Source organism: Muscardinus avellanarius (genome assembly GCF_963383645.1).
Source record: "Muscardinus avellanarius genome assembly, chromosome: 12".
Lineage (NCBI taxonomy): Eukaryota > Metazoa > Chordata > Mammalia > Rodentia > Gliridae > Muscardinus > Muscardinus avellanarius.
The window spans coordinates 81,267,937-81,338,973 of NC_137798.1; the positions used below are offsets into that span (position 1 = coordinate 81,267,937).

Sequence of the window (71,037 nt, forward strand, 5' to 3'; positions counted from 1 at the left end):
GGGGATGGAACCCAGGGGCATTCTACCTCTGAGCTACACACCCTGCCCTATTTTTTATTCTTTATTTTGAAACCGGGTCTCACTGAGTTGCAAAGGGCCTAAGTAGCTGAGGCTGTTCTTGAACCATGATCCTCCGGTCTCAGCCTCCCAAATGTCATCGCACCAGGCTTATTTTCTTTATTAAAAAAATAAAAGTCTCACTAAATTGCAGAAGATCTCGTTAAGTAGTTGAGGCTAGCCGGGAATGTGTGATCCTCCTGTCTCAGTCTCCCAAATACTGGGATTACAAGATGCGCCACCATGCCTCAATCAACCATGCTAATTTTCTGATTTTGAAAAATATACTGTGGTTATCATATAAGAGCATGTCCCACCTGGGCGTGGTGGCACATGCTTGTAATCCTAGTACTTGGGAGACAGAGAGAAGGATCTGGGTTCGTGGCCAGCCTTAGCTACTTACTGAGGCTCTCCTCAACTTAGTAAAACCCTATTTCAAAAATAAAGAATAAAAAATTGGGCTGGGGGTATAGCTCAGAAGTAGTATTCCCTAGTTTCAATCCCTAGCACCACAAAATATAAAAAATAAAAAGAGCATTTTTCTCTTTCTTTCTTTCTTTTTTCCTTTTGGTACTGGGAATTGAACCCAAGGGTATTCTACCTTCGAGCTATACCCCCAGCCCTATTTATTCTTTGTGTGTGTGTGTGGTACTGGAGATGGAACCCAGAGGTATCCTACCTCTGAGCTACACTCTCAGCCTTACCCTAATTTTTATTCTTTTATTTTAAAACAGGGTCTCATTGAGTTGCAAAGAACCTCACTAAATAGCTGAGGCTGTCGCAAACCATGGTCCTCCTATCTCTGCCTCTCAAATGCTGGTATTACAAGCATGTGCCACCATGCCCGGCTACCCCAGTCCTTTTGATTTTTATTTTGGAATGAGTCTTACTAGGTTTCCGAAAGTCTCACTAAGTTGCTGAGACTGGTCTTGAACCTTCGATCCTCCTGTCTCAGCCTCCCAACTACTGGGATTATAAGTGTGTACCAGCAGGCCTGGCTGTCCTTGTTTTTGAGAAATACACATAGAGGTATTTAAAGATAAAGTGATAGCTGGATATGATAGTGTACATCTGTAATCCCAGTACTTGGAAGATTGAGACAGGAGGATTATAAATTCAAGGTCAGCCTTAGCAACTTAGTGAAACCATTTTTTTTTTTTTTTTTTTGGTGGTACTGGGGTTCCTGGAAGCCCGTCTATCTCCGGGCTACACTCCCAGACCTATTTTATTTTTGGAAACAGGGTCTCCTAAACCAGCGCGGCTGGCTTCGAACCTGCGCGATCCTCCTGTCTCTGCCTCCCAAGCGCGGGGATTACAAGCGTGCGCCACCACGCCCGGCTAGTGAAACCATTTTAAAAAAATAAAAATAAAAAGGACTGAGAATAGCTGGGTGTAGTAGCACATGCTTCTATCCTAGTACTTGGGAGGCTGAGACAGGAGGATGGCAGGTTGGCGGCCAGCCGCAGTTACTTAGTGAAGCTCTCAACTGAGTGAGATCTTGTTTCAAAATAAAAAATAAAGCTGGGTGTGGTGTTCCATGCTTGTAATCTCAGCATTCGGGAGGCTGAGACAGGAGAATCGCGGTTCGCAGACAGCCTCAGCTACTTAGTGAGGCCCTCTGCAACTCAGTGAGACCCTGTTTCAAAATACAGAATGAAAAATAGGGCTGTGGGTGTAGCTCAGAGGTAGAATGCCCCTAGATTCTACCCCCAGTACCACAATAAATAAATAAATTAATTAATTAATAAGGCTGGGAGTGTAGCTCCACAAGTAGAATGCTCCTGGGTTCCATCCTCAGTACCACAAAAAAAAAAAAAGCTAAGATTTGGGGAAGCTAAGTGAAGGTAAGTGAAGGGAATACCAGGACTATTTGTACCTTTTTTTGCAACTGTATGAGCTCTGGGATTATTTCAAAATGGAAAGTTTAATGCTTGCTTTATAAGTCTATAACTTAAAACTGACGAGCCACAGGAACTGCTCTGAGGAGGAGCATTCTGGGGGAGGTTCCAGCCTGTGTGCAGGGCCTGAGGCCAGAAGAGGCACAATTCATTTGAAAAACAACAGAAAATCTAGAAAAGCTGAGTGGCTGGGGCAAGAGCGGGCTGAGAGGCGCAGGGCGGGGCCTGGGCGGCCGTGGGTCCTGCCCGCAGCAGGGGGACGCCAAAGCCCCTTTAGCAGCGACTGAGTGTTGGCTCCCTTGCTTTCCTCACTCTGAACCCTAGCTCACCCTCAACAAACAGGGGCCACTGATACCACCTGGTCACTTCCCCCAGGGGTCACCTTGCTTGGAGGTGACAACATTTGGAGGTGACAGTGGCCACTGGACCCACAGGTGCCAAGTGACTCCAGATAATCCAGGCCTCACCCACCTGCACCGCTTCCCTGCTCAGACCTCTTCACAGCCCCCTTTGCCACCAGCCTCCTGCTGCGGGTCCTGGGCTTTGTCAAACCTCTCACTTTGGAAGCACAGAGCCCTGCGGGGCTGGAGAGGGCTGAGCTCAAGGTGGACTGAATGCACCATTTAACCGGGCTCTCCTGGAGCCACCTCCGGGCTTCTCTCCAGATGAGTCAGGCTCTGTGTGTCTGTAACTGCTGGGCCAGCCCCTGACTTACGGGGAGACCTGCATCACAGGAGTGTAGTAGGTCTGCCACACAACCTGTCACCCGGCTCTTCCTGTATTGACCACATGAACCCAGACCCAAGAGACTGGCAGTGACTGCACGCCAAGTGCCCCCTAGGTGTCACCCCCCATTCCCCATCCCACCTGAGCGGTGGCCCTGTGATCAAGCCCATGTCGATCCACATTGCAGGAGACCAAACTGAGGCTTGAAAGGTTTCCTGATGTATTCAAGTTTTCACAGCCGACCCGAAGAGTCCCCCCAGGCCCTTGATACCTGAAGCCTGGGCTCTTATCCACAGCACCACCCTGCCTCTGTCTGGGGGCCCCTGTGCCACTGTCTCTGGGCCTAGACATCAGCATATGAGCATCCAGGCTGGGTGGACATGAGCACTGAGGGCCCTGCTGTACAGGAAGGGGTTAAGTGAGCTCTGGTTTGGTGGAGGCTGGTTGCCATGGCAATGGCAAGGTTTGAGGATGAGGGAGGCCAGCACAGCAGGATCTTCTGAATCACTGGATGTGCAGCCCATGTGTTTATTCTGCAGCAAAACCCTCCCTGCATCTTCTAGCACCGCACGTGGCCAAAAGGTGTGGCCCTGCTAGGCAGGGGTTGCCCTGAATGGGCAGAGCCCAGGAGACCATGGACTTGCACCCAGAGAGCTCTCCTTAGCTCTGCCCAGGGAGCCTTTCCCACCCGGAGGCCCAGGGCTCTTGTTTTCAGCCCGCAGCAAAAACCAGAAAAGAATAGAGACATAGGGCCAAAAGAAATCGATTGATCATACATTGATTTATTCATTCACTAGATATGTGTTGCCGTGTGTGTGTGTGTGTGTGTGTGTGTGTGTGTGTGTGTGTGTGTGTGTGACTGGAGCATTCTACCTCTGAGCTATATCCCTAGCCATTTAAATTTTTTTCTTTACTTTTTGCAGTACCAGGGATGGAACTCAGGGGCATTCTACCTCCAAGGTACACTCCCAGCCCTATTTTTTTAATTATTTATTTTGAAACAGAGTCTCATTGAGTTGTAAAGGGGCTCACTAAATAGCTGAGAGTGTCCTCGAACTGCAAGCCTCCTGTCTCAACCTCCCAAATGCTGGGATTACAAGCATGAGCCACCACATCGGGCTCTGAGATGACATTTAAAGCATTTATCTGAGTGGCCAGCACATAATAGAACCCAATAAACAGCTATGACATCAACACCCACAGAGTCTCACCTTTCCCTTTCTAGCACAGAAGGTACTGGGGAACAATGAGCCATGAAGCAGGAGCCCCAGGCTCTGACCTCTGGAGGCTACTGGGAGCCAATCTCAATGCTGACCCAGTTAGTAGGATCCAGCCCTCCACGTCTGTGTGTGGCCCTGGCCTCAGTCACCATCTGCAATGTAGGGGGCGGCCCTCCACCACTTACCAGGTAATGTACCTGAGTGTATAGCCAGCCCCAAAGTGGATGCTGGACCATCCTGCACCACCATCCCGCCACTCCCAGGTCAGAAGAGACCCGGGCCCATACAGCAGTGCTGTGCATGGACTTCCTATTTTGTCATGCACCAGTAAAAATTTAAAAAAAATTAAAAATTTTCAAAAAAGAAGAAACCCAGGCCATCAATGATAAGAACCCATTGTTGGCCTCCCACTCCAACCCAACTTGATTTTTGTCTACAACATGGACCCTGGTAGCTATAGACTTGATTCAAGTTTGATTTCCCAAGCTGAACTACCTAGCCAAGGAGAAAGCCCTTTTCCAAGGACCACATAGAACTCGGTCCTTCCCATCCTGTATTCATCTTCACCCTGGTCAGCCTGGAGCTGGGGCGCTTTAGCGTATGAAGCAAGCCTGATGAGAAGGAACATGATTCTGTGACCCATTCTCCTGGAGAGACCCTTTAGGTCCTCAAAGTCAGCCCTGAAACCCCCTTCTACCATCCCAGCGTGGGGCAGGAAGACCAGCTGGGTGGTCAGAACTAGTCACAGAGAAAAGCAACACGCAGACCAAACCCAAATAAAGGGAATCTGCAAGAAGGAATCATCTAAGAATTTCATATTGAAGCCAGGCGTGGTGGCACATGCTTGTAATCCCAGGATCACGGTTCTCAGGCAGCCTCAGTTACTTGTGAGGCCCTCTGCAACTAAGTGACACTCTGTTTCAAATAAAAGAATAAAAAATGGGGCTGAGGGTGTAGCTCAGAGGTAGAATGCCCCTGGGCTCAATCCCCAGTAACACACACACACACACACACACACACACACACACACACACACACAATTTCATATTGAATGTTTTAAAAAAAAGATTTCAAAGTAGCCCTGATGGAGTGATGCAGAAGTACCGCAGAACATCAGCGAGCTCATTCGTGGCTTGATATTGATTATATTTTGTACTATTCCTTGGGGGTGGAGATACCCAATCTTTTCAAAGCGTAATGCCTCTAAAAGTCTTAATCAAGGCCTGGGAAATGGAAGTGGGGCGCACGGTTGGTGGGCTCCCCTCAAGTCTGTTCCGTGTGACAGCTCCATCCCCAGAGGGTGGGGAGGGAAGATGTTTTTCCTCTTGCTTCTGTCTGACTCCAAAGGAGGCCAGATTAAGCCTGGCTGGAGATGGTGTTAATGACTTATCCAGGATTTTCTTCTCTCTCCAATCTTGAATTTTCTTCTCCTCCCCGGCTGGATGTCAGAGCATTTCTACCATTTCTACCAGGACGGGGCCTGCAGAGCGGCTTGTAGCTGTCATTTGTTTATGAAATCCTTTCTAGAAGATCAGTGGGCTGGCAGGAAGTTGGGAGGGGGTTGCTGGCCTCAGAGTTGGCAGAGGAACCACAGAGATCCAGAAGCTGCTAGCCAGGCTGGCCCCTAAACTGGAAAATCTTTGACAAAGGCTCCAACATACCACAAAGAGGAGAAAGGCGGGCAGATGCTCCAGTAAACACTCCCCGGGGGGGGGGGGCACTGAGGCGGCAGGAGGGGATGAAGCCCAGGGAGAATGTCCAAAGCCTTCTTTTCCCTACCTTCTTTCCTTTACTTAGTGTGTGTGTTTGTATGTGTGTGTGCTACTAGAGATTAAACCCAGGGGCATTCTACTTCTGAGCTACATTCCCAGCTCTTTTTATTTTATTTATTTATTAAACAGAATCTCAGGTTGCTGAATGTCTTGCTACATTGCCACGGCTGGTCTCAAACCTGCGATCCTCCTGTCTCAGTCTCCCAAGTACTGGGATTACAAGTGTGCACCACCACGCCCGGCTGTGTGTGTGTGTGTGTGTGTGTGTGTGTGTGTTACTAGGGATTGAACCCAGGGGCACTCTACCTCCTAGCTATACCCCAGCCCTATTTTTTATTCTTTTTTTTTTGGGGGGGGGGTCTGGGGATGGAACCCAGGGGCATTCTATCTCCGAGCTACACCCCCTGCCCTATTTTATATTCTTTATTTTGAAACCGGGTCTCACTGAGTTGCAGAGGACCTCACTAAGTAGCTGAGGCTGTCCGCGAACCGCGATCCTCCAGGTCTCAGCCTCCCAAATGCTGGGATTACAAACGTGCGCCACCACGCCCAGCTTTTATTCTTTATTTTGAAATAGGGTCTTACTAAGTTGCAGAGGGCCTTATTAAGTAGCTGAGACTGGCTGCAAACCTGCAATCCTCCTGTCTCAGCCTCCCAAGTACTGGGATTACAAGGGTGTGCCACCATGCCCGACTTAATTTTTATTTTGAAACACGGTCTCGCTAGGTTAATGAGTCTCACTATTTGCTGAAGCTGTCCTCCTGTCTCAGCCTCCTAAGTACTGAGCGTACAAGCATGCGCAATCACACCCAGCTTATTTGTTATTTTGAAACAGGGTCTCACTAAGTTGCGGAGGGCCTCACTAAGCAGCTGAGGCTGGTCGTGAACCTATGATCCTTCTCTCTCAGCCTCTAAGTACTGGGATTACAAGCGTGAGCTACCACACCTGGCTTTGTTTTTCTTTTTAAGTGAACTTTAAGAGTTTAAGTTCATAGCAAAATTGAGCAACAAGTACAGAAATTTCCCCACACTCTCTCCCCCACACCTGGACATGCATCAGCTCCTCTACTGTCAACATCCCCATCAGAGGGGCACCTTCGTTACTGTCCAATCCACAGGACACGTCACTGTCAGCCAAAGTCCACAGTTGAACTGAGGTTCACGCTTGGTGCTGGATATTCTATGGATTCAGAGTCTTCTCCATATGCTTTCATTGCCCTAAAATTCCTCTGTGGGACTCCTGATCTTAAGTAGACTTCCAATATGTAGCTTTGTATGTGTACGGTACTGGGCATTGAGACAAGGGACATTCTATCTCTGAGCCCTATTATTTTTATTTTTATTTTTTTGGAGCAGGTCTAGCTAAATTGCTTAGACTGGCCTAGAACCTGCTATCCTCTGGTCTTAGACTCCCAAAGTACTGGGATTGCAGGTTTGCCTCACGGCGCTCAGCAGCTGTTTCTACTCTTCGTCATCTTCTTTTTTTTCCGCAGTAATGGGGATGGAATCCAGGGCATTCTACCTCCAAGCTACATACCCAGCCCCATTTTTTATTCTTTGAGACAGGGTCTCACTGAGTTGCAAAGGGCCTCGCTAAGACTAAGTAGCTGAGGCTGGCCACGAACCGCGATCCTCCTGTCTCAGCCTCCCGAATGCTGGGATTACAGGTGTGAGCCATCACATCCAGCTTCCAGCCCCAGTTTTTATTCTTTATCTTGAGACAGGTCTCACTGAGTTGCGGAGGCCTCACCAAGTAGCCGAGGCTGGCCGCGAACCGCGATCCTCCTGTATCAGCCTCCCGAATGCTGGGATGACAAGTGTGTACCATGGTGATGCCCTGCCCTTCTTTTTCTTGATGCAGGTCTCTCTAAGTTACCCAGGCTGGCTTTGAACTTGGTGATCCTCCTGCCTCTGGCTCCCACGTGGCTGGGATTGCAGGCGCATGCCAATGTGCCCAGCTTTCCTGTTCTTTTCACAAGGGCTTCTCCCTCCTGAGCACTATAAACTGACTCCGTGTCTGCTTTAGACGCACGGACCCAGGCTGGGAAGGAGCTTGGTCAGGAATGGCTAGAGAGGGACATGGAAGCCAACTTAAGTCAGGAGACCAGGGAAGGACTCACTGATAACGTTGTCAGGTTGGGCTAATTCTGGATCCAGGATGACACTTTTCCGCAAAGAGGTCCAAGAGCGGGAACGCTGGGTGTGAAGGCTCCCGGCCCCGGAGCTGAGCAGGCGTCGCCCAAGGAGGGAGAGGAGATGAGACCACGAAGTTCCCGAGACTGGAGTGGGGGCATAGCCTGCCCGCCATAGTCAAAAGTTTGATTTGTTCTAAATGCAATAGAAAGCCACGGGAGGGTTTTCAGCTTGGGAGTGACATGCTCTGATTTGCATTTTTAAAAGCTCACATTGGCTGCTGGGTAGAGAACGGATTTAAAAAGAGCAAGAGGGGAGGCAGAAGGAACAGTTTGGAATTTTATTGCTTTGGTGAATATAAATATCCCAGCCCAGCAACTTCCCTCCTGCAAAGACAATCACGATGCTGAAGTTGCAGAGTCACACACACACACACACAGCACCCTCACACACGTGTGCTCACACAAACACACGCAGGCCTCCTGTCCCCCATGCTCATCCCCCTCCCATGCTCTCCTGCACACGAAGAGAAGAGGCAGGTCCCTTGCACACTTGTTCCTGCACACTGCACCAGCAGAAATAGTTTCATGCACACTCGGGCACACAGTTCAGTGTATTTCATGCACACACACACACACACACACACACACAGAGCTAGCTATGCACACAAACACACAGAGCCACGCTTCTCTGCTTGGAAGCTGCGTTTTCCATTTTCCAAAGGGAAGCAGGTCAGCCGGGCGTGGTGGCGCACGCTTGTAATCCCCGCGCTTGGGAGGCTGAGACAGGAGGATTGTACAGGTTCAAAGCCAGCCTCAGCTACTTAGTGAGGCTCTCAGCAACTTAGTGAGACCCTGTTTCCAAATAAAATATAAAATAGGTCTGGGAGTATAGCCCGGAGGTAGAAAGCCTCTGGGTTCTGCCTCCAGTACCACCCCCCCCAAAAAAAAATAATAATCAAAGGGAAGCAGGTCTGAGCAGGGGACTGGCTGGGCAAGAGGCCCGGGGGCTGGTGAGAGGAGGAGGTCATTGCAACCCTGCTTAGTCACAGGTGAAGGACAACTCCAGAATGCCTGTTTTACCCTAAAGTGCGCCTGGCGGCTGGGCCAGCCCCCTATCAGAGGCTGCATTAAAGCCTCTGCAGTTCCTGCTCTCAGCCTCTGCCGCCCACCTGCCACTAGCTGTCATCAGCTTTTTCTAGATGCCTAATGACTCCCAGGGTATGGGGGGCGGGTAGGGCAACTGCCTGGAAGCCAGATCGCTCTTGGGAGGGGGAGGGATGGGGGATGTTTCCTTTCCAGGGCCTGGCCTGCCACCGCAGGCAGGGGACAGGCTGGCAGGTGACAGGGTGGGGTCCGCACTGGGAAAACCTGGACTCGTCAGAGAGGCTTTTGCAATGCCGTCTAGGACCTTGGACTCCCTCCACCCCCAGCTGGATCTCCTCCAGTACCTCCCCCTCCAGCTCTGAGCCCCAGCCACTGTGCAAGGTCAGCAACCAGCTGCGCTTGGAGCACACCCAGATACGCTGCCCCCACCACCAACCTGAACAGCTTCCCTATCCTTCCATGCTTAGGAGCCTCCTCCTCAGGAAAGTCTCCCATGATTGCCCCATAAGGCCACCCTGATCAGAGACCTCGCTGTGCTTGACTCTACCCTGGCACTCCATTGCTTTGTCTAGATCCACTGGGTTATGCCTGGCCACCTCCTCTCAGGACAGAGAGCTGTCTGTTCTGTGCACGGCTATCTCGTACGCAGCAAGTGCTCAACAGATATTTCTGGCATGAATGAATAAATAAAATTTTTGTTTTGGTTTGGGTACTGGGGATTAAACCCGGAGGCATTCTACCTCCGAGCTATACCTCCAGCCCTATTTTTTATTTCTCTTTTTGAAACAAGATCTAAGTTGTTGAGGCCCTCACTAAATAGCTGAGGCTGGCCTCGAAACTGCTATCCTCCTGTCTCAGATTTCCAAGCACTGGGATTACAATCTTGCACCACCATGCCCAGCCAGTCTCAGCAATTTAGCAAGGTCGTCAGCAACTTAGTGAGACTCTGCTTCAAAATAAAAAGCTGAAGCCAGGCCTGGTGGCACACGCTTGTCATCTCCCAATCTTCAAACCACGGCATTGTTTGGATCCCAGCAGGAAACAGGTGCTAGTCTCCCCAGCACAAAACAGAAGACTTTTAAGAAGGGACTAGAAGGAGCCGGGCAAGGTGGCACATGCCTACAATCCCAGTACTTGAGAGGCTGAAGACCTGAGGCTTGAGACCAGCCTCGGCCACATAGCAAGACTCTCAACAACCTAGTGAGATTCTGTTTCAAAATAAGGGCTGGGGTATATCTCAGAGATAGAACACCCCTGGTTTCAATTCCCAGTAACAGCACCCCAAAAATAGAAAAGAAAAAAGACAGACACAAATGCCCAACCTCTCTCTTCTCCCCAGCACTCTCTGCCAGTGGTGCCCCAGTGGACAGACCCACAGAAGCCGGAGGCACAGACGTCCAGCCGGGACCCATGCAGGAAGGAGGGGGGAGAGGATACGAGGCCGGAGGTCTGCAGGGACCACCAGAGGTAGGCAGCATCAGTACCTCCTTCCTCCTTTGGGATGGGAGCAGGGCAGGGTAGTTTCCCTTCCTGAGAGGTGTTGAAGGGAATGGACCTGGTTTTCACCATGGAAATCAAAGCTGGGGACCCCACTTCCTCTCCTCCCCTGTTTGTTGGCAGCCAGGACAGGCGCCATGACCTACACTCAAGAATTCCCACTGTGCCTCAAAATCCCAAGGAATCGCCCAAACACCCAGGGTCAGTTCAGAAGTTATTTCTGGCAGAGTTCTGGGCTGTGACAGAGATGCCGCCTGTGTGTGTGTTAGGGAAGGCGTGGATGGTGGGGCCAGCAAGGCATCCCGACCAGGCTGCCCCATGGCCTCCCTGCAGCTCACGTGGCTCCTGCCCCTTTCCAGGTGAGGTCTCCAGCTTTCCTGTCGACGCTGTGAGTATCTTCTGACCCTGTCTGTAAATCTTTCCTCTGCATAGGAGCCTCAGAGTCCATTTGTGTTGGTTCCAGTAAAACCATCTCGGGACAAATAGATGGTGCTCACGGTGGCGGGGGTCCTGGGATGCAGCAGGGGCCAATGCCTCCAAAGGCAGCTGCAGCCAGCGAGGTCCGCAGAGCCCCCCGGCGCCCCCTCAGAACCACAGGGCTCTGCCACCCAATCAGGTAAGATTGCTCCAGGACCATTTGTCTTTCCCGGGCACCTCAAAGGCGTGAACCCTACTGTGTGCATCTCCTCCAAAGGCTGCAAGAGGACAACCTGCCTGGCCTCAAGAAGAGACTCTGCAGCAACCACAACCAACCCGCCATCATGCTGGAACGCCTGGCCAGTCATCCCACACATGTGGCACCCCGGCACCTGGCAGGAGTCCTCTGGGAAGGGCCCCATCTGCAGCAGATGCTCCCTTCCCCAGGCCTGCGCCAACGTGTGTTCATTTGGGCTGAGCCATCACAAGAAATACCAAGCTGAACTACTCCATCCCACCCAGATGCCTGCCCGCCCGGCCAGCCTGCGCTTGTCTCTCTGGGTGTCCAGTGTCCGCTCAGGAAGTTAGAAGAAAAACCAAATGAAAGTTGCTGAGCTGGCAGGCTGGTGCCTGAGGTAACTGGGCCACCCTGAGCCTCAGGGTTTCCAGACAGGCAGGAGGGGCAGCAGGCTGGGAATCCAGGAGGTCTTCAGCCCAGGGGACCATCTGAGGCTGGCAGGAAGGAACCAGGCTAGGGCAAAGACCCAGGAGGCTCTGCTCTCTTCCTCTCTGCACAGGAGCACTGAGGACTGTGGGTTCTGCAGAAATCCATGTACAGAGGAGTACATGCCTGTAATCCCTGTACTTGGGAGGCTGAGACAAGAGGATAACAGGTTCAAGTCCAGCCTCAGCAACTTAGCAAGTAAACCATTTCTTGTGTGTGTGTGTGGGGGGGGGGGTGCAAAACTGTGTGTATGTTTGTGTTTGTTATTGGGGATTGAACCCAGGGGCATTTCCCACTGAGCTACACCCCTAGTCCTATTTTATTTTATTTTATTTTATTTTATTTTATTTTTGGTGGAACCCAGAGGCTTTCTACTCCCAGGCTCTACTCCCAGACCTATTTTATATTTTATTTGGAAACAGGGTCTCACTAAGTTGCTGAGAGCCTCACTAAGTAGTTGAGGCTGGCTTTGAACCTGTGAGATCCTCCTGTCTCAGCCTCCCAAACACTGGGATTACAAGCGTGCGCCACCACGCCCAGCTCTATTTTTATTTATTTATTTATTTTTTTTTTTTGCAGGTCTGGGGATGGAACCCAGGGGCATTCAACCTCCAAGATACACCCCCTGCCCTATTTTTTATTCTTTATTTTGAAACGGGGTCTCACTAAGTTACAGGGGACCTCACTAAGTAGCTGAGGTTGTCTGTGAACTGCGATCCTCCGGTTTCAACCTCCCAAATGTTGGGATTACAAGCATGTGCCACCACGCCTGGCTTTTAGTTTTATTTTGAAACAGGTCTCACTAGGTAGTTGAGAGTCTCACTGCTTGCTAAGGCTAGCCTTGAACCTGCAAACCTCCTGTCTCAGCCTCCCAAGTACTAGGCTTACAAGTGTGCCACCACACCCAGTTTGAAACCCTGTTTTGAAATAAAAAGGGTTAGGGAAGATGGGGGTATGGTGGTACACACTTGTAATCCCAGGACTTGAGAAGCTGAGACAGGAGAATCACAGGTTCAAGGTCTGCCTCAGCTATTTAGTGAGGCCCTTCACAGCTTAGTGAGATAGAGGTCGATTGCCCCTAAATTCAATCCCCAGTACTGCAAAAAAGTAAAAAATTAAAAAAAAAAAAAAGAGTTAGGGATGTAGCTTGGAGATAGAATGGCCCTGGGTTTAATCTCGAGTATCAAAAAGAAAAAAAAAAAAGTGAATGCTCAGAGACCAGGGCTGGGGCAAAGGCAGCCACCACGGGTACAGGGAGAGCAATGCTGCCCTTCCCCTGCCCTCGGGTGCCTGGGCTTGCGGGGAGGGTTCAGGTGAGAAGCCTCGGGAGGTGCACAAATCAGAGGGCTGCCTCAGACCCGGCCCTCTCCCTCTTTCTTCAGCCCCGAGGACTCTGAGGAGACCCCTAAGCCAGGGCTCCCAAATGTCCCCCGTGGCCCCTGCCTTCCCCACTGCCCTCTCAGCAGTGCTGGAGACAGACCTGGCAGTTGACCCCTCCAGATGCCCCTTCCCACCCCAGGAGAGGGGTGCACACAGTCTCCTCCCAGTCCCACAGAGTCTTGTTCTCAGCCCAGCCTGATGGTCTTGGTGGTCCAGGCCCATAGGGGATTAGAACAGGGAGGTCTTTGTCCTTTGTTCCAGCGACCTCATCGGGCTTGCGCCCCATGTCACCTGTAGCCCCAGGAACAACTGGGCCTGTCCGTTGTCTGAAGCAGCAGAGCAAACGGGGACCCCTGGGCAGCCCGTACCTTCCATCCACCCCGCTCCCTCACCCCGGGCTCGCTGGCCCTGCCAGAGCTTCAGGGGCGCCACACCAGACATCACCAGCCCAGGCTGGCACAGCCGGCCTGACATCTCGAGCTTTTCTCCTCCTGGGTTCTGCAGGTCAGGAGGGAGGCATGGGGCGGGGGGGGGGGGTATCAGCGGCTGGCTGGGCCTGAAGGGGACCACGTGGGGGGAAATGCAGCCTTTCATCTAAGATTTGCAAAGCCAACCTACCCCCCCCAGCCCGAGCTGGCTGGCATTGGCATGCACCATAAATCTCCAGGATGCTGCCGCTGTGACTGGATTATTTATAGCTCCAGTCTTACATTTCTAACACGAAAATATCACACAAAGGAAAAGGTAATGGAATCGCACCTCTCCAGCAGGTCCCTCCCTCCAAACTGCAGGGCTTTCCAGAAGCCCTGGCGTCTGAGGCCCCTCCGCCAGCAGACCCCCTCCCTGCGCCCCCTCCTCTGTCAATCACATGGCTTGCGCTCACCCTCTGGTCCTCCCGGACACATCCGCTCAGATGCATTCTAGCACATCCCCCTCCCTCTCTCTCACTTACAATTCCTCCCAGATGCCGACTGTTCTGCTGGCCTCCCCCCTCTCTGCTCACCCTGCCTGTCCCCCGACATGCTCCACACCCCTGCCCTTTCCCTCCACGTCTCCAGAGTGACTCACTCCCTTCTCCCTTCAGTGCTGTTTGCTTTTTTGCTTTGTCAATGGAGCTGCTGGCACATTAATTACCAGGCCTGTCCTCTGCCGGGGCGCATCAGCTCCTTGTCAGTCACTGGGGAAAGTGTCAGCTCACATTCATCTTGCTCTGCCTTCGAGAATCCCCTGGGCATTGCCTCCCTAGGGGGACCCACTTTGCGGCACGTGGCGGCCAGGACACGTGTCCCTGAGCTTGACATAGCCAGGCGCGCAGATCACACAGGCACGAGATGCAACTCTCCCCGGCAGTCAGGAGCTCTGCCCCCAGCCGCCCCTCTGGCTGGCTCTCAGTCCCCCAGGAAAATAATCAGAAAGCGGCAATGTACTGCAGCCCAGCCTAAATGCATGTGTGTGTGTGTGTGTTGCGCACATGCGTGTACATACTCGTGTGCACACAGATTTCTTATGCTGGGATGATGACAGTTTACCTGGGCTGGAGACATGAGTCTGATAACAGAAACACTGCAACCCAGCCAGGCATGGCAGCACAGGCCTGTAATCCCAAAATATTGTAAATTAAGCCAGGCACAGTGGCGCATGCTTGTAATCCCAGTACTTGGGAGGCTGAGACAGGAGAGTCATTGGTTCACGGCCAGCCTCAGCTACTTAGGCCCTCTGCAACTCAGTGAGACCCTGTTTCAAAATAAAGAATAAAGGCCAGGCGTGGTGGCGCATGCTTGTAATCCCAGCACTTGGTTGGGAGGCTGAGACAAGAGGATCGTGGTTTGTGGACAGCCTCAGCTCCTACTTAGTGAGGCTCTTTGCAACTCAGTGAGACCCTGTTTCAAAATAAAGAATAAAAAAAATAGGGCTAGGGTATAGCTCAGAGATAGAATGTCCTTGAGTTCCAATCCCAGTACTGAAAAAAAAAAGCATTTAAAGGCTGGGGGTATACCTCAGAGGTGGAATCCCCCGAAGTCATCCCCAGCACCACCAAAAAAAAAAAAAAAAAAAGGAAAGAAAGAAAGGTAGAGACACACAAACAGTATTCAGAGCACGTTCAGAAATGAAGGCCTGAGCAGGAGGAAATATCATTCCTTTCAAAGAGTTGCAGCCCAGCTGCAGGGAGCAGGGGGAGGACAGTGAGAAAGGGCAGCACAGGGCAGCGTGGCCAGGCCTGCCGCAATAGGCGTGGTGGAGACAGAAGAAGGTCCCCAGGTCAGGACCCCTCAGCGCCCCAGTGTACCAGGCTCTCCTCCCAAGCCCATCGTCTTCCGTCTGGTCCACTCTTCTCCAGCCATGCAGTCTCCGTGCCGTTCATCTAAGAAACCAGGCAGATGGGGCTCAGCAGCACACACCTGTAATCCCAACAGCTCAGGAGGCTGAGACAGGAGAATAGGAAGTTTGAGATCAGTCTGGGCAACTTAGCAACTCTATCTCAAAGTAAAAAATAAAAGAGTGCCGGGTGTGGTGGCGCACGCTTGTAATCCCAGCATTCAGGAGGCTGAGACAGGAGGATCGCGGTTCGCAAACAGCCTCAGCTACTTAGTGAGGCCACTGCAATTCAGTGAGACTCGGTTTCAAAATAAAGAATAAGCCGGGCGTGGTGGTGCATGCTTGTAATACCCGTGCTTGGGAGGCAGAGACAGGAGGATTGTGCAGGTTCAAAGCCAGCCACGCTGGCTTAAGAGACCCTGTTTCCAAAAATAAAAAATAGGTATGGGAGTGTAGCCCGGAGGTAGAAGGGCTTCCAGGAAACCCAGTAACACCAAAAATAAAAAAATAAAGAAAGAATAAAAAATAGTGCAGGGGGTGTAGCTCGGAGGTCGAATGCCTCAGCTACTTAGCCAGGTCCTTTGCAACTCAGTGCGACCCTGTTTCAAAAAATAAAAAAGAATTTTAAAAAATAGGGATGGAGCCGGGCGTGGTGGCGCACGCTTGTAATCCCCGCGCTTGGGAGGCTGAGACAGGAGGATTGCGCAGGTTCGAAGCCAGCCTCAGCTACTTAGTGAGGCTCTCAGCAACTTAGTGAGACCCTGTTTCAAAAATAAAATATAAAATAGGGCTGGGAGTATAGCCCGGAGGTAGAATGCCTCTGGGTTCCACCCCCAGTACCACCAAAAAAAAAAAAAAATAGGGTTGGGGGTGTAGCTCGGAGGTACAATGTCCCTGGGTTCCATCCCCAGTACCAAAAAAAATTTTTTTTAAGGAAGAACTGGAGGCCTGACCAGTGGGCAGAAGCCAAAATTACTTTATCAGGGAGATTTGCCATCAGCCCCAGAAATGTGCAGCCAATAATGCCCCAGAGCTATGAGGACTGAGCTAAAATGCCAAGACACGTGAGAGAGAGAGGGACGGGCACAGATCTTCAGCCCGCTCTCAGCCAGTATCCTCGCCTCCTCCCTTCCCAGGCGCTGACTTGAGCCACTGTCAGTCATCTTGGAGTCGCTGAGCCCCTCTCCCTACCCTGGTTCCAAGAGGACCCAGGAGTCAACTCCCCTGTCACCAAGAACACTCCCTCTACCCCTGAATTCCATGCAGGGACAGTTTCTAATCTTCAACCAGTGGGCAAGGCCTGCGGTTTTTCTGTCCCTGCTCAGTGCGCTCTTATTCACTCATCAAAACCCAGGCCAAGCTGGGTGTGGTGGTACACACTTGTAACCCCAGCATTTGGGAGGCTGAGACAGGAGGATGGCGGTTCACGGCCAGCCTCAGATACTTAGTGAGGCCCTCTGCAACTCAGTGAGACCCTGTTTCAAAATAAGAATAAAAAGTAGGGCTGGGGGTGTACCTCGGAGGTACACCTGGGTTCCATCCCCACCCAGTACTGCAAAAAAAGAAAAGAAAAGAAAAGATATAGGGCTAGAAGTGTCACATGAAGGTAGAATGCCTCTGGGTTCCATCCTCAGTACAGCAAAAATAAATAAATAAATAAACAAATAAATAAATAATAACCTAGGCCAGAAGGGTGTGGTGGTGCATGCTTGTAATCCCAGTATTTGGGAAGCTGAGACAGGAAGATTGCAGGTTCGTGGCCAGCCTCAAGTACTTAACGAGGCCCTCCACAATGTAGTGAGACCTTGTTTCCAAGTAAAGAATAAAAAAATAGGGCTGGGGGTGTAGCTCAGAGGTAGAATGCCCCTGGGTTCAATCACCACTACTACTACTACTACCAAAAAAAAAAAAAAAAAAAAAAAGGCCAAATTGGCCCAGCTAAAGCAGTTGCCTCTCCATTACCAAGTGGCGTGTTTCTGGAACTCTACCCCACTAGACTGTAAGTATATCAACACGGTCTTGGTGGGTGGCCACGTTCCCAATGCTGAATAAATGGCAACTGACCAGACGACCCAACAAAGCAAGGGCAATCCCTGCTTGCTGACTCTGATTCTATCTCCTCGTTCCTCCCCCATAGCCCAGGTGACTGCCCGGCACAGGGGCAGGACGTTCCTGTTCAGCAAGGATGGTTCCAGGCTTTGATGACCTGCTGAAACCAGATTGGTATCTGTTCCAAGACATCCTCTGTGCATACTCCAGTTGGGGCTGAGGGGATGCGGGTGCAGCCCAGGGGACCTCAGTGGGCAGGCCCCTCCTCTTCCCCAGCCTCCCATCCGCCCAAGGCCTTCCTGCTGGAGCCTAGGTCCCAATAGGCGCAGCGCTTTCCAGACAGGCCACAGCGCCCCTCCTCTGAGGGGAAACTAGGGTAGAATTGTCTGGAAGAAGAATGCTGTCACTCCTGTCTGGCCACAGGTGAAGGTGCATTCCACCCCAGGGCAGTGTGAGCTCCTGCTGCTCCTGGGGAGAACCAGGCAGAGACAGTGTCTTGGGCCCTCTCCCCTGGGCACAAGGGACAGGGCACAGGTAAACAAACCCTTGACCCACCAGGGCTTCCGTCCTAGAGCTAGACGTAGGTAGAAGTCGGGGCTGAGACTACACCCCCTTGCTGGCAGCCTCCACACCCTCAGCCCACCCTCGCTGGCCCTTCAGCTTTGCCTGTAGGAAGACAACAGCTTCAGTTCCTCTTAGCTGACAATTGTGGGTTGCCTTCCAGTCTGGAACACACAATTGTTTCATTGGATCCCTATATAATGCCTTTTTCGGGGGAGGAGCACTGGAGAATGTACCCAGGAGCAGATCCTGCCTCCAAGCTACACCTTCAGCCTTTTTTTATTTATTTTACTTTATTTTATTTTATTTTATTTTATTTTGCAGTACTGGAGATGGAACCCAGGGGTATTCTACTTCCAAGCTAGGGGTATTCTACTTCCAGCCTTATTTATTTATTTATTTATTTATTTATTTATTTATTTTTGTGTGGGGGTCTGGGGATGGAACCTAGTGGCATTACCTCCAAGCTACACCTCCAGCCCTATTTTGTATTCTTTATTTTGATACAGGGTCTCACTAAGTTGATACAGGGTCTTACTAAGTTGCAGAGGGCCTCACTAAGTAACTGAGGTTGTCCTCTAACCATGATCCTCCTGTCTCAGCCTCCCCCCCCACCAAGGCTCAGCCTCTTATTCTTTATTTTGAAACAGAGTCTCACTGAGTTGCAAAGGGCCTCATTAAGTAGTAGCTGAGGCTCAACCTTCTTGTCTCAGCCTCCCAAATACTGGGATTACAAGCGTGAACCACCATGTCCTGCTTCCAGCCTTATTTTTTATTCTTTATTTTGAAACAAGGTCTCACTAAGTTGCAGAGGACCTCACTAAGTACCTGAGGCTGGCTGGGAGCCCATTGTCCTCCTGTTTCAGCCTCCCAAATGCTGGAATTATAAGCATGCACCACCATGCCCAGCTTTTATTTTATATTTTTAAAACAGGGTTTCAAGCCGGGCGTGGTGGCACACGCTTGTAATCCCCGCGTTTGGGAGGTGGAGACAGGAGGATCCCACAGGTTCGAAGCCAGCCGCGCTGGCTTAAGAGACCCTGTTTCCAAATAAAAAGATAAAATAGGTCTGGGAGTGTAGCCCGAGGTAGAAGGGTTTCCAGGAACCCCAGTACCACACACACAAACAAAAACAGGGTTTCACTAAATTGCTGTGGCTACCCTCAGACCTGCGATTCTCTTGTCTAGCCTCCCAAGTACTGGGATTACAGGTGTGCATCAGAGCACTAGCTCCTGTTTGTTTGTGATTCTAGAGACTGAACCCTGGAGCGTTCTACCTCTGAGCTACACCCCCAGACCTATTTTATTTTTATTTTGAAAAGAGTCTCACTAGGCTAATGAGAGTCTTAATATTTGCTGACGCTGTCTTTAAACCTGCAATCCTTCTGTCTCAGTCGCCCCAGTACTGGTACTGGGATTACAAGGGGCACCACCAGGATCAGCTCCAGATATTTTTTATTTATTTTATTTTATTATTATTATTATTATTGGTGGTACTGGGGGTGGAACCCAGAGGCCTTCTACATCTGGGCTATAGTTCCAGACCATATATATATATATATATATATATATATATATATATATATATATATATATTATTATTATTATTATTATAAACAGGGTCTCATTAAGTTGCTGAGAGCCTCACTAAGTAGCTGAGGCTGGCTTCGAACCTCTGCAAACCTCCTGTCTCAACCTCCCAAAAGCAGGGATTACAAGCGTGCGCCACCACGCCCGGCTCCAGATTTTTTTAATGCTTCGATGAAAGTACCATCCTTCCTATCAGACCAAAGAGAAATTCAAGGCTCACCTAACTTGCCCAAGGTCACCAATACAAGCCCAAAGTCTGAACGGACTGCTTCCACACCCCATCTCTGTATTCCACAGCCTTTTCCTGGGAGCACTCTCATAAGAAGAAACACACAACTGTAATGCCCAGAGCTACAGGAACCGAGCTAACACTCCCAAAGGGACAAGAGAGGGAAGGCACGGATCTCCCACCCACTCTCAGCGTGCATCCTCCCCTCCTGCTCCCCGGCCTCGACTAGAGGGATGTCAATCAGCTGGGATCTGCCTGAGCTCCTCTTCTCTACCGGGCTCCAGGAGGACCCACAGCCTCTGCCCCCAGGAGACAGCAGGCCCAGGGGCCTGAACCACTGCACAAGGCTGCAGCAGAGTCACCCAGTGCTGCAGGAAGGACAGGAATTGTGGATGGCAGAGACAGAGATGAAAGGTCAGACTGTGCCAGGGCATGGTGACACACATCTGTAATCCTAGCATTAGGAAGGCTGAGACAGGAGGATCAAAGGTTTGAGGCCAGCACCAGCAACTTCTCAAGACCCTGTAGCAACGAAACCCTGTTTCTAAATTAAAAAAAAAAAAAAAAGGTGGCTATATGGCTTAGAAATAGAACACTTCTGAGTGTTCTACTAGTATTAAAAAAAAAAAAAAAAAAGAAAGAAAGGTCACATTGTGCCTTAAAGCTAGAATTCGGAGCTCCAGATTGTGCCGAGGTTAAGATCATGGGCCTGTAGCAGAAAGCCCTGGGTTCAAATTCCAGCTCCAGGGCCAGTGGGGTAGCTCAGTGGTACAACAAGTGCTTAGCAAGCAGGACGCCCTGAGTTTAATCCCCAGCACAAAAGGAAAGAAAGGAAAAACAGACACAGTCCCTCACCCGGCCTGTGCCTCACTTTCTTCCCAGTAAAAGGGGGGACACTAGTGCCCACCTCAAGGGTGCCGTGAGGACAAACTGGGATCCTGCCCCGGCGGTGCTCACGGCAGGCTGCTAGACACTGCACTACTGCACGCTCAGGCCTGGAGCCCATGCTCAGGGATGGAGAATGGGGCTGGAAGAAGGGAGGCTCAGCCCCAGGCAAGGGCTTCTCTTCCCTGCCCTGGGACATTTACTTCAGGAAACATCCAGCCTCCTAGCCTGGGTTTATTATCAGAGGAATGCCTGCAGGGTATGCCCCATGTGCTAGACCCCTAGGAAGGTCTGTTCTCTAGGAGAGGGAACTGGAGACCTGCAGGGTGGGGTTCTGGGGGAGGAGAAGCAGCTGGGAAGAGTGGGCAGGGGCTGGCGATGGATGCCCTGACGTCATGGGGAGCAGTCCAGGGAGGATGAGGGATCCACAGTGAAGGAGGCAGAGGGGCCATCCTGCCTCGCTCAGGAAGGAGGCGAAACAAGAACGAAGCCACAACTGGGATGGCCGAGGCCAGCCCGAGCAACCCAGCGGGAACCGTGTCTCAAAGTAAAATAAAATAAAATAGCCAGGCATGGTGGTGCACACTTGTAATCCCAGTACTTGGGAGGATGAGACAGGAGGATTGCAGGTTCACAGCCAGCCTCAGCGACTTAATGAGGCCCTCTGCAATTTAGTGAGAGCTTGTTTCAAAATTAAAAGAATAATGCAGCATAGTGGTGCACATTTGTAATCCCAGCATTTGGGAGGCTGAGACAGGAGGACTGTGGTTTGCTTTCAGCCTCAGCTACTTAGTGAGGCCCTTTGCAACTCAGTGAGACCCTGTTTGTTTCTAAAGAAGAAGGAGGAGGAGGAGGAGGAGGAGGAGGGGGAGGAGGAGGAGGAGGAGGAGGAGGAAGGGGAGGAGGAGGAGGGGGAGGAGGAGGAGGAGGGGGAGGAGGAGGAGGGGAGGAGGAGGAGGAGGAGGGGGAGGAGGAGGAGGGGGAGGAGGAGGAGGGGGAGGAGGAGGAGGGGGAGGAGGAGGAAGAGGAGGGGGAGGAGGAGGGGGAGGAGGAGGAGGGGGAGGAGGAGGAGGGGGAGGAGGAGAAGCGGCGGCAGGGGCTGGGGGGTGAAGCTCAGAGGTAGAATGCCCTAGGTTCCATCCCCAGTGCCGAAAAAATAATAAATAAATAAATAAAATAGGACTGAGGGTATAGCTTGGAGGTAGAATGCCCCTGGGTTCAGTACCCAATACCGCAAAAAATAAAATAAAATAAAATAAAATAAAATAAAATAAAATAAAATAAAGGGGGCTGGCAGTGTGACTCAGTGCTAGGGCATCTGCCTAACATGCTTGAAGCCCTGGGTTCCATTTCAGTACTGAAAACGAAAAACAAAAAGCAAAAAGCCAAGGCCTACAGGGCTCCATTGTACCTGCATTTTTTTTTGCTGGGACCTTGTGGACACCACCTGTCCTTTTCTGGGCCTGGTTTCTCTCTGCATAATGAAGGGCTCTGGGCGGCGCCTCCCCCTGGAATTTTCCAGGATGCTCCCCATCCGCCTCTGTCTCTGGGCACTCCACACAGCCTGTTCTTCCTGCTTGTCCTTAGCCTTCTGCCACCACTGTCTATGTCCCCACCCTACCCTCTCCTTCTCAGACACGTGCTTTTATTTTTAACCAAAGTTTACAAGCCGGATCTGGAAAAGCCAGTTTGCAGAAGCTGCTGCTCCAGCGGCCCCTCCCCCACCGCAGGAGGAAGAGTAGCTGGGGCAGTCCTAGGCAGGGGACCTGCCCAACAGGTGTGGGTGAAAGGCAGCTCGGCAGTCCGTGGCCAGCTGGAGGACTGGCAGGGGGCCGGGCTGGCCCTGACTGGCCCTGGCTGTTCTAGCCCGGAGGGGAGGTGCCCCATGGCAGGGGCGGAAGCAGAGGAACCTTCTGGGCTTTTCTGACGTCATTCCCAGCAGGAGCTGATTGGCCCAGGACTTCCCTCTCCCTTGGGAAGGCTCTGGACAGAGTGGCCCAATGCCCTGGTATTGCCGGCCAGGCTTCTGTTCTTCTCTGGCACCACAGAGGGGGCAGGCAAGGCCAGGTTACCCAATAGGCAGATTAGGTGTATATTCTGGGCACTGGCAGAAAAGAGGCATCAGCAAAGTGTTGGGGTTGGGTTTTGCTTTTTAAGGGCTCATCCTTATTACTTCAAAAATAGCAAAAAAGTGGATTTCCTGGGAAAAATCAGAACTTTGCTGGACTTCCTCACACTTATTTTAAGGTTCGGGGTGGTTTCTATTTTGAGTTTGTATGTGGGACAACATAACCTTTGAGCTCTCAGGCTGCCGAAGGTCTTAATCCAGTTCAGGATCAGTTAAGGATGGGGTATGTAGACAAGGGATATTAAAGAGGGAGCCTGTGGCCTCAGGGCATAGCTGTACCCCTGGAGGGGAGCCTTCCAGGGAGGAGGAAGGCTCTGTGCTGTGGTAAGAGGAGAGCCTCCCGGCCTGGCTGTGTGTGCAGAGGGTCTCAGGAGACTGAAGTGTGAGGTGGGCGAGGTCCCTCAGGGCCCGGAGACAGCCTGGCAACCTGAAATTCCCAGCGCTGGACTAGAGCTGGGATTCAATCACTCTGGAAATGATAAGGCTCTTGGCCAAAGATGGTGGTCACTTTGAAAGGGGGGCTTCCAGCTCATTTCCTGGAACTTGGTTCCAACAGTAATGTTGGACTCCCAGAATCCCCTGGAAGGCAGGGCAGAGATTCGATATCTTCTCTCCCACAGTCTTCCAGGATAGAGTGGGTCACTCAGCACAACCAGGTACTTGACAGCATCTGCCAAGCGCCCACTCTGAGCCATGCACTTTTGGACACCACCTCATTTGAACCCTCCCATCAGCCCTATTCTACAAATGAGGAGATGTTAAGTATCTGCTAAGAGCTGGGCATGGTAGTGAGTACCTGTGACCCCAGTACTTGGGAGGCTGAGACAGGAGGATCGCAGATTTGAGGACAGTCTCAGCAAGTAGTGAGATTCTCATCCACCTAGTGAGATCCTGTTTCAAAATGAAGAATAAAACAGAGGGCTGGGGGTGTAGCTTGGAAGTAGACTGCCCATGGATTCAATCATTTATTTTTTACAAAAAATTAAATAAATAAAAATAAAATAGAGCTAGGGGTATAGCTCAGAGGTAGAATGCTTCTGATGGAACGCTACTAATTGAATCTCCTGTATCCCTGTATCATACCCCAACACACACACACACACACACACACACACACACACACACACACACACACCATCTATGAGGAGTGTGTGACCGGCTGGCAGCAGGGCAGGATAAAAACCCAGTGGTCCAACTGCCCAGCTTCCTTTGCTCAATACTTCATGCGTCACCCCCTCCCCTGGCCTCACAGGGACAAGGCACAAGCTCTCCCCTTCCCTTCCTCACTCCCTGGTCAGGCCACGCAACTCCAGGTGTAGGTTCAGAGCCTCCAACATCTATTATGGGCAACAACACAGACCGCACCCTGGGCCCTAGAGCCAGAACCTGCTTCCTAATTTGGGAGCCTCAAGGCAAAATAAAAATGCAGGGTCTCCTTTAAGATTACCGCGAATCCCAAGAGCATAAAACCACCCCTTTTGAATGTGTGGCCCAGTGTGACCATAGAGGTCCACACCCATGAAATCCGTCCTGCCCAGAACCCACAGTGTCCCCAAAACAAACTCCCTTTCCTGGGAAATCACACAGCCTGGACACAAGTCAAGAGGGTTGGCTTCCAGGGGCCCAAGAGTACAGCTTGGGAGCAAATCCTCAAGCAGGAGCCCCCCTTAGATGGTCCCCTGGTGCTCCAGACCCTCTTCACTCCTCATCTTCCAGGTCGTCTGAATGTGGAATGAGGGGCCCAGATCACCCAAGAGTGATGACTTCGCCGGTGCCTCAGGGACACCTGTTGGTGCTGGTCATGGATCCAAGAGAAGAGAGGATTTAGCCTTCAGTTCCTTTCTTTCTTTCTTTCTTTCTTTCTTTCTTTCTTTCTTTCTTTCTTTCTTTCTTCTTTCTTTTGCAGTACTGGGGATAGAACCCGGGGCATTCTACCTCCAAGCTACACCCCCAGCCCTATTTTATTTTTTATTTTGAAACAGGGTCTCATTGGGTTGTTGAAAGTCTCGCTATGTTGTTGAGGCTGTCCTTGAATCTGTGATCCTCTTGGTCTCAGCCTCCCAAGCACTGAGATTACAGGCATGCACCACCATGACTGGCCCTCATGCTCTTTCTAATTCATCTAGAATCTTCTCCTTGCCCGGGCCTGTGACCTTCACTGAGATGACCTCTTTCTGCATCTCACCAACACTGACATAAGACCTAGGCACTCTTCAAGGCTCCAGGACCCATGCCAGCCATTTCACTCGAGAATGGTGCTTGGTCCTGCAGAAGTGCCGTCAGGGTTTTAGAGGTGGCAGAAGCCGCTGCTCTATGACGAGTATCATCTGGTGCTGGGCACTGAGCTGTGCACATCTCTCCTACCCAAGAATTCATCTGATCCTCACCACTGTCCTGCAAGGCGGACACCCCTGTCCCTCTGGGCCAGGAGAAGGCTGAGGCTCTCAGAGAAATGTGCAGAAGTTTCCATGGCTACCACCCAGTAGAGCAGAGGCCAGCATCCAGTCCAGAGCTTCTTCAACTGGACCACAAGCCATTCCTCCACCTGCCTGCAAGGGGGCCTATCTACCCGGGGGAGCGCCTGTAAGTAAACACTATAGGCTAGACCAGAGGAGTCCCCAAAATCTCTCCAGCACCCCATGCTGGCTTCTGCCCTCTGCTCTGAGTCAGAGAGGCACCCAATTCTGCCCCGCGTGTTTTCTGCACATCAAGCCCTACTCCGAACATTTTACAGGCACTTGCACATGTAACCCACCCAGTGGTGCTATGAAATACATACTGTTCTCATGTCCATTTTCCTGGTGGGAAAATCAAGGGACAAGAGGGTGAAGCAAATTAGTAGGAGAGCTGGGATTGAAACCCAGGCAGTCTGGCCCTAGAATCCGTGCTCTACCATGACACATCTCTAGTAGCACCCTCCTGGGTTCAAATTCTGGCACACCAGCAACACCATGTGATGGCTGTGTGACTTTGGGCAAGCTGTTTAATATCTCTGTATATTAATATTTCCTTCTGTAAAATGCAGGCTATACCGGCATCTCTGTCACAGGGCTACTGCACGCACGAGGGGCTACTGTAGGTACAGCACCTGGAATTGTGTGTGGCAGCTGGGCATGGTGGGCACACTTGTAATCCCAGTACTTGGGAGGCTAAGACAGGAGGATCACAGGTTCATGGCCAGCCTCGGCTACTTAGTAAGATTCTGTTTCAAATATAATAAAATATAGGGCTAGGGGTATAGCTTGGAAGCAGAATGCCACTGGGTTCCATCCCCAGTACTGAAAAAAAAAAAAGAAAAAGAAAGGAAAGAAAGAAGGAAGGGAAAGAAAGAAAGAGAAGGAGGGAAGTAGGGAAAGAAGGAGGGAGGGAAGGAGGCAGGCAGGAAGGAAGAATCGTGTCTGGCACACAGGAGCTGATGTATAAATGCAGATTATTGGTATCATATTTTCTAGTACCTACACTGTATCTCTGGAGTGTCCCCTCCCCTCTTTAAGGCTGTCACTTCATGAGTAATCATCACCCAGGCTGAGATAGGAGGATCATAGGTTCACAGCCTCAGCAACTTAGAGCCCTCAGCAACTAAGTGAGACCCTGTTTCAAAATAAAAAACAAGCCGGCCGTTGTGGCGCATGCTTGAAATCCCAGCGTTCCGAAGGCTGAGACCAGAGGATGATAGTTCATGTACAGCCTCAGCTACTTAGTGAGGTCCTCTGTAGTGAGCCAGCTGAGGCTGGCTTCGAACCTGCGCAATCCTCCTGTCTCAGCCTCCCAAATGCTGGGATTACAAGTGTGTGCCACCAAGCCCAGCTATTTTTTAATTTTAATTTTATTTTATTTTTGATACTGGGGATTGAACCCAGAAGCATTTAACCTCTGAGCTAACCCCCCAGCTCTTTATTTTTTATTTCGAAGCAGGGTCTTGCTAAATTGCTGAGGCTGGCCTTGAGCCTGAAATCCTCCTGTGTTGACTTCAGGTACTGGGATTATAGATGTGCGCCACTATGCCCAGCTGTCTCTTTCATCTTGCATCAAAGAAATTCTTCCCAACTGCCCCCGGCTCCCAGGTTCTCTCTCCTATCCTTCAGAGCCAAGACACTAGGGAGAGCTGGGCATCTGCCACCCACACTTCACCCATGGTCTCCTTAAGCCCCACATCCTGGCTCCTGGCCCCTCTATTCTGCAGCTGCTCCTTTCTGGGGACACCTTTCCAGCCCCATCTTCATCCATCAGCCCAGCACCTGGCCCGATGGTGACCCCAGTCTACAGGTCTCCTTAGGTAACGGGACACAACTTCCTGCGACTGTCCTTCTCCTCCCGGGCTCCCCCTCGACATTAAAGGTCAAGAGCACTTGTCCCAGCATCCCGCCCACTTTCCCTGGAGTCCTCATCCACACCTCCAGCCACCACCCACAAAGAGGACCACACCTCTCATCTCCTGCCCCATCAGTCTGCAGGACCAGACTTGCCCGTTCACCTGCTAACCTGTCATCCACCTCCTTCCACCCCGAGGCCTGTGGCACCTCAGGCCAATGTCCAGAGCAGAACTGGGTGTTTTCCCTCAATACCTGTCAAGCCACTGCATTCACTGAGCACCAAGCTAGTGAATACCCAGGCCTCCTCTCTCCCCCATGGACCTGGTGCCAGGGCCTTGGATGTCTCCTGCTGCCAGCTCTCAGGCACCCCGGGGACCACAGCCCGCTCCTGTTCAGCCCATCACCTATACCCTGGATTGCTGCAATGGACTCCTAGCTGGTTTCCCAACCTTGGTTCTCAATCCCTTCCAACCCAAGCTACATTTGTGTTTGTGTGTGTGTGTGTGTGTGTGTGTGTGTGTGTGTGTGTATGTGGTACTTGGGATAGAACCCAGGGGCTTTTCTACCTACAGGCTATACTCCCAGACCTATTTTATACTTTATTTGGAAACAGGGTCTCACTGAGTTGCTGAGAGCCTCACTAAGTAGCTGAGGCTGGCTCTGAACCTGTGTGATCCTCCTGTCTCAGCCTCTCAAACGCTGGGATTACAAGTGTGTACCACCACACCTGACTTCAGAAAGACCTTTTCAAATGACAGTGCAAATGTACCTCTCCCTGAGCACAGGGGCCCTCAATGGCCCTTCACCATGGACTCTAGGCTCAGTTTAGCTCAGAGGTCCTACTTGCTGGACCTTTTCCTCTTCTCCCCACACTCCAGCCAAACCCAATGAACTCCTTGCCCTTCTGGCAAAACCTAGCCTTCATCTCCAACAGAGGCCCTGTCTCCCTGCTGACCCCCTCCTTTATTTTTAACTATTTATTTATTTATTTATTTATTTATTTATATTGCGGTACTAAGGATAAAACCCAGGGGCATTCTACCTCTGAGCTATACCCCTAGATATATATATATATATATATTTTTTTTTTTTTTCCCCCTGGGTCTGGGGATGGAACCCAGGGGCATTCGATCACCAAGCTACACCCCCTGCCCTATTTTTTATTCTTTATTTTGAAACAGGGTCTCACTGAGTTGCAGAGGGCCTCACTAAATAGCCGAGGCTGTGTGTAAACCACGATCCTCCTGTTTTAGCCTCCCAAATGCTGGGATTATAAGAAGGCGCCACCATGCCCAGCTAAGACCCCTCCTTCCCAGGCCACCTCTGGAAAAGGTCTTCCTTGATACCCATCTGTGCTCCTGTGGCCCTGCGGTCATAGCACTTATCACCAGTGCTTTCTGAGGTCATGGCGGCAGGGGAGAGCCCAGCCAAGCAAGAGTAAGGGTGGCGAGAGTAGTAATGTACACTGCAAGCCCAGGAGCCTGGGTCCTGCAGACCATTAGCACACTTGTCCAAAGTTCACAGCAGAGCAGGATTTACACCCATGTATCACCCAATACCAGGCACACGTTGGACGAGTACGAGTTTTCATGGAGGCATCCACCCTGGAAAGACCAAGGAGCAAGAGCTCAGGCAGAAGCAGCCACCTGCGCTGTGTTTGCTGAGCCTGCTCCAGGTGGGGCAGCCTCTGTTTCCAAGGAAACAAGGAAACAGGTTAAGGGCTCTGGGCCCTTAACCTGGGGAAGAGGCACTGGCAGCTGTGAACAGCAGATGAAGGGATTAGGGGGCTGCAGGCTGGGACTCAGATGGCTCTCAGAGAGGTTGTCAGCATCTGAGGTTCTCAGATGGCTTGACCCAGTCCATGCAGAGAAGAAAAAAAAAAAAGATAAAATGGAGGCAGAAGTTGTCAAAGATGGCTTCCCAGTCTCCTGCCCTGAGGTGCTGCAGATGAGGCCAAGGTGGCCTCATCTTGGGGGTGGCCTCATCAAGGGGGCCTAGCCCCTAGCTAGGGGCTCCCGAGTGGGGGGTACCCACTCACCCTGCTTCCCCCAAGTAGGCCTGGTGAGGCAGAGGGCTCTTGGCAGCTCCCACTTTGGGATTTCCAGCCACCCCATCCCTTTTCTGTTCCTCACTTTAAAAAGTTCCCAGCAAGCAGGGCGTGGTGGCGCATGCTTGCAATCCCATCCCATGGGAGGCAGAGACAGGAGGATCGCGCAGGTTCCAAGCCAGCCGCGATGGCTTAAGAGACCCTGTTTCAAAAAAAAAAAAAAAACAAAAATAGGTCTGGGAGTGTAGCCCGGATATAGAAGGGCTTCCAGGAACCCCAGTACCACCCAAAAAAAAAAAAAAAAAAAAAAGCCGGGCATGGTGGCGCACACTTGTAATCCCCACGCTTGGGAGGCTGAGACAGGAGGATCGCACGGGTTCGAAGCCAGCCTCAGATGCTTAGTGAGGCTCTCAGCAACTTAGTGAGACCCTGTTTCCAAATAAAAATATATTTTTAAAAAAAAGGTCTGGGAGTATAGCCCGGAGGTAGAAAGCCTCTGGGTTCCACCCCCAGTACCACCAAAAAAAAAAAAAAAAAAAAAAAAGTTCCCAGCGGTCTGGTTTCCAGCCTTGAAACTATTCTCCCTCCAAAAGGTTCCCACCAGAGCCAGCATGCTGACAACACCCTAAGTCAGGGATCATTTGCCACCAGCCCCAACCAAATCCAAGACCAACAGAGTCCTGCAGGCCCCAGCTTCAGGCAGACAAGGGGGAGGGGAGCTGTGGGAGGTGGTCACAGGACCGTGACCGGCTGGGCTGAGACCCAGGGACACAGAGTTCATTCCTTCAAGTCCAGGAGGCCCCGCATTCCAGCGCTGCCTCTCCCAGGGAGCTGGCTTTCAGTGCTCAGGTGCCCACAGCCTCCCAAACCTGTTTCCAGATGCAACAGACCTAGGGTGACAGCCCCTTCAGAGCCAGGAGCCGTTGCCAGACTTCAAGTATTTACTCTTCCCCCCCACAAAACAGCAGAATGGGTGGTGGTGGAAAGGGCAGGGGTCGGAAGATGCAAACCTCTCCAGACCAGTGCAAGGGATGTGTGGCTCTGAGCCTCGGCTGCCTCATTTGCAACAGGGGCCAGCCGGGCGTGGTGGCGCACGCTTGTAATCCCAGTATTTGGGAGGCTGAGACCAGAGGATCGCGGTTCACGGACAGCCTCAGCTACTTAGTAAGGCCCTCTGCAATTCAATGAGACCCTATTTCAAAATAAAGAATAAAAAATTGGGCAGGAGGTGTAGCTCAGAGGTCAAATGCCTCTGGGGTTCTATCCCCAAACCCGCAAAAAACCCCACAAAAAAACCAGGGGCAATAATCACACCTATTATGGGTATTTTCCTGTCAAAGGAGAGTAACAGCCACAGCCAGCCTCAGAGATCCGCCATCAGAATGGGGAAACAGTGAGATCTGGGGTTGACGGTCGTCATTTCCCTCTCTCCCTTGCCCTTGACTATGTGGGTGCACAGGATGTGCCCAAGGACACGAGCCTCGCTCAAGGGTGTGTGAAGGACACAAACTAACCCTTGGTTCTGTCGGGAGACATTCGGCTGACCTTCAAGTCAGCACACCCCACAGCCAGTCTGGGATCTCACGCAAGTCCAGGTCTTTGCCCTGGACCTTTCTTCTTATCTCTGGCTTGTCCTAAGATTTTCCCCCAGGGGATCTATGCTTCTTTGTGCATCAAACCCAGAACAACTGCTCTGCTCACTGAAGTACAAAAGAGTTGGGGTAGGAAAGAGCCAACTTACTATTTTTTGTGTGTGTATATGTGTGTGTGTGGTGCCGGGAATTGAACCTAGGGGTATTCTACCTTCAAGCTATACCCCAGCCCTTTTTAAATTTTATTTATTTATTTATTTATTTATTTATTTATTTATTTATTTATTTATTTGTGGTACTGGGGTTCCTGGAAGCCCTTCTACCTCCGGGCTACACTCCCAGACCTATTTTTACATTTTTTTTAAATTTGGAAACAGGGTGTCCTATGCCAGCGCATGCGGCTGGTTTTGAACCTGCGCGATCCTCCTGTCTCTGCCTCCCAAGTGCCGCAGGGATTACAAGCGTGCGCCACCACACCCGGCATTAAATTTATTTTTTTACTTTTTGCAGTACTGGGGATTGAATTCTGGGGCATTCTACCTCCAAGCTACACCCCCAGCCCTATTTTTTAAGTTGCTAAGGCTGGCCTTGAACCTGCAATCCTCCTATCTGTGCCTCCCAAGTACTGGGATTAAAAATCACCACACCCAGCTCTGTAATTTTTTTTTCAGTACTAGGGATTGAATTCAGGGGTATTCTACCTCTGAGCTATATACCCCCAGACCTTTGTTTGTTTTTGTTTTTCAAACAGGGTCTCATTAGGTTGCTGAAAATCTCACTACTTGCTGAGGCTATCCTCAAATCTGTGGTCCTCCTATCTCAGCCTCGCAAGTACTAGGATTACAAGTCTGTACCATCACACCCACTTATTCCTTTTTAAAAATTAAAATACTAAAGCCGGGCGTGGTGGCGCACACTTGTAATCCCAGCATCTGGGAAGCTGAGACCGGAGGATCGCGGTTTGCGGACAGCCTCAGCTACTTAGTGAGGCCCTCCACAACTCAGTGAGACCCTGTTTCAAAATAAAGAATAAAAAATAGGGCAGGGGCTGTAGCTCAGAGGTCAAATGCCCCTAGGTTTCATCCCCAGACCCACAAGAAAATTAAAAATTAAAAACTAAAATTAAAATACTCAGCTGGGCCTGGTGGCGCACACTTGTAATCCCAGCATTTGGGAGGCTGAGACCAGAGGATCGCGGTTTGCGGACAGCCTCAGCTACTTAGTGAGGCCTTCTGCAACTCAGTGAGACCCTGTTTCAAAATAAAGAATACAAAAATAGGGCAGGGGGTATAGCTCGGAGGTTGAATGCCCCTGAGTTTGATCCCCAGACCTGCAAAAAAAAAAAAAAATTAAAATACTCCTGGGCTAGAGAGATGGTGAAGGGCTTTGCTCCAGGTGCTAAGATATTTGAACTCTATCTTACAGGGAACTAAGAACTGAAGGAGGTTTCTAAGCAGGGGTATAGCAAGCTCAGATGGAAGAGGACTGACTACTTCAGAGCCTTGACTGAAAATGGGCAGAGACCAAAGCCAGCAGACCAGCATGGGGGCTGGGACATATCTCTCCAGTCTCACCTGTTACGGACTGGGAGAATATGGTTTGAGGAAACTGGTCCCCGGGAACCCCTGCAAGGGTTCCGGACACACTTTCCCCCAACCCATAACAAAATCCAAAAATGACCAAAAACAGAAATAAACCGCGGGTTCTTGTCCTAAGCTAAGATAAATATGCATAGCTTGAACAGTTGCTGAAGATTTAAAGAAGTTTATTAGAAAGATAGAAATACAGAAAATAGAAATACAGCTCCATACCAGACTGGCATGGAGGGGTGACTTGAAATGAATATACCAAAGGGATCACACGTGGACTCAGCCTTTTATACCCATGACCTCCATCTTGTTTACGTGACTCTGACTAGTGAACAAACGTCCCTGTAATGTACCTCCCTCAGCAAGGTGTGGCAGGGCGTCTCCTTTCATGAAGGTCGACCCATCCTACCATTTTAGCTAGCTTATCCAATCATGTAGACCTGTCTTTAGATAAAGGCCTAGTTCTCAACTAAGATCTGTCTTTAGATAGAGACAGGCCTAGTTCTCCTCTCCTATTGACTGGTTAATTGCTTTTAGCTAGGTTAATTTACATTGGAATAGTTGCCTGCTTTTAGGCAGAAACCAAGTCCTTGCACAGATTTGCCCTTCACCCAATTTTTGAAATATATTAATAATCAGAGCTTTCTCAAATCTTCCTAGGCCATTCCCAATACTGGTACATCACCTAATGCGGGAACCCACAATCACTGCTCTGCAATAGAGGTATGCTTTCCTGGACCAGCCCAACACCAGTCCACAGACTGTCCTCCCTAGTGGCTGCACACCTGGGGGCCCCAATGAGACAGGACAACCACGTACCGCACAAGAGTTCACTGACCACTGTTTTTCTTTTCTTTTTTTATTTTTGGTGGTACTGGGGGTGGAACCCAGAGGCTTTCTACCTCTGGGCTATACTCCCAGACCTATTTTATATTTTATTTGGAAACAGGGTCTCACTAAGTTGCTGAGAGCCTCACTAAGTAGCTGAGGCTAGCTTCGAACCTGTGCAATCATCCTGCTCAGCCTCCCAAGCGCAGGGATTACAAGCATGCACCACCACGCCCGGCTGACCACTGTTTTTCTAAAACAAGCAAGACTGGCAGTAAAGCCACTGGCTGGTGGTGCTGATGTTCCCTGTGGGATCAACATACATTAGATCCTCAGGCCATAGTCTCTTTCTGCCCAGCTGTTTCATCAAAGCAGAGACGAGGTGGCTCACACTTTGAGGGGAGAAGACGGGGAGAGAGACGTCAGAGGAACAGCCTCACTCCAGATCTCACTATTATGCAGACAGCACCACTGTGTAACCTGTGACCACAGAAATGGCTCCCCTGGAGTGTGTGTGTGTGTGTGTGTGTGTGTGTGTGTGTGTGTGTAACTGGGGATTGAACCCAGGGACATTCTACCTCTAAGCTATACCCCCAGGCCTATTTTTTATTCTTTATTTTGAAACAGGGTCTCACTGAGTTGCAAAGGACCTCACTAAGTAGTAGCTGAGACTGTCTGCAAACCATGACCATCCTATCTCAGCCTCCCAAATGTTGAGATTACAAGCCTGTGCCACCACGCCCAGCTCTGGGCTTCCTGAAGGGATCCAGCTAACTGCTTCCCTGTCGCTGGTGAGGCTCACACTGACATCCAGGAAGATACAGAGAGGGTCATGACTGGGGCTCATGCTATGAGCTCTGCATTCCTGAGCCCTGGGTCAAAAGTCCCAAGCCTTAGCCAGGCATGGTGGCACACGCCTGTCATCTCAGTACTTGGAAGGCTAAGACAGGATCACAGATTCCAGGCCATCCTCAGCAACTTATGAGACCTTCAGCAATGTAGTAAGATCGTGTTTTGATATAAAAATGGCAAAGTTAGGCGTGGTGGCACAAGCTTGTAATCCCAGCATTTAGGAGGCTGAGACAAGAGGATCATGGATTCACAGACAGCCTCAGCTACTTAGTGAGGCCCTTGGAACTCTATGAGACCCTGTTTCAAAATAAAAAAAATAAGCCAGACGTGGTGGCACACGATTGTAATCCCAGCATTTGGGAGGCTGAGACAGGAGGATCGCGCAGGTTCAAAGCCAGCCTCAGCTACTTAGTGTGGCCCTTTGGAACTCAGTGAGAACCTGTTTCAAAAAAAAGAATAAAAATCCAGGTGTACCCAGGCATGGTGGCGCATGCTTGTAACCCCAGCATTCATGAGGCTGAGACCAGAGGATCGCAGTTCGTGGCCAGCCTCAGCTACTTAGTGAGGCCCTCTGCAATTTAGTAGGACCCTGTTTCAAAATAAAGAATAAAAACAAAATAGGGCCGGGGATGTAGCTCGGAGGTAGAATGCCCCCGGGTTCCACCCCCAGTACTGCAAAAAAAAATAATAATAATAACTAGAAAATAAATAAAATAGGGCTGGGGTATAGCTCAGAGGTAGAATAGCCCTGGGTTCCATCCCCAATACAAAAAAAGAAAAGAAAAGAAAAGGCTGGCAGTATATTTTGGAGGTAGAATGCCCCTGGGTTCAATCCTCAATTAGTACTCCCCCAAAGAAAAAAAAGTTCCTTTGTAGGGAGGAACCTTGGAGTCTGGAAAGAGTATGTGCTCTGGGGTGGCCTGGGCTTGAACCACAGGGGTCTGGATGGTCTTGGGTATTTAGTCTTTCTGGGCCTGGTTGGCCTTTGTATAAAACAGGGCCATCGCCAGGCATGGTGGCCCACGCTTGTAATCCTCGCACTTGGGAGGCTGAGACAGGAGGATCGCATGGGTTCGAAGCCAGCCTCAGCTACTTAGTGAGGCTCTCAGCAACCTAGTGAGACCCTGTTTCCAAATTAAAAAAAAAAAAAAAAAGGTCTGGGAGTATAGCTCAGAGATAGAAAGTCTCTGGGTTCCACCCCCAGTACCACCAAAAAATAAAAAAATAAATAAAACAGGGCCATCATTCCTTCCCTGCAGGCTGACCTGAAGGTCGGGTGGCACAGTGTGCATCTCTACCTTGCTAGCATGCAACACCTGGCGCATCACTAGATCCCTTCGGTTCCGTCCTCCACAGTGGGAGAGAGACAGGCAGGCGGGGATGGTTGATGAGAGGTGGAGAAGCAAGTTCTGGGGATGTGGAAGCATCCTCGGCCGGTCCCCTGCCCGCTTTCTAGGTCCAGTTACTTCTGGTTGGTTTTGTAAGTCAACTGTTTATCTGTCTTTAAACTGTCAAAAACTCCCAATCAGCAAAGGTAGAGGAAGTAAAAAGGTTTACAGACCAAAATCTAAGAAAAGACTCTACCATGCCAGGTGTGCCTGTGCATGTCTGTAATCCCGGTACTTGGGAGGCTGAAACAGCATGATTGCAGGTTCAAGACCAGCCTCAGTAACTTAGTGAGACCCTGTTTCAACATAAACAATAAAAAGGGTTAGGAATATATATAGCTTGTAGGTAGAACATTCTTGGGTTCAGTACCCAGTACCAAAAAATAAAAAGAAATTTTAAAAAGGTAAACAATGTGTATACTCTATGGGTACCTGTTACTTTCTTGGGGAAGACCCATAATTTGTATTATAGTTTTTTTTTTTTTTTTTTTTTGCGGGTCTGGGGATAGAACCCAGGGGCATTCGACCTCCAAGCTATACCCCCTGCTCTATTTTTTATTCTTTATTTTGAAACAGGGCCTCACTAAGTAGCTGAGGCTGTCTGTGAACCACAATCATCTGGTCTCAGCCTCCCGAATGCTGGGATTACAAGCGTGCACCACCTTGCCCGGCTTGTATTATGTTTTTTTTTTTTTTTTCTTTTAAGTACCTCTTACCCCCAGAAAGGTTTAAAAAACATTCTATATTCAGGATCATTCCCATTCTCAACTTCCTTTACTTGGTGAAGTGCACAAGAAAATGTAAGTGAATTTGAATTACATCAGCCAATCGGGGCTGGAGGCATGTGAAAATCTACCAGCCCTCTTCCCATGTAGGCCAGGATGTGGTACTCTGTCCTTGCAGTGAATAGCACACCACTGAGCTGTTTCCAGAGCTCAAGGTCAAGAAATGACCCCCTTCAGCCCATTCTCTCAAAGCTGTTGAACTAAATCTTCATTGCCCTACCCTTAAGCCCACTTAAAAAAAAAACACCTAGCTTGGGTTAAACACTCAAGTGAAACATATAAATAAATGCGCATAGATTTTTAAAATTGGCCAGTTTGAACTGGCCTCCTGGCTTACTTCTTTAATCCCAGTACTTGGGAGACTGAGATAGGAAAATCAAAAGTTCCAGGCCAGCCTCTGCAATTTAATGAGACCCTGTTTCAAAAAATAAAATAAAATAGCGTTGGGGGTGCAGCTCCAAGGTGGAATTCCCCTATGTTCCATTTCTAGTATCATAAATAAGATAAAGTTGGTCACAGCCAGGCATGGTGGCATACATCTGTAACCCCAATATTTGGGAGGGTGAAGAAGGGGGATCACAGGTTTGAGGACAACCTCAGCAATATAGGAAGGCTCTCAGCAATCTAGCAAGACCCTGTTTCAAAATAAAAAGGGAGCCGATCGTGGTGGCGCACGCTTGTAATCCCAGCATTCGGGAGGCTGAGACCGGAGGATCACAGTTCGTAGACAGCCTCAGCTACTTAGTGAAGCCCTCTGCAACTTAGTGAGACCCTGTTTCAAAATAAAAAATAAAAAATAGGCCAGGGGGTGTAGCTCGGAGGTCGAATGCCTCTGGGTTCCATCTCCAGAGCTGCAAAAAATAAATAAATAAATAAATAAATAAATAAATAAAAAAGGTCAGCCAGGCATGGTGGCACACACTTTGTAATCCCAGTACTTGGGAGGCTGAGACTGGAGGATCACAGTTCACAGCCAATCTCAGCTACTTACTGAGGCCTTCTACAAACTAGTTGAGTCCTTGTTTCAAAGTAAGGAATAAAAAATAGAGCTGGGAGTGTAGCTCGGAGGTAGAATGCCCCTGGGTTCCATTCCCAGTACCACAAAAATAAATAAATAAAATAAATAAGCCGGGCGTGGTGGCACACGCTTGTAATCCCCGCGCTTAGGAGGCAGAGACAGGAGGATCACACAGGTTCAAAGCCAGCCACGCTGGTTTAAGAGACCCTGTTTCCAAATAAAAATATAAAATTGGTCTGGGAGTGTAGCTCAAAGGTAGAAGGGTTTCCAGGAACCCCAGTACCACCAAAAATAAATAAATAAATAAATAAATAAATAAATAAATAGGACTCGAGGGTGAGCTTGGAGGTAGAATGCCCCTGGGTTCAATACCCAGTAACAGGCGCGCGCGCGCGCGCGCACACACACACACACACACACACACACACACACACACACACACACTTGGCCAGGTTGGCTCCGAGAGGGAAATGAGGAGGGGTAAGGAGACCCCGGGTGACATGGAGACCTGGGTCTGATACTCTGAAACCCACAAGAATCCTCCTGTGCTAGGAAGAAAAATGCTTCCCAGGCATGCCAGGTGGAAGAACCTACCTGAGGGTCAAATCAGGGCTGGTGAAGGCACAGACTATCAGATGGATGGGCCTCCTTGGGAAGAGAGAGGAACCTGGCTCCAAATAAGTAAGAGAGCCGCCATTCAACAAAGGGCCCCTGGCTATGGAAACTTTAATTACCTGCCCCATTATAATTCACTCTCAGCAAGTGACCCACCCAACCCACTTTCTCCCTACGGCTTGGTTTGGTTCTCTCCTCCTTTCCCCCAAGTGAGGTATGGCTTCCCCAGTGAAACCAAACCGGGGCTTCCTGGCTGCACGCATTATTACAACTAGGCTTTTCCTGCTAATAATACCACCTGGCAATACCAAGGTGAAGAAAACTACATGGTGTCAGTTCTTAATGACAGCCCCCCAACCCCCACCATACCTGCGTGCAGTAGTAATCAAGGGTCTTATAATCCTAAAAGTTCCTGAACACAATGCCATTATGTTGCAGGCTAGAGCCCCAGTGCACAGAGACAGCTCCAAGGTGGAGCCACCAGACGCGCCTCCCGAGCCCCACACCTGGACAGGTAACCCAGACAGACATCCAAGTCCCTAAGGGCTCCTTCCGTCAGTGCCTAGATCCCACTTGCGCCAGGACGGGCTCTGTCCGTATCCTCTGACTGCTCAGCTTTACTCGTTTTAAGTGTGTGCACTGGGAGTGGGGGTTGGGAGAGCCTTAGAGGATCTTCCAGGCGAAACATGCTCGGTTTTTATTAATGAGCTTATGAGAAAAGCCAACCCAGACCTTTAAGTGAAATGTGTGATTGGTAGCCGGCGAGGATGGGTTTTAGAATTAACTCTTCCTACAGTCTGCTATGCATTATCACCCCCAAGTTAATTACCCCTGAGGATGAAAATAGGTTTCATGACTCATAAGCACCAATACAACACTTGACAGCAGATGAAAATACAAGGACACACTTGCAGGAAGCTGACAGGAATATCTATTTATACGTGGGGAGTTCCTTAAAGAGGTGAGACAGGCACCTCCCATGTGCCAGGATTAAGAGACTGCAGCAGATCCATCAATATCGCCAGGTTATCCACACCCCCAAACACACACGTGCTCACACAGTCCTGATTTCCACCATCAATAATGGCGGTGGCAAGAGCAGGAACAGAAACTAAAAGGGTGTTATTAGCAGCAAGTCCCAACACCAGCCCGATCTCCACACGGGTGTTCTGGGCTAACCGGTGATTTCCTTCCCCCAACGTGCCTGCGCCCGTACCCGGGTCCCGGCGCCCCCGCTCCTTCGCAGTGGGGCGGGGGCGCCAAGTTTCTCCCGGTCTTCCTCCAGCCGCGGCGGGACCGTCCGCGCCCAGCACGCCCCGCCCAGGAATGGGGTGTGGCCAGGAATGTGTTTCAGATAGGATTGTCCCGTTTTGTTTTGCTTTCTTGGTCCAGTTTTCTACTCCACTGGCATTTGCCTCCCAGGAAAGTACAAGGTTCAAACCCCGATCGTTTGCCGTCCGCTCTCAGCCCCGAGGCTCAGAGCTCCGAAGGCCTTCGCAGTCTCGGCCGGTCGCCATGGGTTTTATTTGGTGCCAGAACTAACCTTGGCTTCTGGAAGCGGGTTTAGGTCTTTCACCCCTACCCGCGGTCCCCATCTCCCCCAATCCCACTCTGTTCGGCCTTTTGAAATTCTGATTAAGAGGGAGAGCGCTCGTAATGGTGCGGTGAGGCCCGCCTTTGCGCGCATCCACTGGAAGCGGAGTCTGTGCGCTGGCTTCCCGGGGGCCCGCACCCCTCCCGGCCCCGCCAGCCGGCTTCCCGCGCCCTCACATTTCTGCCTTAAACGTACAGTAACTGAGTTGTGATGTATCTAAGCGGCCAAGCACCCCGGCTTTTTTCTGGAACCCCTCTCCCCTGGTCAAGTCACACGGGCCGTGGGTATCAGCATATAGACTCATGGCCCCAGGGCCAGGCACCAGAAAGCATTCCTGACGATGACATTCGCAGCTGGGCCCCATTTCCGGGGGAAAATAAGAGAGTAAACCGAGATCGCTTAGTCAGCAACTGTCTCCTCCCCCAGAGGTGAATGTAAATAGCCTGGTGTGGAGGGGGAGGGCAGCCGGCGCGCACGACCTCCCCCCAGGCCAGCTCCAGGGCTCCGGGAGGGGCTGGGTTCCGGTTCTCCGCGGGAGGTGGGGAGGGTGTGCCCTACCGAGGGGTTGCGCGGCCTTAGCCCTATAAAGACAAACTTGCTGACGAGGGGCAGAATTAATATCAATTGAATTTATTACAAGTTACTAAGCTCCAAGGCACATTACAGTGTTCTGTTAACTACAGAAATGTATAAAGGACAAACAGAGCAGATTCTCCATGTCTAGCATTTCGCTCTACGGTTCAAAAGCATCCGTGCATCAATAAAGCAAAAACAAAACAACACGTGAAGATCCAACACATTCGGGTCAGTAGAAACAAACCAAAACATCTTCCCCTCACGAACTTGCAACAGAAAACACCCCCGCCCTCCCCCCAACACCCCCCTTTCCATTTTAAAAACAAAACAGGGAAACAAAAACAAAACAGAACCGAACAAAATAAAGTGAAGACTTCAACACTCGGGGCTGTTTAGAAAGAAGCTTTCACCATTTTATATAGCATCATTATTATTATTATTTTTTTTTTTTAGGCAGCAACACTGGCCTTGGCAAAAAACAAAAAGTCTTTTTCTTGTGTGTGTGTGTGTGTGTGTGTGTGTGTGTGTGTTTCCTTTCAGAGTGCGTAACATTTACAAAAATACACACCAGCAGCAGTCGTTGCTAAGGGCTATTAATTCTGTACCTAGGCAAACATTCTGCCACCAAATAAATGCTAATATGATGCAAATGACCCAACCAATATTATACTGCGTAACACAAACCGCTTATCCTTCAAATGAAGAAGTTACATACCTTTGTTTCAAAATATAGAAACATACGACGAAAATAATGTCTATACATAAGACTAACTTTTTGCAGTTTGTTATATTCACAATTCTACATCTTGGGGGGAGCCAGGGCAGGGTGGGTGGAGGCGGGCGGGGGGAGGGGCCCTCTGGACTGGAGAGGAGCTGGTCTAGGCAGAGGAAGGGGCTGCCCTGTGGTTCAAGGGTCCCTCTCCTTTTTCACTTTAACATCCCCAGCTAAGATAGTTGCGATTTCGCCCTGCATGAAGGCCCAAGGTACATTCGACCCAACTAGGGGGCATTTCTCTCCGCTGGGGCAATACACCTCGCCAGTGGCCCCCTGGGCCTTGATACTCTCTCTAGAGCAAGGGAAGCAGAATTTGTGGCTGGGGACAGATGGGCACTGAACGAAATGCGTGTCCTCCAAACGTTCGTGGCAAATGGTACAGCAGAGGGGTCCGCTGTTGGCCATGGGCGAATCCGGAATGTTTTGGGGGTGCACTTGGTCCATGCCCGGGTGGGCGCTTGGCGGCGGGGGCGCCACCTGTAAGTTCAGGTCCCCGTTACGTGATGCCAAGCGGCGCTGCCCGGGCACCGAGGCAGGCGACACCGGGCTGCTACTGTTGCGTCTGGCAGACGCGGTGGTAGAGTGCACCGAACTGCCATCCTTGGGCGAGTGCGCCGTGCCCAGAGTGTCTGCTACTGACATGAGGGCGGCCATGGGGGACGGCCCGTTCTGAGGGGCGGACTCCGGCGGGGTGGTCCGGTTGGAATGGGGTCCCAGGGGTGGGGGCGGCGGGGGCGGCGGCCCCCCGGCCGTGTGCCCCGGCGTCGCAAAGCCCCCGGCGGACATGGTGAGCTTCAGCGCCTCGCTCTGATTTGCCATCCACTGCTGCCTCTGCTGCTCCTCACCCAGCTTCAGCGCGCCCTCGGCCGAGTCCGGGGGCTCGGGGGACGCCTTCCTCTTGCGCAGGCTGGAGGCTGTGCCCCGGCCGGAGGGCGCGGCGGCCGGCAAGGCCCCGGTGCCCGGCGGTGCGCTGGGGGCGCGGCTGAGGCTCACTAGAGCCGTGGGCAGCATGGGGCAGCTGGCGTCCAGGTAGGGCTGGGGCAGCATGTCCGCGCCGGGCACGCCCTCCTTGAAGAAGCGCACCGCCTCGGGCAGCAGGTCCCCGAGCAGGCGCCAGTCCCCAGAGCCGTGCTTCTTCTCGTACTCGAGATACTTGAAGCCAGAGGAGAGACCCCGGCCGAAGTCCTTCATGCAGTCCTGGTACATCTGCTTGGCCACACCGGACGCGCTGGAGTAGACGTTGCCCGAGCCCGTGGGGTACTCAATGAACAGCTTCAGCTCGTAGTCCATGCCGGGCTTGGAGACGGCGTCGAAAGCGAAGACGCGGCCCAGCAGCGAGTGGTCCTTCTTGAAGCGCACCTCGTAGGGCGTGCAGCCGGCCAGCGTGAGCAGCGTGTCGCGGACCATCTTGGGCTTGCTGGCCCACTCCTCGGCGCGGTTGCGCAGGCTTTCGCTCAGCTCCGCCAGGGCCTCGGCGTTGCGCTGCTTCTCCTTGAGCTCGCGCTCCTGGTCCGTGCTGGAGACCGAGCCGGGCCTCTTGCCGCCAGCACCCACGCCCACCTCCGCCACAGACGACGAGGTCGAAGACGCCGCGGAGGACGCCGCGGCCGCCACTCCCGGGGCGCCCCCGAGACAGGCGGGGCCCCCGGGAGCCCCGGGCGGCGCGGGCGTGGGGGGCCCGCGGCTACCCAGCCCGTGGGGCGGGGGCGGCGGCAGCACCGCGGCGCTGGCCGGGCCGTTGAGCAGCGTCTGCGGCAGCAGATTGGGGGGCACGGCGAGCTGGGGGCCCCCGCCACCCCCGGGGTTGGGCAGCCCGGTCACCAGCCCACCGTGCGTCCCGCGCCGAGCCGCCACCGACGCCGCCGCGGAAGACGAGTTGGGGCTCTGGCGGTTCAGCTCCGGGGGCCCCTCCTCGGGCGCGGGCTTGGGGAAGCCGTTGGGACCCCCCAGGCCGTTGGGCAGCCGCGTGGTGTGGCTGCCGCCCCCCAGGCTCACCGGTGGCGCCGGGTACTCGAAGCGGCTGCGCTGCTCCACGGCGGCCGCGGCGGCGGCGGCGGCGGCCGCGCTCAGGCCGTAGCGCTCCAGGCCGGACGGGGCCGCCAGCACCGCAGCCTTGCTGGAGCCGTCGACGTGGTTGAGCTGCTGCTGCTGCTGCTGCTGCTGCTGCTGCTGCTGTTGCTGCTGCTGCTGCTGCTGCTGCTGCTGCGCGGCGGCGGCGGCGGCGGCGGCGGCTTCCTTGGCGGACAGGGCCACCGTCTTGACCCCGACGGGCGGCGGCGGCCCCGGGGAGCGGCCGTCCTGGAAGCAGCCGTGCGCCCGCTTGAGCTGACGCGCGGTCTCGATCACGAACTCTATGCGATCGGCGCCCTCGTAGTTGACGCAACCGCGGCACACCGGTTCGGAAAAGTCCCAGATCATGGCCCAGGGCATACGGGGCAGGTCGCACAGGTAGCAAGACTGTCTCCGGGACGAGGACACCTGCGCCGCCGACATGATGCCAGCCCTGGGGAAGGTAGGCCCCCGCCCGGGCGCTCTCCGCGGCGCCTTCTCCTCCGGGAGGACTGACGGGCTGGGGAGGGAGTCCGGCTGCGGGGGAGGGAGGAGGGGGGGCGAGAAAGTTCTGCCCCAGGGGCTGGAGGGAGCGCGAGTCTTCACCGCCGGCACTGCGCCTCTCCGCGGGGGCTCCACCGCCCGGGCGGCGCACGGGTTCCGCTGGCTCCTCGCCCCCACCTCCTACTGCGGCGGCCTCGTCGGGAGAGGAGCTCGGGCGCCTTCTTCCTGGTGCGGCGGATCGGGGCTGGAAGCTCCGGGCCCGGGGGGAGGGGGCGAGGGTGTCCGGCGCTGGCCTCCGCTGCCTCTTGGCCCCCTCCCCGCAGTGGCTGGTGCGTGGAAGCTCGAAGGGGGCCGAGTCTTCCTCTCCCCGGGGGGCCCCCTACGAGCCGCGTCCTCTCCCCGCCAGGCACCCCGGGGCGAGGGCTAGAGGGCTGTGCCACCCGGTGCCCGGGTCCAATCTTGCTGAAGCCGCTGCCTCCCCAGAGGGCCGGGGAGGGGGTGGCAGCCGAGAGAGGAGCTTCTCCCCTCCGCAGGATCGGCAGTTCCGCTGGCGGCGGCCGGGTTTGCACGCCGGAGGGAGCCGCAGCCGCCAGCGCTTCCAGGACGCACGAGAGAGGAGAGGAGAAGAGCGCACGCACGCAGGCTCCCGCCGCCCCCTGGCCTGGCCGGCGCCCGGGCCGCCGCGACTGGCGGCGCTCACGTTGGCTGCAGGGCGCTCGCACGGCGCCTCGGCCCGGGTCGCATCCCTTCCCGCTCGCGCTCGCCCGGAGTGTGGGGTTGTGATTGTTACTCTACGTTCCGGAGGCGCGTCTCGGCGCTCCTGCTCCGGCTGCGGCTCGCGCTGTCCCCGACTTGGCCGCGCGGGATGCCGCCCGGGCGGAGCGCTGACGTCACCGCCATGCTCTGCACCAGTCCCCCGCCCCCCTTTACACTTCCTCTGTCTGTGGAGCCCACTTGTTGCTCGCCGAGGGCGCATGCGCGGCAGGACGCCCAGATTCCTCCCCGCCGGCCCCTCCTCCGCGCCTCCGCCCTCCCCTCCCCCCTCGCCGTGTGTGTACAACAGCTGAGGCCCGGCGAGCTAATGCTGGAAGTCCAGGGCTGGGGGTGGAAATTAAACAGACGCTGACCTTTCCTTTCCTTGCCCGGCTCTCCCAAGTAAAAACGCATTTAAGAACCACATGCGTCGTTTCCGATCCTGGTTCCCTACCCCACCCCAGGCAGCGAATTTAAACGTCCTGTTTCAGGGTCTTCGCTGTTGATTTCATATTAGCTATTATACGTTCCACCTGCGGTCAACTCTCCCACCACCACCCCCACACTCGGGCCTCCCGTGGGTCCATGGGTGTGCCCTTCCTCGCCACCACTGATGTCGAAGCACCTGCCAAAATTAGCTGTTTTTTAATCTTTCAGAACCTGCGTTTGGGATTTGTTTTTGTGCCCTGGTCTAGGAACCCGAGCTTCAGTGATGGCGCTAAATGAATTCCGGGTGAGCTATCTCTTTCCCTAACTCTGAAAATGTTGGCTGGCCGTCTGAAGAATCCACCAGCACCCGGAGGCCTTTAAGGAAAGCAGGCAACTGGCTGCCCACAGCTGCGGCGGGGCGGGAGGGGTTGGTGCTGAGAGGCCGAACAGGTGAGTGGTTTTTCTGGGTTTGATAAAAGAAGGTGGGGGTTGCATCGAACTGTGCTGATAGCCCAGCCGCAATTCTCCAAGTTCTTTCTTACCTGCCGTGATTTCGTCCCACCCCGCCCCGGAACACTGCGAGGCCGTGATTCCTTTCTCATTGCAGAACACATGCTCCTAGCTCTGATCATTGGGGTTCAACTGATTCTTCTATTTATTGGGTCTTTTTTCTTTTTAACTTCATGAAAATTTAGATAATCCCTGGGAAGGCTGGAGATCCCTGGGAAGGCTGGAGGAGGGAGAAGCAGTGTAATGGGATTGGATTCTGCCCAGGGGTTGGAATTTCCTGGCTATCACTTACTGGCTTTGCAACTATGGGCTACTTATTTACATAACCTCTGTTTTTTTGTTGTTTTTTTTTTTCCTGTAAAATGGAATGATAATTTCCCAACTTGTTAGGGTTGTTACATATTTGTTTGTTTCTTGTCATAGTAAGAAATAACTCTTACTGAGCCAGAGGTGGTGGTGCGAGCCTGTAATCCCAGTTTTTGGGAGGCTGAGACAGGAAGATCACAGGTTAGAGACCAGCCTCAGCAGCAATTTAGTGAGACTTTCTGCAACCTAGGGAAACCGTGTTTCAAAACAAAAGATAAAAAGGGTTAGTGTGCCCAGGCAGGGGTGGCTCACGCTTGTAAGTAATCCCAGTACTTGGGAGGCTGAGACAGGAGAATCACAGGTTCAATGCCAGCCTCAACTACTTAGGCCCTTTGCAATTTAGGGAGAGTGTTTCAAAATAAATAAGTAGGGCGGGGGGGGGGTGTAGCTCAGAGGTAGAATGCCCCTGATTCCATACCTAGTACCACAAAAAAGAGGGGGGTTAGGGGTTTGTATCTAGAAGGTAGAATGACCCTTGGGTTCAATCCCCAATACACCCTCCCCAAGGGGGGGAAAAATAGATCTGAGTCTTACCCTTAATATACCTATATTACAAGAGGTATATTATCTATATTATTAAATGCTATTATTATTTACAAGGTTAATTCTGTTATCTCCACAGAGTAGGAAAGGAAAGAGGTTAAATAACTTGCCAGTAGCCATTGGAGTTGGAGCTGGGACCTGAATCCAGTAAATCTATATTAAGAGGTGACTTTCACAAGCCTAGATTCCCAGAAGTGGTTTGAGGTACTCAGAATTTCCATCAGTGCCCATTTTTTTTTTTTTGAAGATTTAAAGAAGTTTATTAGAAAGATAGAAATACAGAAAATAGAGATATAGCTCCATACCAGAGTGGCATGGAGGGGTGACTCGAAATGAATACACCCGTGCCCCATTCTTTGTTACGTACAATCTTGCGTGTAAAGTGCCATGCCAATACATCCTCATAACCAAGCCCTAGTCTCCCCTTCCAGATGGTGCCACTGATTTCTTCCATACCCAGATCTGTGGACCTGTCACTGCCATAGACTAACATCATATAGTAGGCGAGGTACAGTGCGGATCACTCAGGAAGCTGCCGGCAAGTATTGGTTATGGTTGGTGTCGATAATTAGTATTGATATTATTTCTGCCTAACACATGAAACTTTGTAAAAGTGCATAAAACATAAGGATCATTATTCTTATCACTACTATCATAATAAAGTTCGGTTTCATCAACAAGCAGTATTTTTTCTTTATCTTGACCTCCAAAATATATCCCCCTATCTGGTGCTCCCCAGCACCCAGATCCTGCACTCATTTCTGGGGCCCCAAGTACAAAGGAAAGGGGAGTTACTAAGGATAGGAAAAACTGGGAAGGAAGAGCCCTTAGGGAGCCCTTCTTTCATCTCAGAGCAGCCAGATTTCTGTTTTTGCAAAACAGTGAGCTCACTGTGCTCTCCAGAGCAATAATAAACTTTGCTGGCCTGGCCGGCTGGCTCGGAACAGCCAGCAATTCCTCTGCAGAGAGCTGCTCCAGAACATTGCCTCAGCCTCAGACTCCAGCCCTCCCCACACCGCAGCTACCCTGCTTCCCTGGAGGGAGGCAAAACATAAGGCTCCGAAATGGCTTGACATTCTTGCCGGCCTGGGGTTCCTCAGTTTTGGCTTGGCTGGTTGGCCCATTTCTTTATAGTATTTATTCAGCCCTTTCCTTTATTTAAACCCAAAATACTGGAGAAACAGCAACTTAGCCATAACCCTCTGGCCAGGCACTTAGAGAAAGCAAGTTGAATTCTGTGTCATAGTGTTATGTTTGGTATGCACACATATGTCTCCTCCGTCTAGCTTCACTATTATATATATATATATATATATATATATATATATATATATTTATGGGGGGTGGTATTGGGGATTAAACCCAGGGACATTCTACCTCTGAGCTACATTCCTGGCCCTATTTTTTTTTTTTTTTTTTTACATTGAAACATGGTCTCATTAAGGTGCTGAGGCTGGCCTTGAACCCATGATCCTCCTTTCTCAACCTCCCAAGTACTGGGATTACAAGTGTGCATCACCAAACCTGGGGTGTGTATGTGTGTGTAAAAGGATATGTACACACATACATAGTAACTCGGACACACTGAGTTAGATATCAGCATGCATTTAAACAGACTCCTCTTATAGTCTCATAATCCTTTTATTTAAAAAGCACAAGCCAAGAGCCAGCCAGCGCTTGGGAGGCTGAGACAGGAGGATCGCACAGGTTCGAAGCCAGCCTCAGTTATTTAGTGAGGCTCTCGGCAACTTAGTGAGACCCTCTCTCCAAATAAAGTATAAAAATAGGTATGGGAGTATAGCCAGGAGGTAGAAAAGCCCCTGGGTTCCACCCCCAGTACCACAAAAAAAAATTTTTTTAATAAAAAGCACAAGCCAAGTGTGGTGGCACACACCCGTAATCACAATACTTGGAGGCTGAGAAAGGGGGATCTAAAGTTTGAGGCCAGCCTCAGCAACTTAGTGAGACCCTGTTTCAAGATAAAAAAGGACCTTGCGTGGTGGTGCAAGCTTGTAATCCCAGCATTTAGGAGGCTGCACACACAGGAGGATCCAGGTTCGCGGACAGCCTCAGCTACTTAGTGAGGCCCTTGGCAATTCAGTGAGACCCTGTTTCCAAATAAAAAATAGGTAGCTCAGAGGCAGAATGCCCTTGGGTTCCATCCCCAGTGCCGAGAAAAAAAAAAAGGAAAAAAAAGGCTGAGAGTATAGCTCAGTAGTGGAGCATTTTTTGAGTTCAGTCCCAGTACCACCAAATAAATAAAAATTAAAAGCACAGCTCTCTCCATACCCCCCACCAAAAAAAAAAAAAAAAAGACCATCATTTATGGTGATAAATTGCTTCTTAACTGCTTGTCTGACAGGGCCTTGTCTGGGGATGTGTCAGAGATTGTGAAGGCAAGAAGTATGTTTTGGAGATGGATTGCCCTTTCCCACTGCAGCAATGCCGTGGCCAAGCTAGGAAGGGGTGAGGGGAGGACTCTACCTGAGACACCAGGTGCAGACACACAACTGTGGAGCTGAGTCTAGGGGACTGAAGAGGCTACTAACAGTACACGAAAAGCCAGCACTGTCTCCCCACAACCCCTTTCCATCGTGGCTGTCTCTCCCAGCCTGCCACCGGAGCCGGCATCCTCAGAACTGGGCTCTAAACCAGAGCCGAAGGTCAGCTTTCCACGTGGCCTTTCCGGAATGCCAAGGCCCGACAGTGGGGAGGTGAAGGTCGCCTCAAGCCTGAGCACCTGGAAGCCCGGGCACTCTCCTTCCTGCCCTCCCTTGCCCCCGCTGTTTTGTGGCTGAGATGGTGGGGCTTGGGGCACTCTGGGCCCGGCGGTCTCTGCAGCCAGCTGGCTCACTCGGAGGGAGGCCGGGGCTGAACCTCGCGTCACCCCGCTGCAGCGCGCCGCCAAGCGCTCCGGCGAGAGAAAGGCCTTTTTTGGTAACAGCCCCGCGGTAAGCAGCAGCCGGTTCTTTGGCCTGCGAGAATAAATGAAAACAAGAGTCTGAGCAGGACCCTCCCTGGTCTCCCCAACGCCCGGAGCCCCAGGGCTGTGGTCTGCACCGTGGGCCTTAAAGACCGGCGCAAAAGGACCGTGGGGATAAGGGAATCGAGACTTCGGGTTGATTTACACACGTATTCCCCGGCCGGGCGGAAGTATTTGCCTTACCCTAAAGGATTAATCCTGGTATTAAAAAAAAAAAAGGCATTAATTTTGGCCAGGGCATAGGGTTACGCAAGAGTCACTCGAGCGTGAAATCCCAGGAGCGCCGCGATTCGCCGAGACGCCGGGGGAGCCGAGCCTGCGCCGCCCGCCAGGACCTGCCCAGCCCCGGGCGCGCGGGGCCGGCTGGCGCTCTGCAAAATCGGGTGAAGGGAAGTGGTTGAGGCTGGCACGGAGGCCGCGGCCAAACAGCAGATCTCGGACGGCTTTCTTCCTGGAGGGGCGGGGATAGGGAGGGGAAGAAAGAAAGGCGGGGGGGGGGATGTGGGGGGAGTCGTGTCTGGTTCCTGCCTCCTCCCGGCTTCCTCTCCCAGCCAGTGTGCCAGCGCACGGGGGAGCCCAGCGCTGTCCTCAGTAAAAGCTGGTGTGTTTTTAAGTTCCAAAAATAAAGAAACCCTAGAATGAGCTGCCCAGGGATCGGGCCTAGAGGAAAACCGGGAAAGAGCCCGACAAGGGTACCATTCACCGACCCAGTAGGTTAAAACAACCCCAGAAAGGGGGTCGCCAGGAAGGAAGGCTTGGATGCCGAGAGGAGGCGGGGAGCCTGGCTGGGTGGCCGTCAAGGCCACTGGTGCGCTGCTGGGACCCCCTCACTCGCCAGGGAGGGTCCCACCCGCCCTCACCGAGCTGGGGATTTCCATCTCTGGGCCCCGGAGACCGGTTGCCGCCGGCATTTTCCTGCTGGGGCCGCCAGAAGGCGGGGCCTCGAGCGGGAAGCCCCTCCCAGCGATCTCACGGTGCCCCGGGGCCAGCCCAGGTCTGGTACGCGCCAGCAGCCAGGGTGCAGCAGCCCCTGCTTTAGGTGCAATGGGCCAGTACTTTCAACTATTTTTACCTGTCTGAGCTGAATAGTTCAACCCCGAAACCAATATGGTAGAGAGGGAGAGGAAGGGGGGCGGGTATTGCATACATATTTACATTATGTGGTTCAACTTTGACTTTGCTGACCTTAAATAGCCGTGTGACCTTGAGCAAATTTCTCGCACTTCGGTTTCTTCATCGGTAAAGTGGGAGTGATTCCTCTGCTGCCTTTACCTGCTACATTGGTAGATAGGGGAAACACAGTACAATTGATTATTAACAATATAATCGCCGACATGTGTCTAGGGCCCCCGAAGTGCGGTCCCAGACATTATCTCACCGATCCCACACCCACCTGTGAGGTAGGTGTTACTTTCCTCAGCCTCCTACACTGTGAGGGGAAAAGGCCAGAGGTGGTTCAGAATTACCGGAAACCAGCTCCGCTGGCTGTAAACCTGGCATTCCTTCTTTGACCTTGCCAGCTGCTAGTCTTTTGGGGGTCCTGAGTGCTGCTAAGAAACTGCAAGAAAGTAAGACCTCTCGCCAGGCATGGTGGCCCACGAGGATAATCGCAGTTTCAAGGCCGGCCTCAGCAACGTTGCAAGACCCTATTTCAAAATGAAAAATAAAATGGCCAGGCGTGGTGGCGCACGCTTGTAATCCCCGCGCTTGGGAGGCTGAGATAGGAGGATTGCGCAGGTTCGAAGCCAGCCTCAGCTACTTAGTGAGGCTTTCAGCAATTTAGTGAGACCCTGTTTCCAAATAAAATATAAAAAAAAGGTCTGGGAGTATAGCTTGGAGGTAGAAAGCCTCTGGGTTCCGCCCCTGTACCACCAATAAAATAAAATAAATAAACTGGGGGTGTAGCGTCGAGGTAGCATGCCCCTGGTTGAATCAACAATAACAAAAAAGAAGAGAGAGAGAGAGAGAGAGAGAGAGAGAGAGAGAGAGAGAGAGAGAGAGACCCCTCTCTCCACGGGAATTTACAGGTTAATGTCACTATTACTGCCCCAGCAGGTGCAAGGTTGTACATAAATTAGCACCAGTTATAATGCAGGTAAAATCAATCACCATCCAGCTTCCAGCAAATTTGGGACCAGTTTCCCTGGCATCCCCTGAGACCTCCCTTCTTGGGTTTTCTATACCCTACCCTGGCTCTCCGTAGAGGTGACGGACGGAAATCTGAAGCTCTAGAACTCACCAAAGGAAGTATTTAGGAGTTAGTATTTAGCTCTTATCAAGGACAGCCTGAGAAAGACCCCAGGCTAAACCATGAAGAGGAAGGAGAAAAATAAGTGGGCATTTTATAGCAGAAGGAGGCTTTTTCCAGACCTCAAATTCCTATCACACAAAGTGGCAGTCCTTTGTTCAAGCCGCCCTGAGTGTGGGCACCCAAACAACCTAGGCCATCCAGCCACTGGGCCGAGGGCCACTTGGTGACCCTGGCAGGCTACGGCTGCCTCGAAGCAGGTCCAGCCTAGGGCCATCAAGGTAGGAACAGTGTGGCCCCAATCCTAAGCATCTAGAGGACTAGATTCTCACCTGAGCATCCCTTCTGGCCAGACCCAGAGGCTCTAAGCCCTTCTGGTTTTGGGGGTTTTTGGTGGGTGGGACGCTGCTGTCAATACTTTTTGTTTTTTTATTATTATTATTATTATTTTGGTGGTACTGGGGTTCCTGGAAGCCCTTCTACCTCCGGGCTACACTCCCAGACCTATTTTATATTTTTGAAACAGGGTCTCTTACGCCAGCGCGGCTGGCTTCGAACCTGCGCGATCCTCCTGTCTCTGCCCCCCAAGCGCGGGGATTACAAGCATGCGCCACCACGCCCGGCCAATACTTTTTGTTTTAAAGCTGAAACTTGCCTGCCAGTGGCAGGTGAATTTCCTTTCCCCAACTCCTTAATTTGTGCCCTTCATTTGCCATATACTCTGTTAGCCATTTATCTATGGGGGCGGGGGGATACTGGGGAATGAACCCGGGGCAGTCTACCTCTGAGCTACAAACCCAGCCCTTTTTATTTGTTTGAAACAGGGTCTCGCCACATTCTAGAAAGTATTTATTTTTTGTGTGTGGTGGTGGGGATTGAACCCAGAGGCATTTTATTTCCAAACTACACTCCAGCCCTATTTTTTTTTTTTTTTTTTTTTTGGTGGTACTGGGGATGGAACCCTTCTACCTCCAGGCTACACTCCAGACCTATTTTATATTTTATTTGGAAACAGGGTCTCTTAAGCCACCGAGGCTGGCTTTGAACCTGCATGATCCTCCTGTCTCCGCCTCCCATGCACGGGGATTACAAGCGTGTGCCACCACGCCTGGCCCCCCCAGCCCTATTTTACTTTTGTTTTTGTTTTTTTTTTGGGGGGGGATACTACGGGGGTGGAACCTAGGGGCTTTTCTACCTCTGGGATATATTCCCAGACTTATTTTATACTTTGTTTGGAAACGGGGTCTCACTAAATTGCTGAGAGCCTCACTAAGTAGCTGCGGCTGGCTTTGAACCTGTGCAGTTCTCCTGTCTCAGCCTCCCAAGCGCTGGGATTACAAGCGTGCGCCACCACGCCTGGCTTTTTATTCTTTATTTTGAAACAGGGTCTCACTGAGTTGCAAAGGGCCTCAGTAGTTGAAGCTGGATGGGAACCGCAATCCTCCTGTCTCAGCCTCCCAAATGTTGGGATTACAAGCATGAGCCACCACGCCCAGCTTTTAATTCTTTATTTTGAAACAGGGTCTTACTAAGTTGCAGAGGGCCTACGAGTTGCTGAGGTTGACTGTGAACCTGAGATCCTCTTGTCTCAGCTCCCAGGTACTGGTGTTACTAGCGTGTGCCACCACACCTGGCTCCCAGACCTATTTCATGTTTATTGTGAAACATGGTCTCACTAGGTTGATGAGAGTCTCACTACTTGCTGAAGCTGTACTCGAACCTGGGATCCTCCTGTCTCAGCCGTCCACGTATTGGGATTACAAGTGTGTGCCACCACGCTGGCTTGGAGAGCAAGCACTCTGCTCTTAGAGCTGGAGATTTAAGGATGAACTAAATCTGACTGTCTCCCGCCCAGAATCTAGAAACTTCCATTTCCTCCTAGGTGTCCTAGTTTCCTGATGCAATAGCCCAAAAGCCTGGAGAGGCAGTGCTTTTCAACACTCCCACCAGCCTCATGACTGACTTAGAGCAATCTATTTATTCTCCCTGGGCCTCTTTTGCTCACCTGTCAAATGCAGATCTTAAGCTCTCCCTCCTTCAAGGGCTCCCTGTGAAACCCCATATGTTAATGCCTAGTGCTGTAGAAAGTTCCACACCATAGATTTCTTTTCCAGCACTGAGCAGGCCGCTAAGCCCTGGCCACCGTCTCATCTTGCCCTTGGAGGGCTTCCTCCTGGGTGGCCAGCCTGGCAGCTCTGTCCTGGGCAGACACACAACAGTGATCGCCTCCTGGCCTAAGAGCTGGAATGAGCCCATGGCAGGCAGGTAGGCCTTTTACTTCCCGTCTCCCCTGAAGAGATAAGGACTTCCCCTGCCCAGCCACGGGGGTGGTGGTAGAGAAGCTCAGAGCTGTGGGATTAGTCGAGGCTTTTACTTTTTTTGTGCCAATTTGGAAAGAAGGAGGCAATGACCTTTTTTTTTTTTTTAATGTCTTTAAAATACAAAACTAGGCAGGAAGTGTGCTGGGTCTGAGTGGCAGGGACTAAGGGTGTAATTACAGGTTTTTGTTCAGCATTTTCATGTAATTAAATCCAAAGGCAAGCGAGCCTGGCCCGGGCTTCTTGAATGCAGGGCAGACCCGAGCTGCCAGTACGTGTGTTGGGCGGGGAGGAAAGGCGGGAGGCGAGAGATGGATTTGCTTTTCAGCTGAGAAGAAGCTGGTTCTTCGCCTTTATTAATATTTTCACGTTCCTTTTCCAAAAGGTAGCCGATCATTCATCTTTTATTCGGTGCCACAACGCTCCCCTTGGTGACATTTCCCAGTGCGTGCACAGAGCCTCCTAGGTACTGATTCCCCGCACCGACTCTCTCTTCCCTCTCCCGGCTTTTACACCTCGCCGCTCTCCGCGGGCTTGCCCGCACTCAACACCCGCTGCAGAATCCAAAGTCAGCTTTCTTGCCTCGGGAGTTTCGATCCCAGCGACCTCTGCTGCCCCGACACAGTCTCGTTTTGTTATAAACTGCTTCTGACTTTGCCAGTTCCGCTTTCCATTACTTGTTTCCGCCCCCGCCCCCACCCGGCCGCCCGCCGCTGCCTCGGTTTCCCTCCCGCCGGCTCCGCCCCGCCCCCCGCGCGCCGGCCGGGTTCCCAGGGCTCCTCTCTCCTGCCTCCCAGGCCCTCCGTGGCCCCATGACGTTCCCTGGACGTGGAGAGCTGGCAGCAAGAAAGGATCCACTGTCTGCTTACATTTTTAAGGGCAGGAAACCTGACCCACCCACACACCACGCGCCCGAGGTGGGGGCACCGCATTTTCGCAGAGGGCGGGCCTCGGCTGGGGTTAGCTGGGGCCGGCCAGGCCGCCGCCTTCTCCTCCCTCTCCCACCACCCCAGGCCCGCAGATTACCCGCCTCGGCCCCCTTCACCTACTCTTCCCAAGAACAGATTGCTTATCAGGACGGGCAGCCAAGAAACCTACTCTTGTTTCTGGCCTCTGCCAGAGATTAATCACACTTGGGAACCGCACAAAACTTGCCTGCGTTGGGGCGGGAGAGAGGGGGCGAGTTAAAAGGGAAGGCCGATAAATTTGACATTTGACAAGCTGACCAAATCGGGGCTACCGCTACCTTTCCAGTCCTTCATGTTAGGCGCACCCGACCGAATTACATTTCATCCCCGTCCCTCCCTCTCCCTCTCCCCCACCCCCCACATTCCCTCGCTTTTCTAGGTCCTCCTCCTTCTCAGGTCTTAATGTCTGAGGCTTTAATAGTACTGACTGGCTTTTAATTCTGATTAACATTCTCGGCTGTGTGTGTGTGTGTGTGGTGTGTGTTTGGGGGTCTGGCAAGACACTCACAAACCAACCGGACTGCCTGCCTGACAAATCCCCTCTTTTTATCCTTCTCTTTGAAATGACATCAGGATGGAGGGGGGTTCGGGGAATGAAGAGAGAAGGCATGGAAAAAAGAGAGGGAGGGGGAAGTAATTTATATGCTTTTCTAAGGCAGCTAGGAAAATCCCTAAGGGAGAGCAAATGCCAAAATTGACTGTCTTGGTGTATTTTAGACCGGATCATCAGGGTGAATTGTGTCAGGGCTTGCACTGGACCTGCAGCCCCGTGGCTGGGGATAGGCACAAAACCACCCTGTGCCCTTCTGGAGGCAGGAAATGGATGTTCCCTCTCACCAGATTCCTCTCAGTCAGGATTTTTAAAAATCAGATCCATTGCAAGAGGGAATTAAAGAATTGGCACTGAAAAAGAAAAGCCAGGGCGTTTTCTAGCTCCTGAAACATGACCCTCAAAGGGAAGGTGCAAAACCTATTGGATTCAAGATATAGATATCTCTACCCTGGATTTTCCAACACCCCCCCCCCCTTTGCTTTACAACTCTGCAGACATCAGGTTAGCAAAAGGTAATAAATAGTCCTTGCACAGCGGGGTCTGGACTAGTGAAAACAGTTTACTGAAATTAATGGGCCTCGCTTGAACCAAAACTCCACTTTGGAATTAATGCCAGACATAGTTTTCCTGAACTCTATCCAACCGCCTAAGCGGCAGACAATTTTCATTCTATTTGTGCTGAAAAATAAAGCCCGGGCCCTTGATCTCAGTGTAGATTTTCGTTTTAAAAAAAATCAGCACAATGAACTCTATGCCAATTTCCACTTTCTGCCAGTAGAAGCCCTTGTGTACAGGGCTGTGCCTGCCGGTCAGAAGTTATCTGGTAAACTTTCCATTGAAAACCCTCCCTATCGGTGGCCTCTGAGCTTCCATCCTGATGTCGCAGAGATCCAAGGAAAGCTCTAGAAACAGCTCAGCTCTCGACAACAAGCCTCTTCCCCACAGCTTAGAAAAGCTGGATAGGAACAACATTTTGCATTTGCCTGCAAGACCTCCATTCCCCACCTTAAATACAGCTCCAAACTATCCAACCCAAACCCACCCCCTACCCAACACTCAGGGTGTCTTTGGGTCTGAAGCTGCTTTTATTTTTATTTATGTATTTTTGAGGCACACACACACACACACACACACACACCACCCGTTCCCACCCAGTGGTCAATGGGGCTGTGGCAGGTACCTGGCTGGACTGGGCTGCCAGGGTTGGATCCCACCCTGCCCCTACCTCCCTCCCCATTATGTAGAACCGCCTGATGGTGGGCAGCCGGTGTTCTGGTTTTCATTGTACAGTCTGCGCTGGTGACACAGGACATGTGGAAAATTTTGGGAGCACTGCGGTGAATGGTGTGGAGGGGGAGCGTGAGCAGGGGAGGGAGGGAGCGAGTTACTTTTTAGCTTCCGCTAAGTACTTGGCAGCTCGCCAGGCCCGGAGGATTCTGGGAAGCGAAAACCTCCCCAGTATAAACTGCCAGTTTTAAGCAGCCCTGACAGTTCTGCTCCTTCCAAACTTGGCAGCCGTTCAAAGTGCTCTTTCATTTGAAATGCTGGAAGCCTGCCATGTGCAATGCAGATTTGCTGTGCCTGTGCGCAGAAGGAACTGATAAATGCCGTTGCCGTTGCCATGGAGACAGGAGGCTATCAGAATGGCCTTGTGATCCGCAGCCTCTCAGCGCGGCAGGCTCTCGCTCCCTCCCTCCCGCCCCTCCTCCCTCTAGTCGGTGAGATGGTGAAATAAATGTTCTGGAAAAAGGTTAACCCTACCGGCTCTGGTTCCGAGGCTGAGAGGACATTAACCCCTCCGCATTTCCCTGGCCCCGAGAGCTAGCCAGCCAGGAGCACAGACCTAAACACCATCCTTACGTGGCTCTCCATCCACCCCCCTCTCTTCCTGCTCCCCGGGGGCCTGCACAAAGCTGTGTTTTTAATAGAGCTTTTCAGCAAGCCCAAGTGTAAGTCTTTGAGTCATCAAAACCCGGATGTAAACACAGCAGCCCTACATTCTGCACAGTTTGCGTGTATTTTATCTTTTTAATAATATTTAGCTGGCAACTTAAAACTGCAAGCATGCCAGATATTTTAGCCAGCCACTTACATCATACAGCATCCATCTTAGGCAGAGTGGCTGCCTGTCCTGTCCCTGTTCCTTCCTCCCCACCCGGAGACTGCAGGGAATCTGGGTCTGCCTAGAGACATCTTACTGCAGCTTAGGAAAGCAAGGTCCTTAGAACCCTGGGCTTTCCAAACAACATGGCATCACCTCCAGCAACAATGACAGCCGATGTGTTGCTCTTGGAGACGAGACAGCCGATGAACCACGGTGAAACAGATCTGTCATTCATGCTGAGATTTCAGGTGACTCTGAGGTTAAGGCATCCTGAGTCACCAGCCCCCCCACCCCAATTTGGTACAAGCTGCCATTTGAAACACAGTCTGATTCAATGTACAGAAACAAAGCAGCACGTTCTGATTTGGTATATTTTCAGGTCCGTAGGGCCAGCTCTCCGGGTGGCCTGTTTAATGGGGAAAAAATGAAATCCTCTGCTCTAGCCAAGGCCTATGGAAACCAGGGAGGTTTAGTGATTTGTTTACATTGGAGGTAGAAAAGGTGAGCGGTATTCCTTTTTCACTTGCTATTTCCTGAGCCTAAACCTTTGTTAACATCCCAGGAAAGGAACAAGTAATTTTTCCTGTGGCTTTCAATATTTTCTCTTAAATATATTTCAGTGCACTATTTACCTAGGGTTTCAGCTTTCTGACCTTTATGTACTTCTAACACCTTGAGGCTGTTCCACTGAAAAATGGTGTATGTTAATTAAAAAGAACCCTCTGTGCTGGGCAGTAAAGATGGGGTTTCTGTTTGGGTCCTTTTGAAGAACAAGGGTTTCAAGTTGATATATATGTCAGAGTCCCATTGTGTTTGTGAAGCCCTTTGGACAAAGAGGACCCTCCTCCGTTGCTCACACCAACCCTGGAATAACACGTTATATTGGCCCAAACGAGGCATTTCTTCCTAAGGTACAGCTGGCGTGAAGGCCTGACCAGGAGAAAGATTGGCAGTCCCTGTTCCTGGGGCTTAGCTGCAATTTCTTTGTACCTGTCTTTCTCTCTCTGGGTATCTGCTCGTGATTGTCACAGCAATCATGGTCAGGGCGACTTGCTCTGTCTCGATGGAATTTCCTGCTTCCAAAGTAGCCCCTTCCAAATAAATAAATTAATCAACAAAAGCCATCTGCTTCACCTCACTGGCAAGCACGGGGCTGAAAGGTTAGTGTTAAAAACGCAAGTGCTAGGCGCAGTTGGCCCTGGAGACATTTAGAGATGGGGTTCAGCTTGGAATTAAATTGGAGATGGAGGCAGAAATCAGGTGACTTAGAAAGTGCCTCCCCCTCCCCACCACCACCACCACCACCACAAACACACCTTCCACAGACAGTACAGCCAGCTGGGTTTTGGCTTTCGCAGCTGCTAAGCTTTGGCAAGCCAAAAGCATATTTCATGGTGGTGATTCCTTTCCCAGGTTGACGGACGTGTTTCTGTACTGAGCACAAGGCACGCTTCCTGCCTGTGTGTGAATCAGAGGCTGTATTTTTAACCCAGGGCTTTTGGTGACAGTTTTAAACTGGAAGAACAAAGCAGATCATGATGTGCCGCTATCACCAGGGCCCAGAGATAAAGAATCTGTCCCAAGTGCTTGCCACCTATAGCTCAGATGGGTTCTTTTTATGTTCTAATCCTGCTAGTAGCAGCGAGCTGCCCCCAAAGGCAATGAATACCCAAGTTCACATTCTCTCTCCCTCTCTCCCTCTCTGTCCTTGTGGTGTGCTCATCTTTGTCAAGTTGGGGAGAAGACTTGCAAAGCCATCTGGGGCCCTTGAGTGCCTTTCCAGTTGAGTCAAGCCTCAAGATTCCAGACAGCCTCGACATTGTTGCTGTCCTGCCCTGCCACTGCGGCAGGGATGGTCGCAGAGAGGAGTCCCTGGTGTGGCCCCTCTACACCAAGGCCAAAGAGCCAGCTTCCCAGAAATCCATGGACTAGGAAGGTCCGTCCTGGGCCAGTTCGGGAGCAGCAGGGGAACAATTCCCTTTTGTTTTATTGTCTAGCATGTGACCAGAATGCTGGCAGCTAATTTTAACCCCACCAAAGTACTGCTGAAAAAAATAAAATAAAAAAACAAAATAATTTAAAAAAAAAAAACAACTATCTCGCATCTGGAGAAAGAAAGGCTGTGGGCTGGATAAAAGCTTTTTCGGCCTGTGTTCCTTCCTGTTTCAGTTTCCAAACTTGCATTATCGGTAACCTGAAAAATGATGAGTCTCACCAGATTCCTGGATGTTGTGCAAGAGGACAATGCATCTATTTCCAGGGCTGGGAGTGTGTCTGGCCCAGGCCCTGGAAGCCATTGTTTGCGGCAGAGAGAACATGTTGGGGTTTCCTGGCGCTTAACTCCTGGGGTCAGGAAGCCCCAAGGGTGCTGCTGGTGGAGGGCTCCCACCCACAACCATAGAGGCTGCCCTCTAGAAACACCTGAATGGGAAGTGGGGTCTTAGGCCCTGGGGTAAGGGGTGGCAGTGGTGGCCCAAGACACTGGAAGGTGAGCAGGAGGGAGGATTTGAAGTGAAATAGCTGGAGCTGGAAGAAGTGGGGAGAGAGACATGTAACTACACGGGCCACCGCCTCTCCCTATCTGCCTTCACTCCAGGAATGGCTGGAGAACTTCATGGAGCTCCTCACCCTCGACACTGGGGTCCCAGTGCATACCCATGACAGTGAAAAGGCAGACAACCTTGTAATCTCAGCCTTCCGGAGGCTGAGACAAGAGGATCGGGGTTCCGGGACGGCCTCAGCTATTTACTGAAGCTCTCAGCAACTTAGTGAGATTTTGTTTCAAAATAAAGAAGAAAAAATAGGGCCGAAGGTGTAGCTCTGAGGTAGAACGCCCCTGGATTCCATCCCAGGTACCGCAATAATAAAAGGCAGAGAACCTCAAGAGCTAGTATGAGGCAGCAGAAGAAGAGCCAGGCGGCTGCTGCAGGCTGTTCTAAAGCCAGGTAGTGAGGTGGCAGCGCAGCCGCAGGAGGTAACGCCAGTGCTGCCCTGCTTCCTGTGACCTCAACCCGGAGAGCCTGGGGGCAGCTGTGCTGACAGCAGCTGAGGGTTTCAGCTGCCTAAAGAGCCATTTGCTCAGCCCTGGCCTGTCTGGCCAACATCTATGTATTTAAAGGATCCCGGATGGTACCTCAGGCTCCCTTTCAATCTGGACTTCTCAGGCCAAATCATCCCAGTGAAAGGGCAGACCAGGCCGGAAAGATCTGTGAGCATCCGAAAGTGCTGAAACAAAAGTGTGGTTAGCGGGCCTGCCTGCTCCTGGTCTCTTTCAGTGTTGGAAGGACAGGGAACCTCTGGGCAACTGTCACCCCTTTCCTGCCACCAGCCAGCCACTGTAACCTGCCTGTAGTAAAGATGCATTGTTGGGAGGCTGAGACAGGAGGATCGCACAGGTTTGAAGCCAACCTCAGCTACTGAGTGAGGCTCTCAGCAACTTAGACCCTGTTTTCAAATAAAATATAAAATAGGTCTGGGAGTATAGCCTGGAGGTAGAAAGCCTCTGGGTTCCACCCCCAGTACCACCAAAAAAAAAAAAAAAAAAAATCCATTGTCAACTTGGACGTGGTGGTATACACTTGGAATCCCAGTACTGGGGAAGCTGAGACAGGAGGATCACAGATTTGAGACCAGCCTCAGCAATTTAGTGAGACCTCAGCAATTTAGCAAGATCCTGTTTCAGAATAATTTAAAAATAGGGCAAGGGGTGTAGCTTGGAAGTAGAATGCCCCTGGGTTTGATCTTCCAGTACCAAAAGTAAATAAATAAAATTTTGTGTGTGTATGTGTGGTACTGGGGGTGGAACCCAGGGGCCTTTCTACCTTCAGGCTATACTCTCAGACCTATTTTATACTTTATTTGAAAACAAGGTTTCCCTAAATTGCTGAGAGCCTCACTAAGTAGCTGAGGCTGGCTTCGAACCTGTGCAATCCTCCAGTCTCAGCCTCCCAAGCACTGGGATTACAAGTGTGTGCTACCACGCCTGGCTCTAAATTAATTTTATTTTGTGTGTGGGGGTCTGGGGATGGAACCCAGGGGCATTTGACCTCCGAGCTACACCCCCTGCCCAATTTTTTTATTCTTTATTTTGAAACAGGTCTCACTAAGTTGTGGAGGGCCTAAGTAGCTGAGGCTGTCGGTGAACCGCGATCCTCCAGGTCTCAGCCTCCCAAATGCTGGGATTTCAAGCGTGCGCCACCACGCCTGGCTTCTAAATTAATTTTTTTTAAAAATCCATTAGCAAATTCCTAAATGAAGGCTCTCTCTGTCTACCCTGTTGTCCTAAAGGCTTGTTTTGAGCAGGACGTTGTGCTTTAAGTAAAATGACAGAACACGCAAGTAAGTGAAAATATTTTTTGGATTTCACAAAGATGTTTGACTTTCATTTCTTGCATTTCACAAGGCCATGGAGGAGGAGGTCTGGCCGGCCAGCACTTTTATCTGTAAGACCTCAACACTGGATTTTTGTAACCAAGCAGCTGGTTCTTCTGCACAATGGAATTGTAAGAGACATGCTGCCGCTCCTTGGGCTTCTCCATTTACAGATTTTAACCAGCATTCAGCTGTCACTGGGACACAGTGTCCTCATTTACCTTTCCAGCCAGAGGATTCCTGAGTGTTTCATAATAGCTCCACAGCTGGAATGCAGCTGCTTGGGGCGGAGTAAGCATGCCTCCTCACAGGTCAGCGGGGCAAGGGAGGGCAGGGAATAGTGGAAGGTTGGGAAAGTCCTTCATTCTAGAGCCAGAGCTCAGGAATGCTTTGGGGCCTCTGGTGTGAAAACTTTCCAGATGGGGGAAGGAAGGATAAGTTTTTTGCCCTCTGGGTAGATTCCAGAAGAAGAAAAAAATCGGCTTTGGGGAGGCCAACTGTTTTGAAATTGCCTTTCAAGAAACAGCACAAATGTTTAAATTGACCTGGAAAACCCTTTTTTTTTTTGCTTTCCCTACTACAATCCAAGTCTGTACCCTTGAACATTAATCAGCAGGAGCATTCCTCTGCGATTCTCGATTCTCTCCTCCTTCAACTAACTCTCTCTCTCTCTCTCTCTCTCTCTCTCTCTCTCTCTCATTATTGTTATCTTTGGTTCGGGGAAATTTTTGGAAGCTTTCCCAGGCTGCGGCTATAGAATGTTTCCTGGAAAATGCATAAGGAGTGTCTGTGTTCCCAGTTCTCCAGAGGGGGCTGGATGTGTTTTTCAGCGAGACTGAGCTGGGGGCAGCCGAGTCTTGTGTCAGAGTCCAGCCCGGTGAAAGGGCAGACCAGCACCAGAAAGATCTGTGAGCGTCCGAAAGTGCTGAAACAAAGGTGTGGTTAGCGGGCCTGCCTGCTCCTGACCTCTTTCAGCCTTTTATTATCGCAGCTGCCGGGATGTCAGTCTGTGAATTAAAGCCCCCGTCTCCAGGAGATATGCTGAGAACAGCTGGGTGCCAGGGTTTGAACTTCATCCTTCAGTTAGCAGCGCTCGTCATTTCTGCCCACCGAACACTCCGGGGAGGAGTGCAGGGAGACCACGCCTGCCCAGCAGCCTGTGGCCCAGCCCAGGCGCCCCAGGTGACAGACAAAAAGGTTCCTTGGGCGTGGCGACCCAGGGTGGTGCCCAGAGCTGGCCAGGTGCATCTGGGTCCAGAAACCACCACAGCACTGGCACGCATGCATCAGACACATCTGTACCCAGCCAGGCGCCGTAGTGGCGCATGTTTGTAATCCCAGTACTTGGGAGGCTGAGGCAGGGGGATCCAGGTTCGTGGACAGCCTCAGCTACTTAGTGAGGCCCTCTGCAATTTAGTGAGACCCTGTTTCAAAATAAAGAATAATAAGCCGGGCGTGGTGGCGCATGCTTGTAATCCCCGCATTTAGGAGGCTGACACAGGAGGATCTCACGGGTTCGAAGCCAGCCTCAGCTACTTAGTGAGGCTTTCAGCAACTTAGTGAGATCCTGTTTCCAAATAAGATATAAAAAAGGTCTGGGAGTATAGCCCGGAGGTAGAAAGCCTCTGGGTTCCACCCCTAGTACCACCAAAAAAAAAAAAAAGCCCAGTGTGGTGGCTCATGCTTGTAATCCCAGCTTTTGGGAGGCTGAGAATGAAGGGTCAGGGTTCAAGGACAGCTTCAGCTACTTAGTGAAGCCTTTTGCAACTCAGTGAGACCCAGTTTCAAAATAAAGAATAAAAAATAGGGCTGAGGTTGTAGCTCGGAGGTAGACTGCCCCTGGGTTCCATCCTCAGTACCAAATAAATAAATAAAATAATGAATAATGAATAAAAATAGGGCTGGGGGTATAGCTGGGAGGTCGAATACCCCAGGGTTCCATCCCCAGTACCTAAAAAAGAAGAAAAAAGAAAAGAAAAGAAAGAAAGAAACGTCTGTACCTCAAACTAAGAAAGAAACATCTGTACCTCAAACCAGAAATCTATGGGAAGGTGTGCATGCTGGAGATCAGACAGTAAGCGCTCCTCTCTGATAGCTGCAGCTCTTAAAAACAAACGCAGTGCCCTCTTTCTGACAGGTGAAATCATCCCATAAGGGCCCCTGAGGGAGGGTAATGCTGCCCCCCCCCACTCTGCAGTGAGATGGCGGCTTCTTCCTGGTCCACCCAGAGGCCTCCAGAGGAGAGAACAGAGACTCAGAAACATAGAAGCTCCAGCTCTCCTCGCCCCATTAGTTTAAAGGCTATTTATTACCCAGTAACACTGTCACCACTCCTGCAGCAAAATCTCTTTCCACACAGGGACGGGCGGACTCCAGAAAGGGGGAGGGGAGAGTGCTTAACAACCAAAGGATGATAAACCCTGTAACATTTATGGGGTGACCCTTAGGGGCTGGCATCGTGTGTGCTCAGCGTTTTAATGTGTGTTATCTCATCTTATCTCCACCTAATGAAGTGGGCTCAGTTATTTTCCCCATATTATAGATGAAGCAGCTGAGACACAGCAGGGCATGGTAGCATAAACCTGTAATCCCAGTACTTGGGAGGCTGAGACAGGAGCACCATGGGTTCTCTGCCAGCCTCGGCAACTTAGTGAAGCCCTGTTTCCAAATATAAAATAAAATAGGGGTGGAGGTGTAGCTGAGAGGCAGAAAGCCCCTGGGCTCGAGCCCCAGCACCACACACACACACACACACACACACACACACACGTAAGAAAGAAGGAAATAAACTAAAATTGAGATAGGTTTTGTATCTTGTCTCAGGCCATACAGCCGGACAGTGCTGGCCAAAGTGTGAACTTGCGGCTGCCTGACTCTAGGGTCCTTCTCAGACATCCTGGGTTTCCCGTCCTGACCTCTGAGAATGTGTGACCTGAACCAAGTTTCTGCACCGCCCGGTGTCCTCAGCTTGTCTTCACACTTTACATACATAAGATGCTGGTAATTTCATATTATGTGGCCTTAAGCTTTCTTCTTTCTTCCTTTCTCCTCTCTCTTTCCTTCCTTTCTTTTTCTTCCTCAGCTCTAGAGATCGAACGCAGGGATATTTTCAGTCCTTTTTGTCTTATATTTTCGAACAGGTCTTGCTAAATTGCTTAGGCTGGCCTCAAACGTGCCATCCTCCTGCCTCCGCCTCACAAATCTCTGGGATTACAGTCATTTGCATGTTTCAGCTCTAAAATTTCTTTTCTTTTCTTTTCTTTTTACTGGGATTTGAACCCAGAGGCATTCTACCTCTGAGCGACACCCCAGCCCCTTTCGATTTTTTGTTTTGAAACACTAGGTTGCTAAGAGTCTTGCTAGGTGGCTGAGGCTGGCCTTGAATCTGGGAGCCTCCTGTCTCAGCCTCCCAAATACTGGAATCACAGGCATGCACCACCTCAGCCAGCTCAACTCTAACACTTTCTTCCAAGATTTCTGAAGAATTAAATAAAAGAATGCATTTAGAGAACTTAGGGGAGTGCCTAGACTACAGTAAGTACTCAATAGACACTAGACAGTAGCTTTTTTTTGTTTTTGTTTTTGTTTCTTTTGCGGTACTAGGGATGGAACCCAGGGGCATTCTACCTCCGAGCTAAACCCCAGCCTTATTTTTTAGTCTTTTTATTTTTGAAACGGTCTCACTGAGTTGCAGAGGACCTCACTATGTAGTTGAGACAGTCTGCGAACCACAATCCTCAGGTCTCAGCCTCCCAAATGCTGGGATTACAAGGGTGTGCCACCACGCCCGGCAATGCTAGCTTTTAATAACAATCTCGAGTCAGTGTTGGTTCAGTATGAATATATTAACTAAGTTACTCATTACCTTCTCGGGTCTTCTTAGAAGGACCTACATGTCCCTGTACAAGCATACTGTCTGCAGTACAGGGGACGTGGTGCTGATGCTGTGAGCAAACCTTCTCATTCTTTCTCTGACTTCTCTGAATTTATCCTGGAATCTGTCAAGCACACACACTTGCATCTGAGCCAACAAATCCTATTTTCTTCATTGCCCACTCATTCCCTTGCATTTAGTAGGGTGTTTCCAGCTTTTTTTTTTTTTTTTTTTGCAATATTGGGGATGGAACCCAGGGGCATTCTACCTCTGAGCTACACCCCAGCCCTATTTTTTATTCTTTATTTTTGAAACAGGGTCTCCCTGAGTTGTAAAGGGCCTCACTCAGTAGCTGAGGCTTTCTGCAAACCGCGATCCTCCTGTCTCAGCCTCCAGAATGCTGGTATTATAAGCATGTATTACCATGCCCGGCTTTTCTCCAAAGATAATTGGATATTTGGATAAAATTTGGATAAATTTAAAATTATCCAAATACAACCCTTTTACTTTCCTTTAAAAATCTTTCAGGTGCTTTATAGGATGTAAACATATTCCGCACTTAAAAATCCAAGGGCTAGCCGGGCGTGGTGGCGCACGCTTGTAATCCCCGCGCTTGGGAGGCTGAGACAGGAGGATGGCACAGGTTCAAAGCCAGCCTCAGCTACTTAGTGAGGCTCTCAGCAACTTAGTGAGACTCTGTTTCCAAATAAAATATAAAATAGGTCTGGGGTATATAGCCCGGAGGTAGAAGCCCCTGGGTTCCACCCGCAGTACCACAAAAAAAAAAAAAAAAAAAAAAAAAAAAAAATCCGAGGGCCCTGGGCAGTTGTCTCTAGTGCTTCCGCCTCAGTTCCATTCTGACCACATTCAATTCTTCTTTGCTCCATGAATCCAATATAAAATTCCAAGCCCCATGCCTTTACAGGGCTTTCCCCCTGCCTACAAAGAATGTTTTTCCTCCTCCTCTTCTTTGAGCAAACTTCTATGCATCCTTCAAAACCTAACTGATCCAGGTGTGGTGGTGCAGGCTTGTAATACCAGCATTCGAGAGGCTGAGACCAGAGGATTGTGGTTTGTGGACAGCCTCAGCTACTTAGTGAGGCCCTCTGCAACTCAGTGAGACCCGGTTTCAAAATAAAAAATAAAAAATAGGGCAGGGGGTGTAGTTCGGAGGTCGAATGCCCCTGGGTTCCATCCCCAGACCCGCAAAAAAAAAAAAAAAAAAAAAAAAAAAAAAAAAAAAAAAAACCACAACTAGTTGTTTGAGCTGGACATGGTGGCGCACGCTTGTAATCCCAGTGCTTGGGAGGCTGAGACAGGAGGATGGCACAGGTTCGAAGCCAGCCTCAGCTACTTAGTGAGGCTCTCAGCAACTTAGTGAGAACCTGTTTCCAAATAAAGTATAAAATAGGTCTGGGAGTATAGCCTGGAGGTAGAAAAGCCCCTAGGTTCCACCCCAGTCAAAAAAAAAAAAATGTTTTAACTGTTTTTCTTTCTTTCTTTTTTCTTTCTTTTTTTCTTTTCGGATCTGGAGGTGGAACCCAGGGGCATTCGACCTCCGAGCTACACCCCCTGCCCTATTTTTTATTCTTTATTTTGAAACCGGGTCTCACTGAGTTGCAGAGGGCCTCACTAAGTAGCTGAGGCTGTCTATGAACCGTGATCCTTCGGTCTCAGCCTCCTGAATGCTGGGATTACAAGCGTGTGCCACCACACCCGGCTAACCTTTTCTTTTTTCTTTTTTTTTTGCGGGTCTGGGGATGGAACCCAAGGGCATTTGACCTCTGAGCTATACCCCCTGCCCTATTTTTTATTCTTTATTTTGAAACCGGGTCTCATTGAGTTGCAGAGGGCCTCACTAAGCAGCTGAGGCTGTCCGCGAACTGCGATCCCCCAGGTCTCAGCCTCCCGAATGCTGGGATCACAAGCGTGCGCCACCACACCCGGCTGACCTTTTCTTTACGACTGGTCTCCAGCATTTCCCAGCCTTATGCTTCAGTGGTAGTCTAAATGTATCACAGAGATCTATCAGTCTGCCTATATCACAGCATCCCCAGTTGGACTCATGAAAGTTCAGGGCAATGACTTGCCATTCTAACTCAAAAGTCACTCAGTGATATACCCCCAGCCCTTTTTTATTTTTTATTTTTTTGGAAATGGGGTCTTGATAGGTTGCTGAGAGTCCCACTACATTACTGAGGCTGTCCTCCAACCTGATATCCTTCTGTCTCAGCCTCCCAAAAACCGGGATTATAGGCATGGGACACCATTCACAGTTTATATATATTATTTATACCCCTCCCTCCAATATAGGATTTGGTATATCCCACTCACAAGGAGAAATAGAATAATGTTTGGCACATCCTATAGGAAAAAGAACCAGGGCTTTAGAGTCAAATAGTTCTGGGGTAACATTCTAATTTGCCTCCTATTACTTTGTCTCCATTAGCATTAGTTTTTCCATCTCTAAAACTGAGATAATAATACCTGTGTGGCAGGCATTGTTAATTGCTGTCTAATATTTCGTGTGTGTGTGTGTGTGTGTGTGTGTGTGTGTGTGTGTGTGTGTGTGAGAGAGAGAGAGAGAGAGAGAGAGAGAGAGAGAGAGAGAGACTGGGAATTGAGCCCAAGGGAATTTTACCCACTCAGAGAACTAAGCCAGCGCAGTAAAGATGATAGCATGGAAGATGGAAGGAAACGCTGAACGAGTCTGGATTGCTGCGGCACTGTGCAGCTGGGTTACCCTGCCCTGGAGCTGCCGCCTCTGGACTATTTCCTATGTTGTTTCACAGGGGGCCCTTGGATCCATCCAGTAGAACCCAGGTTGCTGTGACTTGCAGCCAAAAAGCATCCTAACAGATTAACTTCACAGTATTGTTGTAATGACTAAATAAAATATAGTTTACAAAGAACCTAACAGTGCCTGGCTCATCTCATGGTAGAGTCAGTGTATTGGGGATTAAACCTGGGGGATCCTTTTTTTTTTCCTTTTTGTGGTATTGTGGTATTGTGGTATTGGGTATTGAACCCAGGGGCCTTCTACCTCCAAGCTACATGTATAGCCTTTTTAATTTTTTTTTTAATTTTGAAACAAGATCTCACTAGGTTGCTGGGTCTCACTAAATTGCTAAGGCTGGAGCCAGGTGTGGTGGTGCACTTGTAATCCTAGTACTTAGGAGCCTGAGACTGGAGGATTGCAGGTTCAAGGCCAGCCTCACCTACTTATCAAGGCCCTCAGAAACTTAGCAATACCCTGAGAGATATAGTTCAGAAGTAGGATGCCTCTGGGTTCAATGCCCAGTTCTGAAACAAAACAAAACAAAACAAAACAAAACAAAAAAAACGCTAAGGCTGTTCTCAAACCTGCTATCTTCCTGTCTCAGCTTCCAAAACACTGGGATCCCAGGCTTGTGCCACCATGCCTGGCTTACATAAGTAGGTTCTTGACCCAAGACTTTTGCGAAGAGCTGTTTGGAGCTGAAGGTGGGGATGACCCCCAAGGGCGATCAGGGAACTGAAGGGCGCTGAATGGGGCCGAGAGGACCATGACAAGGAAATTCAAACATTATGTTAGTGAGCTTCTTGGGAGCATCGGGGCTGTGACAATAGTCCTCCTTTTTGCTTCTGCTGCCTTTCCTTCCCCTGGTCAGAGTTAAACTTTGCGCGCACAGGCTTTTCTAATTGCAGCGGCCACACTCGTGCTCTCAGGGTGGTCCCGGATCACCCTGGGGCATAGAAGGCCGCTGCAGGATGAAGGCTAGAGTGGAATTTGTAGTCCAGGAGGAGCCAGGACTTGGAAGCAGAACTAACATGCCCATGTGAGGTGAAGGGGCCTGTGACTTAAGACACACCCGGAGGCCAAAGTCTCTGATAGCTCCTGGCAGCCAGAGGCCCGCAGTAGGCCCACTTGGGGGTCCTGGGCCGGGCAGCCAGCCTGGCTTTTGGCCGCTGACCAGGCCACAGAGCTGCCCTCTGCACCAGCTCCACCCCCTTCTGAGTCTCACTCGGTGAGTGCTTGGCCTCACCAGTGTCTGCCCCTCCAGGGCAGCAGGGGATGGGGAAGGGGGCTATGCAGGGACAGTGTGGCATCCACTACAAGCTATGGGAAAGGTGGTGGCTCACTTGTGATAAGGCTGCCTTTTTTGTGTGTGTGTGGTACTGGGGGTGAAACCCAGGGGCTTTTCTACCTCTGGGCTATACTCTCAGACCTATTTTTTATAGTTCATTTGGAAACAGGGTCTCACTAAGTTACTGAGAGCCTCACTAAGTAGTTGAGGCTGGCTTCAAACCTGTGCGATCCTCCTATCTCAGCCTCCTAAGCATGGGGATTACAAGTGTGTGCCACTATGCCCAGCTGATAAGGCTGCCTTTTAAAGGTGACCTTCAGAGCCCGGTGTGGTGGCGCATGCTTGGAATCCCAGCATTTGGGAGGCTAAGACAGGAGGAACACAGGTTCATGGCCAGTCTCAGCTACTGAAGGAGGCCCTTTGCAACTCAGTGAGACCCTGTTTCAAAATAAAGAATTTAAAAAAAGGGCTCAGGGTGTAGCTTGGAAGTAGAATTCCCCAGGGTTCTATTCCCAGCAGAATATGATGGTGCATGTCTGTAATCCCAGTACTTGGGAGACTGAGACAGGAGGATCACAGGTTCGAGGCCAGCCTCAGCAACTTAGCCAGACCCTGTTTTCAAATACATAAATAAAAAGTCTAGGGATATAGCTCAGAGGTAGAACATCCCTAGGTTCAGTCCCTAGTATGAAAATACATACATACATATATCATGCATACATACAAATACAGGTTACCTTCATCCTGTAAATCTGTGCCAGAGCACCTTTCCTTTTGGCCCACCACTCCCCAGCCCAGCCGAGGTCAGGCAGCCTTGCATCAAGCCTCCAATGCTCAGTTCTGCCCATCAGACATTTATTGACAGAGGCTGGAGTATAGCTAGTGACAAAGCACTTGCCTAGCAAGTGTGACACACCCGCAGACACACACACACACACACATTATCGACAGTCCTTCATGCAAGACACCATAGTCCTGTTCCCTGCTGGTGGATGTGAGATGCAAGAGCAAGATCAGAGCAAAGAGGACCTTGAAACGGTTTTTAAACTTTTCTCTGAACCTCTTTTCCACCCCTCCCGCCAAAGGAAAGGAGACTGCTCTGGCTAACTCTGTCCACTGTAGAGTCTGGAAAGCCCTGATCTAGACCAGAGGTGAAACTGAGGCCCAAAGAGGCCCAAAGTGACCTCCCTGAGTCACATGGCAATGAGTAGTCCAGCCAGGTTCAAATTCAGGGGGATTGAAACAAGGTCTCAAGCCAGGCCTGGGGGCGCACGCTTGTAATCCCCGCATTCGGGAGGCTGAAACAGGAGGATCACAGTTTCAGGACAGCCTCAGCTACTTAGGCCCTTTGCAACTCAATGAGACCCTGTTTCAAAATAAAGAATAAAAAATAGGGCTGGGGGTATTGCTTAGAGGTAGAATGCCCCTGGGTTCCATTCCCATTAGCTAAAAAAAGAAACAAAACAAAACAAAAAAAGAAAGAAAGAAAGAAAAATAAACAGAAACAGGGTCTCATTCAGTGGTAGAGGGCCTGTAGTGCCCTATAAGGCCTATAGTCCTAGCCCTGGACACTGTTTTCCAGTACTATGGAGATGAGGTGCATTAACCAGGAACAGAACACCCAGGCCACAGGCTTATTAAAGTGAGCCAGTCGCTATAACTCAGGGGAGGGCTCTGGGAGAAGGTGGGGCTGGGCCCCAGGGGCCTGGGCAGGTTTTGGCCTGGAGCATGGCTGGG

The 71,037-nt window shown here is 50.9% G+C and overlaps 1 protein-coding gene across 1 annotated transcript; it reads right to left on the reverse strand.

The window, feature by feature from the left end:
- Positions 1-40,792: 40,792 nt before the first annotated feature.
- On the reverse strand, positions 40,793-43,153 carry IRF2BPL (interferon regulatory factor 2 binding protein like; the record flags this gene model as incomplete). Its single annotated transcript, XM_080707339.1, has 1 exon — positions 40,793-43,153. The coding sequence occupies one exon, from the start codon at positions 43,151-43,153 to the stop codon at positions 40,793-40,795; it is 2,361 nt and encodes a 786-aa protein (XP_080563465.1).
- Positions 43,154-71,037: the final 27,884 nt, after the last annotated feature.